Source organism: Seriola dumerili, unplaced genomic scaffold, assembly GCF_002260705.1.
Source record: "Seriola dumerili isolate Sdu_G_001 unplaced genomic scaffold, Sdu_1.0 BDQW01000301.1, whole genome shotgun sequence".
Taxonomy (NCBI): Eukaryota; Metazoa; Chordata; class Actinopteri; order Carangiformes; family Carangidae; genus Seriola; species Seriola dumerili.
The window spans coordinates 127195-184376 of record NW_019174556.1 but is presented as its reverse complement, the minus strand read 5'-3'; the positions used below and the strand labels follow the sequence as shown (position 1 = coordinate 184376).

The 57182-nt window shown below is 42.7% G+C and overlaps 1 protein-coding gene across 1 annotated transcript; it reads right to left on the bottom strand.

Annotated features, from left to right (window-relative positions):
- Positions 1-7102: 7102 nt before the first annotated feature.
- Positions 7103-46006, bottom strand: LOC111231475 (protocadherin-7-like). The gene is made up of 5 exons (XM_022758577.1): positions 44577-46006; positions 41696-42875; positions 35661-36443; positions 10851-11052; positions 7103-7641 (listed from the first exon to the last, which is right to left on the bottom strand). Exons 1-5 carry the CDS (start codon positions 45998-46000, stop codon positions 7103-7105), a joined length of 4128 nt encoding a protein of 1375 aa, XP_022614298.1. The 5' UTR covers positions 46001-46006.
- Between the last annotated feature and the right edge of the window lie 11176 nt (positions 46007-57182).

Below are 57182 nucleotides of genomic sequence, written 5' to 3'. Positions count from 1 at the left end.
TGTGTGTGTGGTGTGTGTGTGTATGTGTGTGTGTGTGTGTGTGTGTGTGTGTGTGTGTGTGGGTGGGTGTGGGTGTGGTGTGTGTGGTGGGGGGGGGTTCTGTTAGGCATTGAAAAACAGTTTGAGCTGACAGTTCATTTTCAACCTTGGAAAACAGCAGATAACAAAACAATCTCCACTCAGTCGCTTGTTTTGGAGCTTTTGACTGCACCACATGGTTTTCATCAGCGGATGACGTTTGCTCAATTGTCTTAGAACTGAGTTTGAACGTCTAAAGGCAAGTTAGTAAGTGGACCTTGATTAAAATTGTTTTGTCAACTGTTAAGCAATGAAGTACCATTTGAATAAGGCACCTTTTTCTTGGCATGGGAATGAGCATGGGAAAGTGGTCTCCAAATTCTGGACCCACTGTAACATTAGTAAGACATGTAGAGTCAAAAGTTTTTATTTTCTAATAAGCTATCGGCATAAGTAAGTCAGTCACCTGCAATTATAAATCTTAATAGATAATTAATAAAGAGTTCTTATACGACCTATCAAGTCTACAGCTGTCAATGTTAATTGGCTGTTAATAAATGGATTTTGGTCCAGATGCCTAGAGCCCTTTTCCGGAGGATAAGTGGTCACACAGTCAATTGGAGGAGGTCTTCTTGATAAATTAAAGAGCTAGGTAAACCACAAAGCAAGTATCATGTTGTATGAGGATTTTCTGCAACACATGGGAACCCAAAAGTAGTTCTTATTAATAGATTGTAACTGCATTGATAAATGATATTTTAACCATTAATAAAGACCTTAATTACAGAAAACGCTTAAAAAGGCTTTAGAAAATGATTAAACTTATGTGTGTGGACTGTTTACCATTAACAGGTCATTTGAAACTGATACTGAAGAAGAAAATATTGGAAATACTTTCTTTGCCCAGCCATTGTTTATCTCATCTACTGTGTGAAACATAACTGTCAAAAAGTTAACAGACAACCAAGAGTGTTTGAAGTTTTTAATGTCAAAGTCAAACTTTTACATGATTCATCTTCATACCAAACCATTCGTCGACAGCTCCTCTTCTTCCTCTTCATAGCAAATGCAATTAGTTCATTATTTAATTACAGGAAGGGAGCAGCAAAAAAACAGTGCCAGCCCCATAAGAAAATAACACAAAGAAGAGGAAAATAAAAATAACAGTTTTTTTTTTTTCTCATTTTTTTTCTCAAGTGCAGATTTGAAGACCTTAAGCATGCCATTGTCTGTTATGGATTCCAGTTGTCTGTTCTACAGTGTAGTTTTTATCTGTACATGGCTATACGGATAACAGCACGAGGGGGATGACAGGTACATGATGTCCGCTTGAAGTGTCTGTTTTTAAAAAGTCTTGATTTACCGGGCGACAGATCTCAGACGTTTATCGCTCCTCTCTGTCTGTCTCCCCTCTCTGTTTTGCCAGTAGACTGAAACATATTCATGTTTAAACGTGCAGTATAAAAAAGATACACACCCACACAGATTCATGTACAGCTTAAGTTCCCTTAAATCCAGATCGGAGGGTTTTGAAAGGTGCCATAAATGGCGAACTGCCATAAAACAGCAGTTTTTGAAGAAATTATCTGGCCACTGTGATGAGGCAGGGCTGTGTCAAGAGTCTCTTTCCAAAGCTCGCAAACTGGACATTTAGTTCTTCAAGACCTCTTCTGGCGTGCTAGGGATTGAGAGACATTTATCCAAGAGAATGAGCACATGTCTCAGTGTACGTACCCTGCAGGAAGTTGTGATTGTTTTCACAAATCCCTTTTCAGTGTGAACTTCTCCATGAACAGTAGCTCCATATGTTAGGCTCCAGTTCTGTTTGGCATCTTTAGCACAGTGTCCATCAATAACAGAGCTCTGTAAACAGCCATGTTGCGGGAAATTGGGGGTAATGAAGGCTAGGAGAAAGTAATCAGTGGCAGAACAAACTACAGAGTTATAAAGTCGAAGGTAATATACAGTATACAAACTGTAATCACGCACATAGAGCACACTCATTTTCTTAGCCTGATTGCAGTTGAAAAGGAGTCATACTTTACTGTTTCCAAACATTAGGGCTTGTCTTTAGTTAGCGGGGACAGGTTGAGCAGCGACATGTGTGTGGGTTGTGGTTGCGGACAAAACCTCAAGAGTTAGTTTAACAGGTTAAACACTGCTGTGCATCTTACCTGAGTGTTGCTCGTTTTTCTGACTCTAAAACTCTACGAGGAATCTATTAACTAAACTGCAGTACGTCTAACAAGTTGAATGCTGCATCTAGGAAGCCCTCAAAGAGCATGTTTATCCTATAAAATGCACATCAATCAGACAAATTTGTACAGCAAGTGGGACAGATATATTTTAATGCACATCCAGGCTTTTCCATCTTAATCTTCGTATATATACAGCAGATGGCAGACGCTTGATGGGAAGGCTGGTTGTGTTGTCGTGTTGAGTTTCCCTCAGTGGAGATGTCCTTGATCTGTATCCAGTGGTGGTGCTGTGTGTGTGTGTGTGTGTGTGTGTGTGTATGTATGTGTGTGTGTGTGGGGGGGGGTTCTGTTAGGCATGAAAACAGTTTGAGCTGACAGTTCATTTTCAACCTTGGAAACAGCAGATAACAAAACAATCTCCACTCAGTCGCTTGTTTTGGAGCTTTTGACTGCACCACATGGTTTTCATCAGCGGATGACGTTTGCTCAATTGTCGTAGAACTGAGTTTGAACGTCTAAAGGCAAGTTAGTAAGTGGACCTTGGATTAAAATTGTTTTGTCAACTGTTAAGCAATGAAGTACCATTTGAATAAGGCACCTTTTTCTTGGCATGGGAATGAGCATGGGAAAGTGGTCTCCAAATTCTGGACCCCACTGTAAACATTAGTAAGACATGTAGAGTCAAAAGTTTTTAATTTTCTAATAAGCTATCGGCATAAGTAAGTCAGTCACCTGCAATTATAAATCTTAATAGATAATTAATAAAGAGTTCTTATACGACCTATCAAGTCTACAGCTGTCAATGTTAATTGGCTGTTAATAAATGGATTTTGGTCCAGATGCCCTAGAGCCCTTTTCCGGAGGATAAGTGGTCACACAGTCAATTGGAGGAGGTCTTCTTGATAAATTAAAGAGCTAGGTAAACCACAAAGCAAGTATCATGTTGTATGAGGATTTTCTGCAACATGGGAACCCAAAAGTAGTTCTTATTAATAGATTGTAACTGGCATTGATAAATGATATTTTAACTTTTTTTTAATTAATAAAGACCTTAATTACAGAAAACGCTTAAAAAGGCTTTAGAAATGATTACAACTTATGTGTGTGGACTGTTTACCATTAACAGGTCATTTGAAACTGATACTGAAGAAGAAAATATTGGAAATACTTTCTTTGCCCCAGCCATTGTTTATCTCAGCTACTGTGTGAAACATAACTGTCAAAAAGTTAACAGACAACCAAGAGTGTTTGAAGTTTTTAATGTCAAAGTCAAACTTTTACATGATTCATCTTCATACCAAACCATTCGTCGACAGCTCCTCTTCTTCCTCTTCATAGCAAATGCAATTAGTTCATTATTTAATTACAGGAAGGGAGCAGCAAAAAAACAGTGCCAGCCCCATAAGAAAATAACACAAAGAAGAGGAAAATAAAAATAACAGTTTTTTTTTTTCTCATTTTTTTTCTCAAGTGCAGATTTGAAGACCTTAAGCATGCCATTGTCTGTTATGGATTCCAGTTGTCTGTTCTACAGTGTAGTTTTATCTGTACATGGCTATACGGATAACAGCACGAGGGGGATGACAGGTACATGATGTCCGCTGAAGTGTCTGTTTTTAAAAATGTCTTGATTACCGGGCGACAGATCTCAGACGTTTACGCTCCTCTCTGTCTGTCTCCCCTCTCTGTTTTGCAGTAGACTGAAACATATTCATGTTTAAACGTGCAGTATAAAAAAGATACACACCCACACAGATTCATGTACAGCTAAGTTCCCTTAAATCCAGATCGGAGGGGTTTGAAAGGTGCCATAAATGGAACTGCCATAAAACAGCAGTTTTGAAGAAATATCTGCCACTGTGATGAGGCAGGGCTGTGTCAAGAGTCTCTTTCCAAAGCTCGCAAACTGGACATTTAGTTCTTCAAGACCTTTCTGGCGTGCTAGGGATTGAGAGACATTTATCCAAGAGAATGAGCACATGTCTCAGTGTACGTACCCTGCAGGAAGTTGTGATTGTTTTCACAAATCCCTTTTCAGTGTGAACTCTCCATGAACAGTAGCTCCATATGTTAGGCCTCCAGTTCTGTTGCATCTTTAGCACAGTCCATCAATAACAGAGCTCTGTAAACAGCCATGTTGGGGGAATTGGGGGTAATGAAGGCTTAGGGAGAAAGTACATCAGTGGCAGAACAAACTACAGAGTTATAAAGTCGAAGGTATATACAGGTATACAAACTGTAATCACGCACATAGAGCACACTCATTTCTTAGCCTGATTGCAGTTGAAAAGGAGTCATACTTTACTGTTTCCAAACATTAGGCTGTCTTTCAGTGAGGGGACAGTTGAGCAGCGACAGTGTGTGTGGGTTTGTGTGCGGACAAAACCTCAAGTAGTTAGTTAACAGGTTAAACACTGCTGTGCATCTTACCTGAGTGTTGCTCGTGTTTTCTGACTCTAAGCTCTACGAGGATCTATTAACTAAACTGCAGTACGTCCTTAACAAGTGTGACTCTTTTTTTTTTTTTTTTTTGCCTCATTTGATTCAAAACAACCAGAAAAAAAATTTGAAGAGACACACTTACTAGCAGTTTCCAGCAGTGTTACATTCGCCTATCCAGACATTAATGAGATCAGTGCAGATCAGGGGAGGAGAAGAGAGGAGAAAGGAAACTCATTAAGACCACAGGGACGACCTAACCCTATTATCCCTATCACACCACTGAACCACACACTGATGATGGGAATTAAGATGTGCTGGCCTCGATCCACACCCACTCTTCAGCCCAGTGCAGCAGAGTGTGTCTGGAGTCGTGCAGTACCTGCTGGGAAGGACAAATGTGAAGGAGTTTGTTATCTGCACGGTTCAGCACAGCAGTACGGGCGTGTTCAGTTCGGCACTGTGCGGTGAAAAGGGTTGCAGCAGAACTCTGCGCTCCCACTACATTGTGTTCTTTTTTGTTACAGCCTGCGGCACCCTTCGTGCCGACTCAGGGGCGTGTAAACCGAGAGAAAGGCCCAAGGTTAGCCCAGACCCACTCTATGATAAAGAAGCAAAAGTTTAATCCACTGAAGCGAACTCCCTTGCTGCCATCATTATCTCCACTTCCCCATAAGCGCACACATTTAGTACAGATGTATCCAAATAGGCGTGGTATCCAAAAAGGCGTGTGGTTTAAAAAAAGAGAGAAAAAAAGTTAGCATTATCTTTCTTTCATGCAGAGTCTTTTTTTCTTTTCCTTTTTTTTCTTACAGAAATTTGGTTTTTCTATGAGTCCTACTTACAGAATGCAGAATATCTCATATTCCCACATGATTCATTATTACATACAGTAGATGTCATTGAAATTCCCTTTAATGTCGCCCCACACGTCAGTCAGAGAGATGAGTAATTATTTAAATACATTTCATGTTTAAATACTGGCTGGAGGGGAGCAGGCAAAATGCTACAGCTATTTCAATGAGAGGCAATATGTTAAAAAATTATGATTAAGAGCACATACACACATAGTGCATATGAATTTTGCGCATTGCACACATCTTAATATGAGTTTGTGTTTCTACTTATGTTTTAATATGCTGTATGTGTGTGTGTGTGTGCGTGTGCTTAATGTTTTCTGTATGAAAGTTAATGCAAGTTATTATATACTTTATGTTACACTGCCACTGAGTCTTGTCATAAACTGTGGCCCTATGCATGTTCACATTCTGTTAATGCACTGTTTGTGTTTACATGCTAAGGTCTGTATGTGTAAGCGCGTGCATGCGTGCATGTGTACGTGTGTGTGCATGTGTATGAAAGAACATTTTATGATACATGAACACTGTTAGGATACTGTAGGCGTGTCGTGAACCTAGCGCCTCAGTCTACTCTGAAACGGTGGACAGCAGCAGAGAGAGAACACTGCTGTTTTATCAAGTACACACATACAATATATACATACAGACTGGGCGTGAAGGCAAAATAATCAACACATATTTTCACACACGCCGGAGAAACTGTGGCACTACTGACACTCTATGAGAACCTTATATTCTGAATGGTTACATTTGATTATCGTAAAAAAAAAAAAAAAAAAAATTGTTGCAGTTTGTTCCGAATCACTTATGTTTTTAAAGAACAGTACCTGATTTTTTTTCTACTGTGTAACTGTACAGCGACCACACTTGTGTTGGTACTTTGATACTCTGTTTATGACTTAAGATTCTCACGGGGTTAGCAGTTTCATTGGTTAATATTCCCGTCTTGTGTTATGATAGAGTTGATTAGGCATTAGAAAGTTTGACTGGTGTAAATAACATCCAAATAACTCAATCAAAGACCCATTACTTCTTTTCATCTATTTTGACTTGTTAAGACCTCACTGGTTTTCAGAAGATGGTTCGTCAGCTGAGTCCAAATCTGGTCTGCTGTAGCCTCGGAGAAAGTTTTTATTTACACCGAGGCATTTATAACATCAGGATTTACTCAGTCTCGATCTCTCTGTTCTTCACACAGATCCCTCTGTGGCAGAGGGTCAGGCATGCATTGGATTCAGGTAAAAAGAAGAGGAGATGAAGTTGTCCTCCTCCACAAGGACATAATAGGATTTTTGCCTGTAGGCAACTTTCTCTGGTAGTTAAAAAAAAAAAAAACACTTTTTTTTAGAAAGTACTTGTGGTCAGAGCTCTGCGAGGAGTTGATCCAACATTGCTCAAGTTTAAGTGCCTATAAATATTAGTTAGAATCCAAAAGTTCCAATTTGATACACAGCTTTTGGAAACATCTTCCCTGACATTTTCATATTCTCACAAGGCCCTCCAAACTGATGACTGGCAGGTAAAGTCTTAACCCTCCCTCTTTTTCAGAAAAGGGAGTTGTGTGATGATTGCTCCGTTGCAAGGCTGTCACAGGTAGACCTCGCGGCGTGACAGCGTGAGACAGGACGTGGTCTTGTAGTCCCCTCCTGTCCGCGTCAGTGGTATGACCTCAGGTGGGTTCTGGCCTTCTCCTCCTTCCTCCTCTTGCTGGCGCCTCCCGAAGCCTGCGCTACTGAATGTGTCGTAGGATGCCGAAGTCATCTTGCGGTTCAGAAGGTTACGGTTGTGATCGCCCATGTTCCTGTTGCGGTCTCCACTACCCAGGGTGCCAAGAGGATCCCCATTGGCTAAGGGTAACCTTTGACCTTCTCCGCCAACAACCACCCCGGGTTCTGAGCTCCCTGCGCTGCCGGCACTCTCGCTGTCACTCTCATGGTCGTTACCACGGAGATTGTTGTTATTATCTCCCGGGGCAAAGGTGGAGAGCCGTGGGGGGTCGCTACCGTGCCGCTGACGCTGGCGTGGTGAAGGGCGGACGGGCATCCAACAAGTGTCAGAGTGGCCAAATTCATCACATTCCCTAGTACACTTTCCTGTCAGAGCTACATCTGGCAGCTGTCTGGCATCTGGATACAAGAAAAAGACAAAAGTGTTAAAAAAAAAAAAAAACTTAATTTAGTAGTTTTAAGTAGAGAACCATACAGGATAAAGAGAGGGGTATCACAAGTGGTGATGACGCAGTTACATGGTACGAACTAGGTCAATTCAAGAAGAGACAATTAATTGAAAAGAGTGAACAGATGGATAAAATACAACAGGAGAGATGAGGTGAACATTGGGAGAGGAAGAGATGACAAAGACAAATGTGTGAAAAAGAAAACCAAAACAAAAAAAACCCTGGGGACAAAGGTGGGGAGGGGATAGAATTTAAAGGAAGCAAGAAAGGCAAGGAAAATGCTGCTAAAGCAAAATGAAAATCGCTGACTACAAATGAATTTTTCAGAAAATATCCTAGCAGTGCTCAGCATTACATGAAAGGTGAAAGGTGAGGTCAGACCAAACAACTAATGAGGCCAAAGAGAAGATGATTACAAGCAATTTGAGTGACATATCTAAATTTGTTCACATGCAAGGAAAAGAGTAAGTTACATATCAGCCTTATTATATCCAATGAGTCATGAGGTTAGTGAGGTCATTGAATGCTGGTGTCCTACAGAGTCAAGTGTCAAAGGTTATGGTTATTATCTATGTAAACCAGTCATATAGGAATCAATACTGACATCATGTTAAATAGAGACAGGAATTATAATGATGATAGATGAAGTGACTTGTAACTGTGCTGGTGTCATGTTACAGACAGTTAAAGGTAAAATAACATATTTCCTCCACATCCAAAGAGCAACTTAGAACAATACATTTAATTTACTGTTTGATTCAGTAAATTCTGTGTAACATGAATTAAACACAAGAAATGTTATATTTTTTGCTGTATTCTGAAAACCAATTCCAGTTCTGGTGGCTACGTACAGCAACAGCAGCAGTAAATTCATGTGAAACCAAACAAGCACATAATCATACAGCCTAATTACAACCAACACAATGAATCCTCTGTTCAATTCCTCTCTCCATCTGACCGTGACGAAAACTTATTAAACTCCACAAAATCCTCAAGATTTCACATGTCGGTGAAAAGGCAGCATTTAACTGGAAGCACATTTACAGCCCCAGAAATGCAGCCAGTTACCAAGGTCATAGTGACCTTGATGTGTGGCCACTGTTTTTCCAGCTCTGGCATGACGACACAAGGAACGAGGAAAAAAAGAAGGTCAAATTTATTTTTTCGCTTCTCTCCATCCTTGACAAATACCCAGTAGAAAAAGCTAAAACACAATTTCCTTAGTGAAAGAGAAGATCTGGGCTGCTGACTGATGGCAAGGCCACAGATGAGCCTGTCAAGAGTCCTGTCTCAGCCCTGTTTATTGGCTTCCTGTCATACTCCACCTGTCCACCAGATGTCCTTGAACTTCCTTCCTGTTTTCAGATCCACCTGCTCACCTGTTTTCCATTGCCAATCCCTGGAACTTCCTTGCCTACCTACACTTAGCCCAGTCGGTTTATTCCCAGTCTGCTTCCTGTATGTAGTTACCTGTTGTCTGTACCTGCCTCCCTTCTTGTCCATCTGTCTGTCTGTAAGCCTGGTCCTCATCACTTACTCTATTAAAATTCCTTCATTGCACCAGCCTTGGTTGAGTGTCTGTGCTTGGGTCCTGTCAGTGGTCCTACCACCAGCTATGACAGTATAGTCTCGCCTAATGTGGACCCAGCAGACTAGTTCCTACTTGGCCTGCCATTTACCTGGGAGAACTTTTAAGTGTATAATTTCTTAATGAAGAGCCAGATGTCCTGAGTCACTGGTTACCTTTTGCAAGCAGGCTGAATTCACGCAAGAGAAAGCCTTCTACAGGTGGAGGTTTGTCTTCAGCCCTGATCCATGTCCTGTTTATCACCTGCACAGCCATGCTGCATGCCTCCTAGAGACCTGCTTCCCAGTCTGTTTCTCCTGCGGCTATCTCCTGGCCTGCTTGCCAGCAGCCAGTTCTCCAGCCAGCTACCCTGCTAACCTCCAGCCTGCCGCCCAGTCAGCTGGCTCCGGCCTGCCAGCCTCCAGCCTGAGTCAGCCATCCCAGCCAATGTTTTGCCCATTCCTGAGTCTGTAAGGGGTTTCTGCTGATGACCAGCCTGCTCCTGAGGCCATTGTTTTAGCTGGCTAAAATGCCGTCATCTCAGCCGCCGCCGACCAGCGCACTTCCACTGCTATTGTCTCTGCCAACGATGTGTCTGTCAATGACCAGCCTGTTCCTGATGCACCACCTGCTCCTGAGGCTGTATTCCCAGCTGAGGACCTCCCGCCAGATTATCACGCTGACTGCCTGATGCTCCAGTTGCCAGTCTCCATTGCCTCTGGTTCTCAGCTTTGTCTGTTGGCCTGTCTGGCTCCCCTGTTGCTGGCTACCTACTCTGGACTCCAGTATGAAAGTAGGTGCCCAGCTCTTTTTCCAGAGGGCACCCACCTTTGCCAGCGGCCTCAGCTCTCCGGCTCTTCAGCCCCTGGGTCACCCACCCAAGGTTTGCTGCTCATTGGCTCTCCAACGAGCAGGCTGTCCCTCCTAGGTGCCCTGCTCTTCGTCTCTTCTGCCACCAGGCTGTCTGCCCAAAGTTTCTTGCCCTGTGAATGGTCCTCGTCACGTACTATATTAAAGTTCCTTCATTGCACCAGCCTTCCTGTGTGGCTTCACTCGGGTCCTCCCTGCCTGAGGTCCTACTACCAGCTGTGACACTGGCTGCTACCAAGCATTAGCTTTTCTGAAAAGCTTTTCACATAACACATGTGCAGCAGGTGCAAATAAACACAGGACAGTTGCTTCATTCTATAAAACACTTTCTCATCAAATGAGAAAAGACTCCTGAGACCTTGACAGCAAGTCAAGGTTTCAATGAAAATGTGTGTGTGTGTGCATGTGTGTGTGCGCGCATTTTAGAGTGTGTGTACAATCAAATCATGTCTAAGCTTTTCACAGAATACAGCACATATAGCCTTGAGAGACAAAATATTTAAGCAAATTAATTTTGAAGCCTCTTGACCGCAATTCTAAAATGCGTCCAATGAATTGTATTGGCTGCTTACTGTACTGTGTGTGTGTGTGTGTGTGTATGGGTGTGTGGTTGTGTGAGAGAGAGTGCATGCGTGTGTGTGTGTGTGTGGGTGTGTGGTTGTGTGAGAGAGTGCGTGCGTGTGCGTGTGTGTGTGTGTGTGTGCGTGCACGGTTGCTCTGACCATTCTCCACATGCTCCTCCTCGCCCACACTGCCCTCCGGTGTGGTTCGCTCATAGCCTTCTTCGGGCAGCGGCAGGGCTCCCAGCCGTGGCCCTGATGAACTCTTGCTGCTCGGTGTCTCTGAGTCCTCCATGCCACTGTCATAGCAACCGGCGTCCTGGGGCTGGCTGACTACCGAGAAGGTCACCCGGCGAAGGGTTCCCTGCAGGAAACACACACACACAATATGGGATTAATCATCCAGGATTCCTAATCTGAGATTCTAAATCTGGGGATTAGGTGGTGGGCAGTGGTCTGCAAAGACATATTGAGATTATCTGATCATGTTCGTCTTGATTATGGGCTTAGCGTCTACAATGCAGGGTAATAGTCATCAACCAATCACTGCTGTCTTTCAAAGTTTTCGGTTGGTTTTTAATCCCAGTTTAGATTAATGCTGCTGGATATGGCTGATGTTTACAAACCTCTGGCCTGCCTGAAGACACTTATTTTTCATCTGGAATGGTGCCCAGTAGTAGCAGTAGCTAAGTAATATAGAGTCCCCTCTTAAAAACACTTACTTGGTGCTTAAAACAAGTGGAGGATTTTAAATGATAAGTCTGGTCCTGTTCTATATTTTTCTTAATGTCAACAAATCCCATGGCAAAAACTAAAACCAGCAATGCACTTATCTTATTAAAAGTCTCGTCTGTGTATCCAAAGCTTCATGTAGCTTCTTTCTCTACAGCATACATCTCCATTGTGACATCTTCCTTCATAACTAATTACATTGGAACTGTAGTTTATTTTAACTTACTCCCACCTACAGCATCCTGCTGTGCATACAGGATAAATCCTCATTAGTTCACAAAATGTGTGAGAATCCACAGCTGAAAATAGTCCCCAACTAAAACACAATTTACTCCTGTTTAAGTTATGTTTGCTAAAGACTACAGTGCCCTGCTGTTTAAGGAAATTATTTCACTTATGAAAACAAAAAACAAAACAAAACTGTATATTTGTGACACTTTTTAAAGACTTGCATCTTCAGAAAGATCAAATGGGCTTTGGGCTGACTGCCACAAATACAGTCAGGAAGTTGGAAACTGGAGAGATGGATGAATGCATTGTTTTGTTTTGGTATTTTTGCTGGATTTGTTGACACTACCAAAAATATAGAATATCAACAGCCTCATCCTTTCAGTTTTATTGATTTTTAGATTGATTTTTTTGTTTGTTTTCAGTGTATAATTTGTTATTGTTTTCCCTTCAGCTTGCAAAAATAATTGAACTTATTTTCTGATGTTTATGTTTATTCTGTCTTTTCCTGTTCTATTGCTACGTCTGCATGATACGTGCAATTTGAAATTTACTGTTTGTTTTTTCTATTACTATTTTAAATTGGCCCAAGGAAGACTACCAGTTACCAAGTGGAGGTTAATTTGCATCTGAATAAAAAGAAATATGCCTTCCACTTGTGAAAGCTTGAATGAAACCATGATGGTTTCAAAAGTAGGCTGCAGCCTTAACTGTGAACACAAACCAACAGGCCATCAACCACCAGTGACAAATCTCCCAATCCTGCAGTGAAAGTGGTGGTGATTCAGTAACGAATCACATCATTCACTCAAACTGAGCATCACACCTGCCGCGATTTTAACACACAAATCACCCCGGTGTACTTAGCGGACAAGTTTTCACTTTGGAGACAGGGAAAGACTTTAATAAGTCCACGCTGAGAGAATATCACAGTGAGTTAAATGATTGCGTCTGGCCTGGAGGGATCACTCTGCACCAGGAAGCCCATTTCTATACAACACCCCTCCTATCTCCCCTCATACTCATTTATCTACTCGCAAAATTACACCCCTTTCAATTTAGATCTGCTTTGAAACATGCGGCGTATAGAAAGGAAGTGAGTGAACAGAGGGATGGGGCAGATTAGGGTGGAAAAACTTCAGCTCGGAACGTCGCCTCAGGATAATCTGGAGGGAAACTGATGGACGGCTGGGATAAAAGCCAAAACTGCACAAATTCTTTTTTTTTTTCTTTTTTTTTTTCTAACTACCTAAAAGAAAAAGGAACATTTTGAACATTTCACCTAATGAACATGCAAGACAAGAGGAGAGGGGAACAGAGCAAAATTAATTAAGCAGAAGGGGGAAATTAACAGAGCATTTGTTTCTTCTGCCATTTCTTAACAACGTTAAGATGAAAGAGGGATGAGAGAAAGTAACTCAAGACAGCAGGGATGGTGAGCACAAGCAAGACTGAGGAAGAGGAAGACATATTACAGTCTAATGGAAAAGCAGCAGTTCTTGGAATCTCAGTGGCTTCATCTTAACTCTCCACAGAGAGAGCAATGTATTTTTAGAGCATTAGCTAGATGAAGCAGTCCAACCTCTTTTCCACTTGTTCAGTCTAGGGGCAATGGCACAGAGAGGGAAAAGTGGGTGATAGAGTATAAGAGGCAGAGTACAGAAAACCACAGAGGGCATCGGTAAGGATCTTTTTTGTCTTCCCATGATGAAAAACAAAGTTAATTGTGTGATCTCACCATAATAAGTTTGTTTTTTGAGATCAGTGATGTTGACACCACAAATAAATCCTTGACTTAACAGGCTGTCAAAATTGTTTTCTCAGGATCATAGAATGATAATAACAATGCATCACCACGGCACAATGCTTTTTCATGATCACTGGATAATTATTTCATGATATAAATGATGTAAAAATACTAATAATTTCTGATCACAAGACAAGGGAAATCATTTCTCTACACATATTTCCTCTCAAATCTTTTGTTTATTGAAACAACATAAAACAGGAAGAAAATGAGATTACTGAGGAGATGAGATTATTGTTAGCTCCACTTTGTGCCTTTCATTTATTACCATTACATTCGAGTCACAGGGCTACACGTCTGACTTTCTGATATATAGATACCCAACAATCTTTTTGAAAACCAGGAAGGTTTCTTAACAGCACTGATCGGAAGGTATTTCAGAAGGTTTTTAACTTTTTGTAAGAAAAAACATTCAATCATTTGCACAGTAGAAAATAATTTAAACCCGTTTCCTCATTCACACATTTTTCCTAATTCAAGCACAGATCATAGCATGAAATGATACTCAACTTGTAAAAAACTGTAAAAGCCTGAGAAACATACTTGGTTGTGCACAAATGCAATATCTTTTTTTTTGTATCCATATAGTTAGAAAAGCATAAGAGGGTCCTGGAAATACCTTCACAATAGTGATTAAACAAGTCTTAGCCATGTGAGCAGCTCTGTGAGTCTATGCTTTAAGCTAAATGCTAACATCAGCATGTTAACATGCTCACAAAGACAATGATAACATGGTGATGCTAAGCAGACATAATGTTTATCATGTTCCATGTCTTAGCGTAGCATGTTAGCATGCTGACATTTGCTAATTAGGACTAACCGCTAAAGTCCAGCTGACGTTGGGGAGATCATTCCTTTCGCAGGTATTTGATCATGAACCAAAGTATTGGCCAGATGTTGATCTATTGATGGCGCTAGATGAAAAGTTAGGGGATCACCAATTTATCCTAAGGGGGACATGAATGTGTGCACCAAATTTCATGGCAATCCATTCATCAGTTGTCAAGATATTTCAGCAGACTTCATCCTCTGGGGACCATGAATGTCTGTATAAAATTCAATGTCAATCCATCCAGTAATCTGTTTCCACCCTTCAGATGCTTAGGTCTATTACACAAACTGGAGCAAGGATTACTTTATGAATGTAGAAATCCAGTCTGCGCCATAGGCCGGGACTTGATTGACAGACAAAAAGTGAGTTGCTACTATTAGAGGGCGGGTGCTGGTTGCTCTCTGTGTGTGTTCTATTACAAAATTCATCTGTTCAGCCATGATTCCATCTAATTCAATTTCCCTCTAACCCTCTTTCTGGCCAGAGCTGCCCCCTTTCATTCCCTCATCCTGATTATTTTATTTTCTATTTCTCTCGTCTGTTGTGATCCTTGCTTCCTTCGGCCGATCCCGCAGTCAACTCCGCTTTTCACAGCTGTAGATCTCCCTCTATTCTCTGTTTTCCCTCTTGCTCCCCAGCCCCACCCCCCCTCTCTTCCATCCCTTCTTCTCTTCTCTGCCAGTCAGCTTTATGATGTGGCGATCGATGATGTGTCCTTGACCTCGTTATGAGTCCCGCTCCTCTTTCCCACAGCAGGCTTTATTGACCCATAACTTCTCTACACTCCCTAACCCCTTTTCCTTCTTTTTTCTCTCATCCTCCGTCTTCTCTATTTCAAAGTCTTTCGCTCATTGACAAACCTCTCTTCTATTCCTTTGCCAAATCCCATATTTTGGCATCTTTTAGTCAATAAATTCTACTTATTGTACACTCTACACAGCCGGCCTTGTCGCTCTTGCTTCTTATCATTGTTGTCTCACTTCTTTCCAAATTTGGCTTTACACTCCTTCATTTCTACTCCTGCTCCTCCCCAATCATTCTAACATTTTTCAGTCAGTCTTTTTTTTTAAGCTTTTTGCATCTCTTTCTTCTTTGCTCATACGTTAAATATATCTGTTTTTATTTTCCTACCTTTCTCTAAAAAAGTAAATCTCCATACTCCTTGATGTTTTCTATCCTGAACAAAGCACAAAGGCCTGTTTGCGTGTAAGCGTATACATGCGTGTATTTGTGCATGCTTTCTATTATTTGGCTGAGCAGTAGCAATGAAGACTGATTACTAAATATGCCAAATATCTACTGAATTTCCACACACATCCATACATGTGAACAGACACACACAAACAGATGAATTGGCTTAGGTCCAGTGTGTCCTAAGAATTCATGCCTGATGGGATATTAATTGAGTTTGACGGAGGACATAAAAAACCTTCCTCTTAATCTGACACGGGCCATTACGGTTCAATACTGACATGGGAGCTTCACTCGTCTGCACGGCATGGCGAGTGTGCTCGAGTGTGTGTATGCGCGTGTGTTTGTGTATTTACGTTCGTGTAATGCATCTGCGCTTTAAAAGCGTGCGAGTTTCCTGATACAGTATGGAAGTTATTGTGAAGTTATTTCTGGCAGATCAGTGTGAATCAAACAGAGGAATGATGGGTCTGAACTCAGACTAAACTTAACTATCTGAATCTTGCAGCTATGAAGAAACTATAAAAAAAAAAAAAAAAATGTTCCTAATATAGCTTTCATTTCAGGGCAAGCTCATGGTGCAGTGCACGCACGTGTGTGTGTGTGTGTGTGTGTGTGTGTGTGTGTGTGTGTGTGTGTGTGTGTGTGTGTGTGCGCATATGCTTATACTTACGAGTGAGACTTCACACCTTTATGTTTGTGTTTTATGGCGGTGTGTGAGTGTGAGACTTTCAAAGCCTGCAAGATGTGTTATGTCAGCCTGTGAGAATACGTGTGTGTGTGTGTGTGTGTGTATGTGTGTGTGTGTGCGTGTGCGTGCATGCTCGTAGTGTGAGGATGTGCATGTGTGTGTGCTCGTGCACAGGTTGGCTTAGTCATCAAGGTAATTAGTGTGTAAACCTCCTTGCTGTCGGTTCAAAGAGAATTAACGAGCTCTAGTTAATTAACAGTCTCCCTCTCTTCTCCCTACATGTGTCTGCATATTCAACACATGTGTGTTTGTGTGTGTACATGCAACATCTCCACATCTGACTGTGTGCGTGTGTGTGTGTGTGTGTGTGTGTGTGTGTGTGTGAGAGCACATTAGTATGTGAGTGTGTTAGTCTATGCCCTGCTACACTCTGGTCTGCATAATGAATTGACAGGATGCGGCTTATGCATAAACCAAAACTACAAATATGGTTGTAGGACTAGAGCCACATTTCCCTTTGGCTCTATGCTGATTCTCATTTATGTTTGACATCATCTAGGTACAGGGGGAGAGCCACCATGTAATGGCTGATTTTATTATTTATCAGCTTGTTATATATACATTATATTGTTTACTTTCTCTTTCATACATATAAGTATTGTGTTCATAACAACGCTCAGATTGGAGGTCAGATTCCCACTGTGGCCGCACATTTGTTCATCCATTCAATAAACTCCAAGTCACGTTGCACGCAAAGAAAGTCAGGATGTCATGCATAATCCATAACTGACCACAATGTATAGAGCTGATGCACATCCTACTTTAGATACACTGCATCACATTACTGTAATGATTGTGGATACTAAAGACGGAACAAATAAACTCATTTTCTGCACCAAAATATAATTGCAGTTTGACTGATATGGCTTATTTAAGACTGATACCAAAAAGATTGAAGATCAATATCCACTGACAGTGTATGATAGCTTTTTGCTATTGGATTTATATTTGACAGACTGGAAGTAGCTAAATTAATTGACAGAGGCTGTTCAATAATTACATTTGGGCTAAACAGCTCTTAGGTTTTAATTACATAAAAGACGTGTTTTTTCTTGCCTGCTTGGTTTTGTTTATTAAAAATGTAACAGACTGTGGCAGAAGGAATTTATATGTTTTAATGACTGAGAACGAGGGCTAATATTTTCCTAATATTTCACAAATGTTCATCAGTTACAATGCCTTTAGCTAGTCTGATAGCACGTTGGCCAGCCTCACAAGCGATAGATTATGTTTTCACCTTTCTTTCCCAACATCCCACTCCCACCTTCCTGCACGTTGTCGCATGCCCGCATTTGTTTCTGTGCTAAAAAAGAAAAAGAAACTGGAGGTAGAGAGGATTTTTTTTTTCTTTCCGATGGTTAAGTTTGTTTTTGTGTTGAAACGGGCAGAAGTCGGACAGTTTTGTGAGCCAAATGTCAATCAAACGGACACCTGACATCCTATTTGCAATCTCTCCCTCCAGACGCCTGAAATTTTCCTAACGTTGACTGAGGGGTGTAGCTTTGCGTATTAATTTCCCTGCCAGTTGTCCTTGACTGATGATTTCAGCATGTGGACACATGATATTTGATGCCAAGCATCAATATTTTTTAAATGTGATTATTTTCATGGCAGAAATGGGATTGTGTGACCCTCATGGGATACTGAAAGTCTCAATTAAAGGCCAGATTTATGGAATTCTTTAAGTGGCTTAGCAGCTCTAGTGGGTTAGAATAGCTCTGCCATTAAAATATAATATGTGTTTTCATGGAATAATTAGTTTACAAAAAAACATAATTGAATAAGGAAGTATTTACAGGGTGTTTTGACATATCTCTTAGGAAAACATCTCTACCATACTGGACAAGCAGATATCAGATACTCAATGCGATATCAATATAACAGTCTCATGTCACTATTTATATGATCAAATTATGCCACCTCATCCTGTTCCTCATAATATGATAGCTCATTTACTCCCTAAAAATAAATGAGCTGATATTACACTATGTTACCACAACACACAATGAAAACTAACACGCCTCTGTTGACACCGCATGGGCATAGACCGCACTTCATATCTGGAATGCTGATCAGTCAGAATGACCTTTGCCTCTGCTCTCTTGTTTTGCCTCTGTTTAGAAATCATGTTGTGCTAATGCAGCCAGCGGATGGATGTATGTGCTCAAACTTTGAGAGTGGAGTCGGTGCTGGAATGAGTGAGTGAATGCAAATAACTGTGAGTTTATTAGACTTCAAACATTATTGAAAAGTAAAGTAAAAGTTTGTATTGACAGGTTTTTTTTGCATTGAGCAGGAATGCCGTCATTTTGTGTGATTAAACTGCCACATAAAAGACGCTTCGTGTGGAGACGCTAACTACACGGATCAATTCACACTATTGTCTAATCGCACTATTGTCTAATTCACACATCCAAAGTTGATGTGGCTCTTCTGATGTCATGTTTCGTGTCTCGCATGTGATTTAGTGTCTGCTTTTTCCTTGCCATTTCAACTGTGTCGCCATTTATATTCTCATATCCATTCCAGATGCTTTGAATGATAATTTTAAGGGAATTTTTTTTTTTTTTTTTACAGGCAATGTGTGAAACTGTGAAATTTGGTAGAGAGAAGTCACATGAATATATTGGGTGTTTTATCTCATCTACTCAAACAGCTAAGTTCATCTGTATTTCTTTTATTTATTTATTTTTTGGCACCACACTTCAACACTTTTTTTCTATCACTTCTGTGATTTATCACCACGCCAATGACGCCAGTGAACAAAACTAAAGTAACTTTGAGAAAGTGATTGACTCCGCTGGTCAAATTTCTCCGTTCTTAGGTCAAATTTGCCCCCCAAAAAAAATCTCTGACACATTTGCTAGAAAAATCTTTTGAAACCTTTTGCCGTCGACTGTTAAGTTATGCATCAAAGGCAGCGAGGAGGAGAAACAGTGAAAATATGCTGACAGAAAGCATCTCACAGGGGCTGTGTGAACAGGACAGATGTGTTAACAATTCATTTGACGATGACATATTTACACTAGTTATTTAAATATAGAACTGATCTAAAGCTGTATCCAGGACCTTGTGCTGTAATGGAGTGACGTGTGCAGTGTTGGAATGCGGTTTCCTGAGGCTATGCTGAAAGGAACAGATGTCCTGTTTACACAATTCAGCCATTAGGTCAAGCAAGACAGGTAAAGACAAGTGGCAAGACGGAAAGTAGGAGGGAATAAGCAGCAACTAATGATGAATATAACAACTGTTAAATGGGTGAATAAGCACGAAAAAAAGAAAGAAAGAAAGAAAGAAAGAAAGGACCGTTAATCAGCAGGAGGGAGTGCGGGTAAAATGTTAAAAAAAAAACAAAAAAAGAAAACAAGAAAGGCACAGACCAAAAGGCTCAGCACGACCACAGGCTGTCTGAAGTAGAAATGAAGAGACAAAGAATGCTGTTTAGAGCGCAGAGATGATGGGCTCTTGTGGTATTTGCAGAATGCAGAAAAATGGTTTGGAGCAGGTTGAAACTCAGCTTAGGGATGAAGCAATATGAACGGCGATTCTTCAGATGTCTGACTCGCAGATGTTGATGAGCCTGGGCGCCTTGTTACCACAACACACACACACACACTCACACTCACTCAGCTTCCATGCAGATACCGTAAATCCACACATTAGGCACACCTGCTTTCTGACGCTCACACTTGCAGGTGTGCACGTGTACACACACACACACACACACACATGAACTCACACGTTTATAAGTAAGCAGCGTGTATGTTGCAGTGGGACCACCTCTGCAGTAAGAGCAATCCTCCCTTCTACATGCTTCTGCTCTCCCCTATTTTTTTTTTCCCTCCCATATTTCTCTGCTCCCTCTCACCCTTCGTTCACTCTAACTTCCCCTCTCCCTCTGCTTTCCTCTCCTCTTCCCTCCTTCATCCTTCTTATTCTGCAGTCCACCAGTCACACACCCCCCCCCCTCTTTTTTCCCCCACCCCTTCCCTTCTCTCTTTCCTCTGTCTCAGTCTCTCTCTCCATTGCTCCCTCTAGAAGCAGGTGATGTAGAAGGGTGCTCAGCAGTATCTGACTATCAGGCCTGACTCTGTGAGAGGAATGATAATCACTGTGCTGCACTGCAGAGAGAAAGAAGAGAGGGAGCGAGGGAGAGACAGGGAGAGAGCAGAGGGAGGGAAAGGGGGCATGAGGTAGAGGGAAAGGGGGGCAAGTGCGGCAGTAGAGAAGGGGGGCAAAGTAAAGTGGGGTGGGGGAAAATGAGAGGAGGAGGCCATGGCAGTGGGACAAAGAGAGAAGAGGGAGAAGAGGACAAAGAGAGAGAGAGAGAGAAAGAAAGAAAGAAAGATAGAAAGAAAGAAAATTGAGCACTGCTTTAGTAACATATACCTTCTGTGTGTCATGCTCCCTCTTTCCCCCCACACACACACCCTCCTTCTCCCACCCCACTCCACTCATCTTTACCCTCCTGCATACACAGTCATACACATCCACACACTCCAGCTACAATGTACTACAATAGCTTGTAGTACAGCAGCCCTGCGATATGAGGGAGAGCCTTAGCCTTGTGTCTGAACACCAGAGAACATTAACTGCAGCAGCGAGGTCATCTGATCGGCACTATGCGGTCCCTCTCTCTCTCTCACTCTCTCTTTCTCTCTCTCTCTCTCTCTCTCCCTCCGTTCCTCTTCACACTGCTGCAGTCTGCTATACTGGCCCCCCTGTGGCCACCACTGGAACTGCCTGCCACGCTGCCAATACCAGCACGCCTGTCCTGATAATCAGCTTTTGCATCATACAGTGTATATGTATGTAATTTGCTGAGTCTTTGCTGGTCGTAAATCACTTTCTCTTACTGGGAACAACTGCCAGTGTTCATTATCATAGCCTTAACTAGCTAATGTAAGTGTGTGGGTGTGTGTATTTTTGTTTGCAGGTATGTGTGTGTGTATGTGTGTGTGTGTGTGTGTGTGCAATTTGTGTAGAGAGAGAGAGACAGAAAGAGAGACTGCTTCACTGCAGGTCTACTGCATCGCCATCCACCACAGCTCTCTTACTATCAAGCTGTCCACTCTGGCATTGACTTTCTCCCTTCTCCCTGTCTCCATCTGGGTCCTCCACCCTGCAGATACACACTGAAAATCACTCACTCTATTCACAGCGCCGGGCCTTTGAAATGTTTATCCTTTTGTGCAGTCGTGGCTGTCTATAGGGGGAGAGACAAAACGGAATCAAAAGCTCATAGTGTGAGATGTAAAGCGAGGCTTACCGGACAAATGCCCATGATTCAGATTAGCTCCATTGTTGGTGTGTTCGTGTGTGTGTGTCTGTGTGTCTGTGTGTGTGTGCGTGTGCGCTAATGTGCATCGCTTTCCACTGCTAGTCCCTAAAACAGTCATCTCTTATAATATCCATGACAGCACTCATTGTTAAGACAGATGCAAACAGGATGGTGGTGTACAACCGGCCTTCTGTACGCGCTCGTGAGTAAGAGAGACCATACATATGTATGCCTGCTATTTAGATGGCATTTACTGCTCATTCTGCGTGTATACGTGTGTGTGTGTGTGTGTGTGTGTGTGTGTGTGTGTGTGTGTGTGTGTGTGTGTGTGTGTCTGTGTGTCTGTGTGTCTGTCTGTGTGTGGACCATTACACTAATAGTATGCGTGTTAGGAACAGGCTTTTCCCACCCACTGCTATTGTCCATTAAGGCTGACCAGAGGAGACTGAACAATAGCTTCACTGTGGGGGCTAGTGTATGAAAGAGTAAAAGTGAGGATGAGGCTAAAGATACGTAGTCTTACACACAAAGCTGGCAGACAGGCACACACGCGCACACACACACACAAACACAACCTCCCTGTTGAGAGTGATTAGGAGTGCTGCTGTGAACAATAGACAGAGTCAATAAAGGACCTCAGAGACATCCGGATACAAGAGCAAGGTCTCTATCCCTTCACCCCCCCCCCCCCCCCCCCCACCATCCCTCACCCCACCACCACCACCTCCACCTCTGTTTTCTCCCCAGCATTTTCTCCTTCTCAGCATCCTCTACACTTTCTCCCCTTTCTATGTTTCATTATTTCTTTTTCTCCAACAAAATTGCCCTTTCTCTTCCACTTTCCAAACTATTTTATTTGTCATATCTGACCCAGCCCGCTCTATATATCCTTCATTTTCTTGTTGTTCTCCGTCCCCTCTCTCCCTCTCTTGCATTTGTGGCGCTCCTGTCTTTTGTGAAATGGGCGGATGGGCTGAGCTGACAGAGGCTGACACCGCGGAGCGCCATGGCAAACTGAAATCCATCCTGTCAGTTTAGAGTCAGTGTCACTCATTTTACAAGGTTAAAGATAGCTTTGCCTAATGTGCTGTCAGATACAAACAAACGGGTACACCACATAGCCCCAGCCTCACATACACAAGCACATATTAACTATAGATTTATGCTGAAAATGCACACACACACACACAAACACACACACACACACACACACACACACACACACACACACACACACACTCATGCATGCACTCTAGGAGAAGACCGCATAAATTCACCCACCTGCATATAGATATGACCTGAAATGGTAATACAGCATATCTGTGTATGAGTATCGGATATATTCTGTGTGTGTGTGTGTGTGTGTTTGTGTGTGTGTGTGTGTGTGTTTGTGTGTGTGTGTGTGTGTGTGTTAGTGAACCCCATCTCAGCCCTATCACCCCCGTGACAGACACAGTGCCACAGAAATGTCTTGGGGCGCCTCGCCCAACGTCTTGACAATAGTCTCAGTGTGTGTGAGTGACAGAGAGTGGCTCGGGGACACAGAGGGGGCGTTATACTGGGTAGACGACATGCACGCACGCACACAGACGCAGACACGAACACACATTAAAGAGGGAAGACAGTGCACTCTTTCTCCCTCTCTGCGCTATTTCTCATTCCCTCTCTCCCTGACGTAGAGAGACTCAATCATTCTCACACTCTGTCTCTTTTGACGCAGAGGAAAAACATAAAACAACTGCTCCCTCGCTCTCTCTCTCTCTCTCTCTCTTACAGGGTGTGTGTCTGTATGTGCGTGTGTGCGCGAACGCAGACTGTATAATTAATATGGCTTTCATTTTCTTTGAGCTCTGAAGTATGCTTTTGGTATGCAAACAGACTTCTTGCATGTGAATGTGTGTAAGTTTGTGTGACTGTGCGTGCATGTGTGTGTGTGCTGTTCGATACACGAGAGACCAAGTGCAGAGTCGGGCCATTGAGCGAAAGGAGAAGGAAGGAGGAGAGTTAATGAGAAAGCAGGGGAGAATCCAACCCGTTCCCATCGATAACCTCACACCACACTTCAAGCATATACGTACATTGGCTCCATTTTTCCAGCCCCCTTTGAAAATTATGGTTCAGCATAAGAGTCTTCAGTGAAGCCATATCCAGCAGAGTTTCAGAGAGCTGAGCCTTTGCTGAGGAGTCAGCCTGATTATTATGCGACTCCTGGCATTAAAAAAAAATGTTTAAAAATGCAAATTATTCCACAGCTACTGCAGCAAAATAGTTAAGCTGCAGCTGAAAACATAATGTTTATTGGATATTAAAACCCCAGGTATATACTGCGCTAATTACTTATGTGTACTTTACTTACTAATGTGTAAATTTATACTCTTGCTCTACAGTATTAAAATGTATATGTCAACTTCAGCTGATTATAATGGGCCATTTGGGAATATGAGGATTTAAGGAATGTGAAGCGTACATAAATGTAACCATGTTAATAGTCTTATGAGGGAATTCATATTGAGACTTGTGTAGGGCTTGTGTGTAGGGATTCCTTTGTTGTTAGGTCTTCAGGGCCAAAAACCTCTTCAGGACAACAACATACTGATTCCTTTCATTATTGAATTATATGCTGATTATTTTCTTGATTAAGTGATTAATGATTTGAAAACCACAAATTGCTTGTTTTATCCAACCAACGGTTAAAAACCCAAAGATCTTCAGTTTCTCATTGATTTTGGCATTAACCAAGACAAAAAGCTTTGTTTTAAGCTTTGAGACAATGTATTAATGAGATGATCCAAAAACTCTTGAAAGCTTAGAAATAGGAGAATTTTCAACTGATTAATCCTCCACTTTATCTGAAAACTGAAACATCACCAAGATAACCAGTTTTGATAGGACAGCAACAAGATGTTTAATGTATATAATATTTGCATAACTTAACTGTGTGTACTGAAAAGATCAAACTTTGAATTAAGCACTTTGCTGATGCAAGTGCATAAGCCAATGTCTACGTTAGGTCGTGCTGTTTGTAAAGTGGTTTCCCTAACAATCTACATCTCAGACTTAGATTCTACATAAAACCCCATATGGGAGTAGGGAATGAATTATTAAACCATTCATAATGATCATGCCATGTGAGAGTAACACAGCTTTGTAAAAGTCACGCAGAGCCATTTTCCAGCAGCAACTCAACATGCACAAGAAAATACCACTGGATTCTTTGATATTCAATTAGCAGTTTAGTCAATAATTCTCGATTCAATGTTTGATCACCCTGAAAACTACACTGCTGCTGCAGCTGCTTTGTGGTTGAGATCCACTTAAAAAGTGGCCACGCATGGTGAGTGCGCTTGACTTCTGCCTTTTAGAAAATTCAGAAAAAAAAAGGGGGGGGGGAATCACGAAGAGCATGTTGAGGTGAAATCGTTGATTCAACATATTTTTGACGGAAGGCTCCCTGCAACGGCTCTGCTGGATTTAAAAGCGGCCGTCGTCAGCAAAGGCCGGCATTAAGAAACACTCTCACACATCAAATTCTAATCAAAGCCTGCTCTTTTTAACAGCCATGAAAGCTTTCATGTTAACACGACACCGCGACCAAAGCTTTATTCACGCTTTTAAAAGAGATTGACCGGCCAAAGAGCGTGTGTGTGTGTGTGTGTGTGTGTTTGTGTGCCTGCGCTGGACAATGCACCGTATCTGTGTCAACACACTCTATCCTTGCTTCTCATCTTACCGGTGATACTGTGTGTGACTCCCCCAACCATGCATAAATTGTCTGTGATCCCCACTTACACCGTGTACACCTGTATTTGTGTGTGTGTGTGTGTGTGTGTGTGTGTGTGTGTGTGTGTGTGTGTGTGTGTGTGTGTGTGTATTTGTGCCCGCGTATGATGTGTATATTTTCCAAGCCATCTCAAGTTGTCGGCTCAGATGTGAGTATTCTTTTATCCAGCCAATTAGAGGTTGCCATTTCATCCCCATGGAAACCTGTTTGGGGCCCTAATTGGCAGATAGATTTGCATTACTTTGGTTGCAGATTTTTATTTATTTTTTATATGCTTGTGTTTAAGTTTGTGTGTGCGTCTGTGGATCTGTGTAATGCTCAATAAGAGTGTGTTGTTTTGGTTTTGTTGGTTTCATCCCCCCCCCCCCTTTTTTTTTTTTTTTCCTCAAGTGCTGTTAGTTGCTATCTTCATAATATCAGTGTATTTGTGAAACAGGAGAACAGAGCCTCTTAAATAATGCATGTCTCACTTGCACCTGTGCTGTGTTGACCCATTAAGAACGGTAACGTTATGCAATTACTGTGCTGTATATGAGGAGTGCTGATTGATTTGAAGTGTGGTTTTAATTCACCAAAGTTCAGTTTTGTTTTGGTTTGGAAGTGTCTGTATGTAGATGGGTAAAACAAACAAACAAAAAAAAACCCATGTTGTTATAATGGATGAATAGTTGAAACTGTTCATTTGTAATGTCTACGGGAGAGTGTTGAAAGTGGTGTGGTGTGAGTGCCTGATTATGTAGTCTGCGTGAGTACGTGTGGGTGTCAAACAGGTCAAACTATTTTAATGCCTCTGTTTGAACGCACCATGGGGATTTCTCTCCAGCGGCTCCAGCGGCTAGTGCTTGTAGTTCAGCTACCTGTCTCTTTCTGTGTGTGTGTGTGTGTGTGTGTGTGTGGGTGTGTGTGTGTGCTGCTATAGGTGGGTGTTTCTTTTCTGGTCTATTTCTGACAGGAAGGACGATCAAAACACACACACACATATACACTCACACGTAAAGTACGCGCACACATACATTGAGAAAGGCTCGGGTCAGTGGTATAATATGGAGCATCGCTGTAGGCAGAGGACCTGCCCACTCACATTTATGTAACTTCGTCGATAGGGCAGGTAGAAAGCTCTCATTCTCTCTCTCTCTCTCTTACGTACACACACACACACACACACACACACACACACACACACACCAAAATAGCCCGAAGAGTCTGAGCTGGCTTTGCTCGCAGAGTGAGGCTCCCTCCCCTCCACTCCTCTCCTCCCCTTTCCTGTCTTCCTCTAACCCTAGACCCATATACCTCATTTCTATCTTTTTCATTCCATCTCCTTCTCTACACTCGCTCCTTTCCACCCCTAGGCCATACCTAAGAACTCATTTTGTAGTTTCACATCTCCCCCCTACCACTCATTGAAGCCTTGCCTTTTCTCCCACTCACTTAATTTCTCTTCATCTCCCTACCCGACTCTTGTAACACCCCCCACCCACCCCCACCCCTCCTACCACCATCCTGTTCGTTCTCAGCCATGGGTACTGACCAGGCATGTCTTTTCTTCTCTTCCACTCACTTCTCTTCTGTTTTTACTCCCCCTTTCTCTTCTATCTCCATCTTGATCTTTCGATTTATCTATCTTCCACCAACAATTCTAAAACAGATGGCTACACTTAGCCCGGGGCAAAAACATTGGCTTTGGACTACAGCGCTACCAGGGCCAGTCTTTCGCAGTCATGCAAGATCTAATAAGCTGATATCCGGCGAGAAATGTGCTCTGATTCGCCAGTGGCAAAAATGCATAAACCATATTGCTCGGTGCAGTTATTCACACCTTAGGCTTGTTCCTTGGTAGCATGCTTAATTTTATCCAATCAGGAAAATGAAAATCAAAGATTAAAGCTGACATTAACTACAGTTTAAAAACAGAAGAAGAAGAGGGGGAGGGGTACGTGGAGAGGGTTGTTAAGAGCCATTTGTAAAATTTAAAGAAACTATTAAGTGTTATTAATAAAAAAAAAAAAAAAAAAAAAAAAAAAGTTTGGGACCATTAAAAAAAAAAAACACGTTTTGAAAAGATGGATCCAGATGGAGAGTGATAAAAAGAAATGAATCCACTTTGGGAGAACAGAGAGATCAATCAAAGGGTAGACAGACGGAGGAGGGTGTGTGTGTGTGTGTGTGTGTGTGTGTGTGTGTGTGTGTGTGTGGAGGGGGAGGCAGACAGATGACAGATATTGGGGAGGGAGGGTTGGAAAGAGACACTTCTTTATTGGATGAGATACAAAGGACTGTGTTCAGGCGACTAGTCTGTGGAATATTCAATCATTCATAATGATGTGCTTCTTGTTATCCTTGTTTTATAACTTTGTACATTTAAGTTTGTACCTGTGGACTGAAAATGAAGCTTTGGGGACTTAATTTTTAAATTCTGAACATTCAGTTTCTGCCTCCATACTCTCTTGCAGATTTGTGCGTTCACTTTCATGACTTCAAGCTTAAATTTACAAGCTATGAGGTAAATGAAAAAACAATGCAACGGTGTCTCCCTGCATGCTCACAGACTTCTGACAGGTTTACTGGGCGGTGAGGTTTGGAAAACAGAGGGTCCATAAAGAGAGAGGGGGAGGACATTTAACAGCTGAACAATCAGTGCAATTGGATGTTCAAGTCTGCCAGTCATGTAACAGCGAGACAGCTGTTGTTAGCGATGCGCACCCAGACAGATGTCTGACTAATGATGTCACACAACCAGGTAAAAGACCTGATTTAAGAACACTTCAACCCAAGACATATAAATCTAAATCTCTATGATATATAATGTCTATAAAACCTGTAACTGATGGGATTAAAGCCTCAGCATGCTTAAAACAAAGTGGTTTAAAAGAAAGTAATTTTTGAATCATCTAACATTATATGCCTCTCGAATGTTGCATTCAGGGAGTGATGACTGCCTCTAACAATTTTTGTAACAGACAATACAACAATCACGCCCACAGTGGTCATTGATTGGCCAGGTGGGTGGAGGTGATAAAGTAAGACAGGGTTTGAACTTTTCTCTGAAACTCTATTCTGTCATTCGTCCATCACTTTCTGTGTGTACAACTCAGTGCGACATCATAAATGCTTTTGAAGAGAGACTGTTGAAAAGTGTGCGCAATTATACCCATTTTTATGATGCACTGCGTGGATTCATAAAGAGTTCAGGGAAACAGGAGAAATAATAAATAATTTGGCCTTTTTAGATGTGGTTGGACGACACACTGTACAACCTAGTTCGCTTCAAGCATAGAGAACCCTTTGCGCAACTTTTTTACGGCGCAGACTGTAAAGCTTTGAACACTTTGAAACGAACGCACAAACTCACCAGACAGTTTACGGATGGAAATATAAATGGTGAAAAGCGCAGGCCTGATGTACAAACTTTCCGAACAGAGTTTACAGCGACAAACTTCACTACACAAGGTTACAAAACAAAGATGACAAGTTGAAAACTATATTTTCAGCGCATCTTAGACAGAATAAAGCTATTAGTATGATGTCAATCCACCTCATATAATGAAAATCTCTCACATGCTGCCACTGAGCTGACAGCTGCAACATCCACTGGCAAGGCAAACAAATTTAAATCACTTCAGTTCGCCTCACTTCAATTTGATTCAGTTTGACTCAGTCCTACTCGATTCCATACAGTCAGAATTATTCAATTGAGCTGAGTTGGGCTCAGTCCAGTTCAATTCAAAATCCATTCAAGTCAATTTAATTCAACCCAACTCAATACCACTTAATGCACTGAAGATTCTTTTGTGTAGGTGGATAAAACCAGTCACAGGGCTACTAAGCTGTCTAGAATCCCTGTCTATTGCGAGAGAGACCGCTTTTGTTTAGCAATATTGGGTAAAATTGCTCAACCCACAGACAGCCATTAAGGTAATGCTGGAAGGCAGATGAGCCGAATGCAGGGCTGTACAATGCAGAGCAGAGTCTTCAAGAAGCAAATAAAAGGAAGCATCTCAGCGAGGGGCTTGCTATGTAGGTCTTTGTGTGTGTGTGTGTGTGTGTTTGTATGTGTGTGTCAGGGAGTTAAGAGAGAGTGTGTTTGTAAGCCTCTGCGGATGTGTGATTCTAGGAGACAGAGTGTGCCTGGGCTTGTGCATGTGATTCGATCCAGAGGGAGTGGAAGAAGAGACTGATGTAAGAGCCGGAAAACTTTCCTCTCCGCTCGTGTGTCATCATATTCTTATCAGAGTTCGTCTGCTCGCGGTGAAAAGTGTATATGCATAAGGATCTGGGAGGGTGTGTAATTATGTGCTATTATGTACACACAAGAGCGTGTTTCAGTGGGCACGTCTGTGTGTGTTAAGATCACACGTCTGACAGTGGCTGCTGTGTGCGAGTGTGTGTGAGTGTGTGTCCCTGCCTCAGCTTGTCTGTGCGTGTCTGTGTGGGAATGACATTCCCACATTCCTGCCATTTCACAGAGAGCTTGAAACAAAAGCTGAAGGGGGGAGTTGTTAACACAGTAACATTATCAGCTGAACAGCCTGTCTGTATTATCTCGTGTGGTAAACAGCCAAGACAGACAGAGGACTTCCAATCACATCCCAGCTCTGGGTGACCTTGACAAGTGAGGAAACCAACAATTTCTCTCCCCCTGCCTCCCGCAATCTCACTCCCTCTCATTCTCTCCTCGCATTGTCTTTTCTGTCTTTGTCCCGCTGTCCTGAGCTCAGACACATCGAAACACACACACACACACACACACCCTTGATTTAATAAATTTGTTGAGGAGGTTTCACTGACTTTCAATTAATGACTTTAAAAACTTCCCATCACCCTCACTACCACACTGCCTCCCCTTCCCTTTACCTTCAACTGATCATTATTCTGATCTTCAAACGAAACAGTTTTCATGGGGTAAGGATGACCACTTAATTCACATCACTTTTCAGAGCTCATCTTCATCCCACCGAATCCACGCTGGTCGCGCACTGATAGCAACGTGCCAGCACAGGAACAGTAACTGCAGTCCTCCGTCACTTCCTACACTGGATGCAGTCGGGCACGACACTTCTATCAGTAGAACAAGCTTAGACAGCGCTCACAGCCCAGTTCACAGTGAGGGTAGTTACACACGTAAGTGAGAAGAAAATAGAGTTAGGGTGTTGTTAGGGTGCTTCCACGTCTACAATCATTGGTGCAGTTCAAAACAAAATCTGGTGATAAAGTGAAGGAGTTAAAATCTTCCCCTCCACATACACCTGATATCACATGACCAAAGTCTTAGGTCATGGGATGACAAAGGACTGCAACTGAAAGCTCCTTGAAAAAGCTGATAAGTGGACATTGAGACTTTTTTTTTTTCTTTTTTGGTCCTACTCTAGTGAATTTGCCCATTTAGTTTGTTATTTTTTTTACACTGGTATGAATGATGCTATAATTCAAAGTCTAGTGTCGACCAAACAACTGGTCTCCTTCAACACAGCTTTGAAGTGAACTAATACCAAACATAAAATGCGGCTCATTCACTACAGATTCTGTTAGTGAAATAACGTGGCAGTGGTATTAATTAAAACGCTTAACTGAATAAATTTACAGGATTTCTGTGTCATAGCAAATGTTACATAATCTATTTTCTACATAGTTATCATAGATTATTGGGTAACCATAGTAACACAAATCTTTTTCCAGATCTTAAAAAACATAAAACTTGATTTACAGTAAAACAGATGAGGTCTAGTAGCAGTCTTAACTAATGATGTTCACAACCAGCTGTTACTTCAAGAGCTCTTTGTCACCAGTGGGGATGAAGAAAGCCACAGTCCATCAAAGTGATTTAATGTTTGCAATTATTGGTTTAGTTGTGAAACATTAAATTACACACAAAACCGACAAGAACGAAAATGCACTAGGGTTCAGTGTTTTTCTTTGGTCTGGACCAGTGGAACTGAGCTGCAAGTGTGAAAGCACCTTTAAGCAGAGCATATTTGTAAGGTATCCATATGATCCTGGTCAAGCAGAAAATCAGTGTTTAGAGGGTAAGTGTGTGTTTCACCTCCAGAGCCGAGCATATAACACAAACACAAATCTGTGTCCATTTTCCCGTCATGTTTGAACCTTTCTTCATCCCCTCTTCTCTTTCTTCATCGCACTGACTCTCACCTCCTCCCCGTCCCCTCCGCTCGCTCTTTGTCTCCAGGTCAGTGGATCAGTTTTCAGTCTGCCTCGCTGGGTGCTCCCCGCTTTGGTTACCTCGTCCTTCTCACCTCTCACTTACCCCACCCCCTCACCTCCCCACCTACTCACCCCATGAGCATATGGCCGGCTGCACAGCCTGAACTCGCTGCGGCTTTAATAAATACATCAGTGCATTGTGGTATCATCATGACAGGGGTCATGGGTCGGTTGCATTTTGTGTGTGTGTGTGTGTGTGTGTGTGTGTGTGTGATGTGGCTGATCGCATGTGTGTGTGTGTGTGTGTGTGTGTGTGTGTGTGTGTGTGTGTGTGTATGTGTGTGTGTCTAACAGGGAGAAAGAGAGAGAGGGAGGGGAGTGTGTCTGTGTTTGTTTCTGGTTGACAGTGCCTTCACCTCTATGACCCTAATACATGCCGCATGTTATCACAGGAGGTGTATGTGCGTATGCGTTCATGATGTGGCGTGGCTAAATGCGCGGAGGGGTCGGTGTGAGTCTATGACAGACGCTCATCATATTTAATCCTCGAGGGATTTCGTTGAAATGAAAAGCTGCTTTTCAATTTTATAATCCAGTAGACCTAATCTCTCCGCCTGCGCCTGTCCATACAGTCCAATTAGATGAACAAGACCGGCCGGATGAGTCCTATTCACCACAAACTCATCTCCATACCGCGTCCTTGCTGTGTCAAAACATAGTGTCGGCCCACGCGAGCCCGGCACTGACCTTGACCAGGCATTGTAGAACTGTGCAATGCGCAAAAAACTGCGCTGTCAACCCACCTGTTTCTACTGCAGTCTTGGCCTTGTTAACGGGGCATTGATTAGGCTTTGGATGTGTGTGTTTATGTGTGTGTGTGTGTGTGTGTGTGTCTGTGTGGAAGTGGGTGTGTGTCTGGTTCGATTCAGCCTTTGTGGCACCGCACCCGCCCCCACACACCCGCTGGGTCCAGAGAGAGAAAGTGCTCACTACGGTAAAAGAAGAAGTGACACTAGTGAAAACGCTGAGTCCATTCATTCTCAGAGGTCAGTGTGGCGCATGGAAGAGGCAAAGGTAGCAGTGGTGGGGTGTTTAGATTTATGGCCGTGCATATGGTAAAGAATACTACAGAGGGGGAACAAAGGGTGAGAGCCAAAAGGAGAGGAAGCAAAGGACAGTGCAAAGCGCTCATCGAGATAAGGTACACTCTGCAGTAAAAAGACTACTAAAGAATAAAAACCCATGAAAACTGAAATGTAATATCGAGTTCAAACAACCACTACGACCTTTGTTGTGGTTGACTGAGGATAGCAGACAGCAAAAACTGTTTTGTGGCAGCGTGTGTGTTATGTGTGTGTGTGTGTGTGTGTGTGTGTGTGTGTGTGTGTGTGTGTGTGTGTGTGTCTGTGTGTGTGTGTGTGTCTGTGTGTGTCTGTGTGTGTGGGTGGTGGTGGTGGTGGTTAGAGGGGAGAACGAGGCCACTTTGCCCATATTGACTGCAGTGCCATGTGACTGCTGTGATCATTAATGTGTCCTGATGCCAACGGGTATCCTGATGACCCACATCTCAGCAGTCCACTCTCTCTCTCTCTCTCTGGCTGCCACCCAAACCAGCCCTTTCTCTCTCTTTCTCTCTCCCACTCTCTCGCTCGCTCTCTCCCTGCCTCTCCCTACTTGGAAGCACATACTCAAACCTTCTCCTTTACACTTTCTCCATCAAGCATTAGAAGGCCGGGTATCGAACCTCAATACTTTTCTGGTACCGACCAAAGTGTGTCTGTGGCGCTGAGTATCAGAAACTGTCAAGAGCCAAATGTCTTGTCTCGATTTGTTCGATCATTCTTTTAGTGAATATTTACTGTTTTAAATCAGATTCCTGAGGTATCACACACACTCTCCTCACATCCTCGATCCCAAAGTTTCTCCTCTTTCTCTCAATTGGCTCACTGCCTTTTTTTTTTATGTCATTGCCCTCCTCTCCTGCCCCTCTCTCTCTCTCTCGCTCTCTCTCTCTCTCTCTCACTCTCTCTTCCCCTTCAGCTAACCTCTATCTCTCAGCCCTGTGCCTGCTCTCTTGAGTATAACAGCCCCTTACTCACTCTTTTACTCTCTTTCCTGCTCCCCTCCTGTTCAGTTTTGCATTTATTCATGCCCATTGATATGGATATCCTCCCTCTTCCCTCTCCTTCTCTTCTCCTCAGTGAACAATTTAGATTTAAGAGATTCAGCACCGTTGACTGAGCTGTTTTATGATCTTGTTGCCTCTCTGATGCAATCTTGCTCTTGATCCACGATGCCCAGTTTTTATTACTTGCCTTTTTTGCATTTGTTTTTTTTTTCTCTTGCGCTCTCTCTCTATTTGGAGCACCCTAGTTGGTGTGATGATGTGCTGACTTCAGATGAACACTTTTTAGAGTTTTCACTGACCCAGTAAAGTAGCTTTGAAATTCAAAGTCCCCCCCCATCTCGTTTACTCCATCTTCCTCCCCTCTTAACCTCCTATAATTCTCTCCCACTCCTGATCTAATGCTATTCCAAATTCTGTCAGCGTCCCAGTTCCTACATTTGGCGCATACACGCCACCCATTACTCCCTGAGTCTATCTCTCACTTACACTCGCATATAAAATGCATATGCCTTCGTTAAATAAGCAGTCCCTCAAGCACAGTGACAGGCACCCACCAACACAAACCTGCTCACTTCGCCAAACTGTTCCGAGTTAACAAATTTTGACACGTATGCGAATGCAGTCACGCACACGAGCAGCCAAAGTCTTAGACACATGCACACACACACACACACACACACACACACAGAGGGTTGTATATGAAATAACTGGCTGTTGAATATTTTGGCGTTGGGCTGGGGTGGGGCGGGGGTACACAGCAGAGGAGTTAATTACCCCATATGATCAATAATTCATTATGCTGTCAGTTTGTGTGTCTGTGTGTCTCCGTATGTGTGCCGGCATGTTTTGAGTGCACGTAAGCATGAACACCAAACTCTCCAAGTAAGCATTTTCTTTCCCTGGGAACGGCAGATTAAGAGGATTGACTCTGTAATGGATTAACCTCGGGAGTGTGTATGATGTGCGCGCGTTCCCCTGTGTGTGTGCGTGTGTGTGTGTGTGTGTGTTGAGCAGGATCAGATAGCCCATGTATGAATTGATTAGCCTAAGAAGCTCCTTTCCTTCCCTTTTAATGACCACATCAGCACTTTTTCACCACGGGAAGGATAAATGTAGAGCTGTCCGTCAAGGAAATGAGACACCACCCCTTTAAGAAGGGTTAGCTGTCACTCAAACATCACTCTTGGGAGCACTCCCAATGGACTAGGGAGACCCTGCTGTGTCAGTGTGCCTACAATGATAGATGGTGCCTGTGTGTGTGTGTGTGGAGAGAACGGTGAGTGACCGTCTCTATGCAGTATTTATTTGTCAGCAGGACTTCAGCTTTTAACTGGAGCTTCCTGAGGAAACACCAAAGCCACTGCATCCATTATCTATGCAACTGATATTGTTTACCGCATAAGCATATATTCTGAATGGAAGAAACATAACAGCTTGATAAGGGGAACAGAAACACATCATGACCAATTACTCTGTTGGAGGCAACTATTCGCCCACTCCCTCTGTGCCCTTACTCCAACTGAACTCCTCGGGGGGTTTATACACATGGTCACAAACACACGCACGCACGCATGCACGCAGTCATGCATGTATACACAAATGCACATTCACATATTGTTTGGCTACAGTAGGGGGGTTGACTCATGTCCCCTGCATTAGATCTTGCTAAACAGAGAGCTGATGTTTGACATGGAGCGTGCGCACACACACACACACACACACACACACACACACACACACACACACACACACACACACACACACACACACAAAGACAGCAGGGTACCATCACACTGCTCACTGGCTTCGGATGTTGACATGGACACACAAGTATGTGAGCTGCTGTGCACACACACTGACAGCTATTTTGTGGAGATAAAAATGGTGTTTAGACGTTGGCGACGGGGTGTGTGGTATGGTATGTCAACAGATAGGAGAATAAGAAGAGATGAAGCCGGTGAGGAGGAGGAGGAGACAGAGATCAGGAGCCAGAGATAGATTTAAAAAAAGAGGGGATAGGGCAAACCAAGATTGAGGAACCATAGAGACAATGTCAACCCAGTCCCTTCCCAGAGCTCCTACCTGTTTGCTGTACTTGTTCCCAGTCTGGCAACCATACTCTGAGCACTGGTCAGATCCCAGGGACATGGCGTCTGCATTGCCACTGCCCCCACTACTGCTGCTGCTGGAGCCAGCACTCCCCACACAACCTCCACTGCCCACAAAGGTGTTGGAGGGAGGCAGCTCCTGGACCGCCTGGTGCTTCTTTCCCTCAGCTGGGGGGGAGTGGGGCTGTAGGTTCACTGCAGGGAGAGGTGAGCTGGATTTGTAGTGTCTGGCCAGGTCTGGGCTTGATTGGTGCCTCCTGCCGCCGCCCATCCGTGGGCTGCCAGGGTCACCATCCACAGCACAGTAGCGGGCTGCCAGGCGCTCGCTAGCACTACTCAAATCCTCCTCATCATCGTCATTGGCATGGCGACGCAGTCCGTTGACTGTGACGATACCGCTGTAAAGTGATCTGTCTGACTTTCCTCCTCCTGCAGCTGCACTGCCGCCACTTCCGTTACGTTTGTCCCGTCGAGGTTTGCGTCCACGGTCTGATCCCCCGCCACGGCCCGCCTGTGGTTGAGCCCCTGGAGGACTGAAGAAGTCTTCCTCTGGCTCCTTCTTACCAGCCTCATAGCCATTCTTGCCCTGAGCACCGCATTGCCGAGCTGTGACCACGAGGAGTATCACTAGGATGACGGCTGCGGCTCCCGCCAGGACACCAATGGCTACACTGAGGCGCTGTTTCCCTAATGCACGCTCACTGTCTGGGTCCCCTGCAATGTCCAGTGACAGTGGAGCCATCAGGCTTCGGGCCACCTGTAGTGAGAGCGAGAGAGAAGACGAACAATAGAGAGAAGATGCAGAGTATTAGATGGAAAAGAAAACAAGAGACAAACCATCAATGAGAAAATAGTCCAAAGCACTGACTGTAAAAGATGACACAGTGGGTGTGAGCCACAGAGAAACATCAAACAGCATCTTCAACTTAATTAAACTCATCACTGTGTTTTAGTGGAGGAGCTTCCCCATTATTCCCAGACACATAGTGTCACTAAATATATAATTGCTCTTGCTTCCCTGTTGCAGCATTTCAAGTTGAGCCTGTAATTCTCCACTTGTGATCTCGCATCATCTGCAGTGTTACAGGAAATGCCTAGGATTAAACTGTTTAAAGCTGATTAAAAAGACTAAAGGGAAACTTTAGACATTGAGGTTCGGGACAGTTAGAAGAGGACAGGTAGGAGAAACAGTCAATAAATGTGCAAATAAAGGCAAGAGTCATGCTATGAAAACATCCCCAGGACACAAACACATCTTCTGTCTCATCACTGAACAATGTCCCTATTGTGAATGATGGCGTAGGCGTGGATTTGTTAAGGATTTGCTTATCACAATTTTTTTTTGCTCTGGGAATTGGATGGACAGACAGATAGAAGGCTACCGTAAATATGGGTGTTCTGTGGAATATTTGTTAGAACCATTTTTTGTTGTTTCTGTTTACGCATAATAGTTTTTTTGTTCCAAGGCAAATACATGCTAATCCATTTTAATCAATATATATTACACTTATATTTTGTATTTGGGTTTAAGGCAGGGGAGACAAATAATAGTGATCTTCTATTATGAACACACTCAAACAGACAGAGAGACACGCACATACACACAAACACACACACATACATGCTCTGAGCTTGTACACTAATAAAAGGATCATTACAAGAAAGTGGGTTATGCTGAAGCACAAACACAGCCATTACTGGTTATGGAGCCTTGTTGGACGGGAGACAATGAGGCTGTGGAGTTGAGGTCTGCAGAGCCCTGCTGGTAATATCGGACAGGGTCATGAATCTGAATATAGCTAATCAATAGATAGCAAGTATGCCGGGAGAATCATTATGCAGAGACAACACAAAATACAGAAACGCACGCGCATACATCTACACCAGCCCGCACAGAGTTTAAGCTGTCCGTTCGTGAGACAACTCATTCTGCAGCCCAGTGACACCTTGTCTCAGAGCTCATACGACAATTTCCTTTGGCCTGTCAAGGCTGGAAATTATATACTCATGTAATCCCCACTGCTTTAAGAATGGTCGGTAATAAGGCTTGCAGGAATGAATGGGAGAGAGACGGAGAGCGCAGGTGAGAGAGAGAAGTTAAATATGAGCTCCTGTGGTTTGTGATAACCAAAAAAAAAAGCATAACTGCATTAAAACCTGCCAGAGTGGTAATACTGCAGAGAATGTTGCTCACACAACTGCACTGTGTAACTTGCTTATTACATTATCCAAGGCATATTAGGCTTACTCATATAGAGCCACATTATTCACTCTCACTTCTTGATACCCCCAAGCTAAGAATGGGACTGTGTGATATTTCATTGTTTCATCACCATCTATCTCTGGGTTAAGTTTCATTGTTTTTGAGCGAGTTGTGTTGGTTCTATTCCATTATTCTGCTTCCACTGCAGAAGGCCTCTCCGGCAGGCTCCACTCTCCCCTCAGCCCCATTGTTCTTCTTTTGCCTGCAGTATTCCTTTTCATTCTCATTCTGCTGGGCATCTCTCTGGCTTATAGTGCATCCCTGCACTGTCTGCTGTATTGTGTGTGTGCGAAAAAGAAAAAGAAAAAAGAGAGAAGATAGCGATGCACTACCATATGTGCATGTACTATGTTTTTCTGAGTGAGCTTGCAAATATATGTGACAGAGGGACACATTAGAAAGTGCAAGATTTGCGGTTGTGAGACAACTGGCATGCGTGTACTGAGTACTGAGTGCAAGCTATGTAGAGTCATATAAGTGTAGGTATATGTGTAACGCATGTGTGTATGGGCACATGCACACACAGGATAGTCAAGCGTTCAGCAGGCTTAGTGCAGCAGCCACCTCTTCCGCTGTGTTCGAATGCATCCTCCTGACGCATCCCAAGCTCCCAATTGAATCTTCCATTCTGCTGCACAAGCTTTGTTCCAGCTGGACTAAACACCACCATCTATCTGTTCCGCTCTCCAAGGATTCTGTTATCTACATGTCACTGCAGATGTCGATGCTGTGACCAAGACAAGGAGTTCTCCCCTGACCACACTATTGACCCAACCTGAGGAAGTCCCTGATCTTAGTTGTAGGTCAGCGCATTCACAGCTCAGCATAAGAATAGAGAGCTGCAGTTTGGTAATTGTTAGCTATTAATTGTATTAATAGAAAGCACACTGTATATATTTAAATACACGTGAAGATCACACATTTCCAGATAACATGAAAATGTTATCACTAAAAGCCTTCACCAGCTTCACAGACACAGTGTACTGATGATGTACAAAGCACCTCAAAGTTTCCCCAGATGACATCCATGTCTAAAATATCACAACAAAATTCCTTCTTCCTCTAGCTTAAACTCTGCAGCATCATAATGTAACTAATTACCCAACATGTGGTTCACCCAGTACAGTTGGACAGAAAAGACTGGAGTAATTTTCTGCCGCTGCAGTGTGCTGCAGCATGTAGCAGCCGTTTTCCTTCCCTAATTACATCTGGCATCCATCCACCTCTCAGTTTGACTTCATTATGAGATGGAGGTATTCTCTCTTCAATGACTTCTACTCAATTACTCCGCCAAGTTCCTCCCTATAATCAAACTAAACTATGCATATTGTAATCAAAGACGGCTTTTATACCAGCTTGGACATATTATACCTTATTGTTCGATTCAATGGCCCCGGTCATTTAGGCACATTGCAGTTAATTCCACCTGTCAACGCCATTGTTCCGCCGTTTACTGCTTAAGTGTTCTGTTCTAATCCTCACCCCCTTGATTGTTCAATTTGTACATTTCACTCTAGTTTTAAGAGACAGTGTTACATTCATGAGGTGTTGTGTTTGATGGCCAGCGCTCAAATCCCACACTGTCTATCTGTACTCAGTTGTTTGAAAAAAAAAAAAAAAATCATGCCATTAAAAAAACCGAACATTTTTGAATGCCAAGTTGTCGCCATATGAGGTCGGTCAGAGCTCTCAGGCTGATTATGCTTGATGTGTTTTTCTCCTGCTAAAACACAAGATTTAACTTTAAATGTCATTTGAAACAATGACACTCAGAGGGCACACAAAGCACATCGTTCTAGCTGCTATTGTGACTTGTCTCGAATAGCTACGCTGTAACATAATTGAAAATGAGAAATGATCTAAGGGTTACATTGCGCACTTGGAAATCGTATACACAACCTAAGGGGCTTCTGGTTTATTCTATGTTTGTCACAAGTTGAAACACCCAGGGGAGCACCACCATGATGATAACATGCATAGTTGGCAGTCGAGAGGCATTTGCTGCATTGTATGGTGTGTCCTCAAGATCACAATCTTTGGCTCCCTTTTTTCCCCACACAGGTTAGGAAGAGCAATAAAACACTTTTTACTGAGTGTTTTGACACAGAAGGGCCCGATCAAGGCATGGCATATTCGCGGTATTTTGGGGTACCAACAAAATCTGTGCTTTGACACATTTTTGGAGATTTGTGCCTCTTATCTCTCTGACTGTTCTTTTTCCTCTCAAATGTCTCTGAGCTATTTTAGTGTTACACTGTTTACGTCATGTTACATGCACAGACCTGACAGTTGAAGACCTTCTCCTCGGAGAAAATATGGGGATGTGTTCCAAACCAAGTTTCTAGAGGGCCTTGACACACAAGCTCTTAGTCTCGGAGAAAACACTATAACTAAGGCTATACGGAGGCAATTTAATTATTAGTCAATACAAATGACTTTGTCCAAACCAGAGAAGGAGTTCTAGTAATTATTACCTGCCAGCATTTATAGCTTAATTGGACATTCTTTAAAGCATATTAAGAAGTTCATTTGATTAATATAACGAGGGCAGAGAGGGGAGAAAGATTTCCACCAGCATGGCATATGCTAAATTTGAAATCATGCTGTTGTAGTTATTTCTGGTATCTCAGTAATGTCTTTGAATCTAGTCAATTACCTCTGCACCCCAGTGTGGATCTTTCAAGCCAGCTCTAATCTTGCTGTGAAGTCCTCGGTTCAAGAAAACAACAGATTTATTCAGTAGTAGTGGATGTATTTATACACGTGTTTCTCATTGCTTTTATTCCCCATGTAAATGTTGTTCATTTAGAGTTGATAATGGTTTTGATTTACGCTCCTCTAAGTCTGACCAGCTCTGTTCTGCTCAGAATGTGTTGTGAATATCACAAAGTAAAATCTGAAACCTCATCAATATTCAGGCCTTCAGTGAAGAGATGCCGCTAAAGTAAAACTTCTATTCAAATGAATACACTTCAACCTACTCTGTATCACAAGGCCAAAATTGGGACAGGCACATCTCTCTCTCTCTCTGCCTCCCTGACACACTCACCCCTAATGCTCTCTCTCTCTCTCTCTCTCTCTCTCTCTCTCTCTCTCTCCCTCTCTCTCATATCTCATTGTCTCTCGTCTTGTCTCTTCTCTCTCTCTCACACACACACACACCTAATGCTCTCAGCTCTGAGTTCAATGTACCATAAAAGAAGAACCACTTCAGTAATAACAGTTATTTTAACCACATAGTCATTATAAGAATGCATGCTGGACAAAGAACCCACTCCAGTCGGATCCAAACTACAAAGAAGCCGACATTGCCAATAGCCTTCAAAAGAGAAACGGGGTTCTATATCTGGGACAAATATAGACAAAATTATTTCCTAAGAAATGGGCAGAAATTTGCAACACTGCACAGACTGTGAAAATTGTGCATTTATCTTATTCTATCAAGAAAATAATCTTCTTACCCGTTTAGTTTTAACAGCTACAATCAGTTGTCATTACCACCCTCTTCCATTGTAATGTGTGGCCATTATTTGAATGGGGTCAAAAGACAGTATCATCGCTGTCATTATTGGTTATCATTACCAGCTCTGGGCAGCAGAGGTCTGCACACCCCAAAACAGGACAGTGGGTCCTCTTTTACTTAGGTTTTCTTTTGTTTGAGTTACATGCATTTTAATGTACTTCACATGCTGCTGCTGAAATCAGTTTGAAAAAAAAAACCAAACGACTTTGTACATAAACATTACCTGTGCATCCACAAGGGTGGCGTTGGCCACGCTTTCATTAATGAAGACATGAACCAGGGCAGTTGCACAGAGAGAGGGGATCCCACTATCATTGACCCGTATGACCAGGCGATGCAGCCCTCTGTGGCGCCGCTCCAGGGGTTCTGCCAGGGTGATCACTCCATTGGTGTGTCCAATCTCAAACAGTCTGAAGGGATTTCCCCCCACTAGAGCATAGCGAAGGTCTGCATTTGGGCCTGTGTCTGAATCTATGGCTGTTACAGTTTGGACTACGGTGCGGGCACTGCTGGCAGGTGGAAGAAGGGTGTAGGACTCATTGGCTGGAGAGGTGATTGAGGGGGCGTTGTCATTTTCATCTGTCACAAAGAGCGAGACCGTGGCGGTGGCAGTTTTGCGAGGCTCCCCTCCATCCACAGCCCGTACACGGAAGGTGTAGGTGGAAAGCTTTTCACGGTCAAACGATGCAGAGGAGAAGATAGTTCCTGTGTTGTTCTCAATGGAAAACACTTCTTCACCCTGCTCTTTCTCTCCATCTTCACCCTCCACCTTCTCTCCTGCCTTCTTCTCTTCAACTCCATCCATCTCTACAAACAGACTAAGTTCTGCATTCTCGCCTTCGTCAGCATCCGTCACAGTGACCATGCCAACTGGGCTGTTGGCAAGCAGGTTCTCTTTGACGTAGAATGTAAAGATTTCCTGAACAAATTTTGGCGCATTGTCATTTCGGTCGGTAACCTGAACAACAACAGTCGCAGAGCCTTGCAGAGAAGGGGTGCCCTTGTCCTTGGCAATAACCCGCAGTTCATACCTCTCTCGCTGCTCACGGTCCAGAACCCCAGTGGCGCGGATATCTCCATTATCTGCATCTATGTAAAATGGCCCATTGCCGGCAGGATCCAAGGAGTATGCAATCTCTGCGTTCTTGCCACTGTCTGCATCTGTAGCTACCACAGTGACCACTCTCTCTCGAGGTGAGTTGTTCTCTGCAAAATGGACCTCCACAACACTCTGGGCAAAGGTTGGGGCGTGGTCATTGATATCTACTACTCGCACCATCAGTGAGCTGTTACTGGACAGACTGGGGCTTCCAGAATCTACTGCCACAATGGTAACACTGTACTCTTTGGTGGCCTCATAGTCCAGCAAGGCAGAAGTATGTAAGAAGTATTTTTTCTTGTTCCTGTGAAAATAATTAGATACATTTAATTAGATAATTAAATACATTTCATAAATGTGGTTGCTACCCTGCATGGAAATAATATAGGTCGTGTCCCCAAAGCAGTAAAATAAAAAAACTAATGCTGCTCCCTCTTAAGCTGATTTGTCACTAGGGTGTTGGCTGAGGAAAAATTATTTTGTCAGTAGTCATTGTGTTGGGCTTTTTAAGGGGAATGATGTTTTATATGCTAAAAATATCAGTAAATAGTGAAAAAAAGAAACATTTTATTGCCACAAAGCCCAAGGTGACATCCCGAGGTGTCTTGTGTTATCCAAGCAACAGTCTAAAGCCCAAGGATATGTAATTTACAATGGTTGAGTTTTTGTCTGAAAAATAACTGAAACACTAAATCAATAGTCAAAAAAGTTGGCTATTCATTTTCTGTCAATCGAGTGTTGGATTAATTGACTAACTGTTTCATCTCTAATCTTTTATACACACTATATTTCAAGAGATCTTCCTTCATATCTGCAGTCATCTGCAAAGAGACAACAATACTGGAGAAACTGTCAATGACTTTTTTAAAAAAATAAATCAACTACTCCATTTGCTGAAGACATCTCTTGATTATTACTCAGAATTTCTTTTGCCAAAGACAGCCCTGCAATCAGTACAGTAACCAACCTTACTGTTTAGGCTTCATAAGTAGCAGCAGCAATATCCAAAGATGGCCTTCTCTGTTTCCAATAATACTCCCTCCATTCAAAAGCTTCATAAAATATCTTTACAACTGAAATAAGAACATTTACATTTGCAGTCTGCACTGCTGAAATGATATTTAAAAGTCTAAAACTTTTGACTTTAATGAAAATTTATGCTCAAAGTTTACTGATTGTGTGACATTATAACTACTCTGTAGCCTTAGTGAATGAGTGGCAGCATTTGAACTAAGCTTAAAAGAATTACACATGCATCAGCACTGTTCTCTGAATCCCTTGTGGAAAATATAAATTGTAGAAATACCTCCTGGACCATTAGTGTAAGTAATATATATAGAAACTGCATGCTGCATGTGTAGTTGTCAAGATTAGAAAACAAAAAGGGAAAAAACAGTATTAGTCCCTGACAAAAATGCATCTATAATGTTAATCTATGAATGATGCTAAATGTTAAATTTAAAACTTAACTTTACATAAGTTGGAAAGTAGCAAGGAATGAGTCAGGAACTATCTTCTATCAGGACTCAACATGCTAAATGCCATTATTATTATTCCTTAATGAATAATGACCATTCTTAAATGAATTGCTCCTGGTAACTTTGAATCAGGTGCTTAATGGCACATATCCAAATATTATTTGCTCATTATGTAGAAGTTAGTTGATGTTTTTGTTCCCCCACAGGTAAAGAAAGTGGTGCATCATTCTTAACTAATATTTGGAATGCATCATTACTTTATAATTACATTAGCATTACCATTTTTGTTGTTCCTCCCAAGAAAAGCAATACATCATCCTTCCTAATCACTCATCATAGGAAGTTATTATTGGATACTGGTTCATTATTACAATATCTAGAGGTGTATGCTTAAGTAACTTGTTGTCTATTATACAGTCCAAGAGTTAGAATTGCTCAGGGATTACTTATTGATAAGCAGTTAGTTCTTGACTACTTCACTTGTAACTGCTCAGGATTTGGTGTAATTTACCTTTGATTCGCCTTACCTGTCGAACGCTTCATCTGCAGGTAGGGGTGGGAGTGCTGTTTCACCAGCTGGCTTCAGTGTGAATGGGACATCTCCTACGACTGTGCATGTCACAGCCCCATTCTCTCCTTGGTCTCGATCTGACACCTGTACCAGAGCCACTGGTGTGTCCACCAGAACGTTCTCTGGTACTAATGCTGCACCATCTCGAACAGGGATCCGTCCAATCTTTCGGATCTCTACGACTGGGACATTGTCATTTTCATCCCGCACAGCCAAAACTACAGTGGTCCGGTCAGTGCGGGGAGGCTGACCCCTGTCCCTGGCCATTACTGTGAACCTCAGTTGAGCCACCTCTTCCCTGTCAATCCTGTGAAGAACGCTCAGCCACCCAGTTGCCTCGTCCAGGCGCAGAAGTCGCCTGACAGATTCAGTGGCAGCCCCAAAGACATACTCCACCTGCCCATTCACTCCAATGTCACGATCTGAAGCTCTAACCTGGAGGACAGGTGTACCCGGAGGAGCATTTTCTGCCATCTCTGCCTCATATGTGGACCTCTCAAACTGTGGGCTGTTGTCATTCACATCTGTGATGGAAACACGAAGCAGGGCTTGGGAGGAACGTGGTGGGTTCCCTCCATCTCGAACCCTAAGGACGAGCTCATATGAGTCTTTTTGCTCACGGTCCAATGTGCCTTTCACAATGAGCTGTGGTTGTTTTTCACCATCTGGTATGTCTGCAACTTGTAGCTCAAACACAGTGCTCCTGGCTCCTGCTCCGTTATCTCCACTTCTTCCCCTCCGATCCCCAAGTCCATCTACTCTGGTAATGGGGTTTCCTCCTGCTGTGCGCCTCGTTGAACTTGACCCAGCTCCACCATCCTGGATCAGCTCATAGCGGTCAATGCCATTTCGCCCAAAATCCCTGTCTGTTGCAGTGGGCAGCAGGTAAAGGGTTCCTATTGGGCGATTTTCCTCAACTGAGAGCTGGAGCACAGGTGAGGGGAAGGAAGGTGTGTTGTCATTGATGTCTGTTATGACCACACGCCCTTCAAACAGATCTACCCAGCTCTGCAGTGGCCCTATCACGGACACCTCAAAGTCCAAGAAACACTCGTTTTCATCAAATATCATCTGGCACTGTGGAAGCTTCTCTCTGTCAATGCGCCGTGGGCCTGTTGTCAGCTCACCTGTCACATTGTCAATCTTGAAGTACTCTGAGCCGCTCTCTAGGGCGAAGGTGACATCCCCGCTGCCAGTACCTGCCGTGAGGCCCAGGTCTGCGGCCACGTTCCCAATCTTTACGTCAGGTGGGCCCTCCTCTGCTACCCGGTACCGGAGAGCTGAGTCGGCACCCGGTGGCTGAGTCAGCAGCTGCAGCACTAAGACCACGAGGCTGAGAGCCTGCGCGGCGGAGGAGTGCACTGCACCAAGCCTCAGCATGGCTCCTTCTTCCTCTCGCCTCTCTCCTTCCCGCTCTGTCTGCCTCCGAGCTGCGGCTTGTCTCTTCTTTATTTGTGTTTTGTGGACTGGTGTACCTCACAGCGTGGGTGTTTGATTTATCCTTTCTTACCTTCTCCCTATCGTTCTCTGCGGACTGCCGCCTGAGGTCCGGCGAAAAGCTTCTGCACTCTCACAGTACTTCACTTCAGCGGTGCAGGCTCCTTTCTTTTATTCTCCTCCTCAGTAACCTGGTGCTTTTGCAACTTCTATAATAATAATCCCGTTGTCTTGCTGGGCTGCTCATGCCACAAAGGTATCAAAAAATCCATCCTGCTGCGAAAAAAGAAAAAAAAACTAATTCACCAGCCTTTGATTAATCCACTTCACTCTTCCTCACTGCTTTCTCTCCCGTAAACCGGAGGACTATCCCGTTGTCACAGGAGAACCCTTATCGGTTCATAATGCCATTTGTAAGTGCTTTTTATTCCAGTCACATTTGGGACAGCGGCTTTTCTCGCGTTTTTCACAGTTAGAAACTGCAATGCAGCACCACTACACAAAAGAAGAAAAAAAAGAAAAGAAACACTGCTCGCCTCTTCGGACGCTGAGGAAAATGAACTCACATCCCCAAAGAGGAATAAAAATCAGTTTGGAAAAAAAGTCTTTGGGATGCTGCTGCCGGATCTTTTCTTACCTTCGGATCCAGCTGCGTTTTCCTCTTTTTTTTCCCGCAGTGGAGCAACGTGCCAAGCCGTCGGATTCCTTCACGCAAGTTATGAGGAGACAAGAGTGCTTTTCAGAGCGAGTTTCTCCTCATATTTTTTTTCACCTAAAACAAAAAACGAGAGCCTCTCTTGGTGAGCTCAAAGGCGAGATCCCGGCTTCAGCATCAATTTAGCGTAATCCCGTGCAGTGCTGTGTCTGGGATGGATGTTTCGGTGATGGACCGAGTGTAGATGCGTCTTTTTTCCAAGAGTCCCGCATTCTCTCTCTCGCTCCCTCTCTCGCTCTTTCTCTCTCTCTCTCCTCCACATGCGCCTCCTCCTCCTACTCCTCTGGCTTCTTTTTTTTCCCCCTCTCACCTGCACTGCTTGGGACTGCTGCTGCTGCCGGTCTCCAGCGATGCTGCAGTCTCTCTCTCTCCCTCTCTCTCTCCCTCTCCCTCTCCCAGCTACTGCAACATTTTCCCCGGCCGCGTAACTCGATCGCTGAGCTGTAACGGGAGAGGCAGCAGAGGCGGTGTTGGGTCGCCTTGTGTGTGTATGTCGGTTACCGGGGACAGACCTCACCCCCCCACCCCCCTGTCATATAGGAAGATTAAATGGCTTGGTGTCCCGGCTGCTGACAGCTTCTTGGTGGGAAAATATCTTTATTCACACATTCATACAAAGGACAAAGAGAGACGGAAGGAAAAGAGAGTGATCTGGCTTTAACACAAGTCAGCCCAGTGCTCAGTCATATTTCTGCTGGTGCAGCTATTTTGCTGGGGCAAGTGTAGAAGGCTTCATTCATTCTTTTCTGAAAGAGACAGAAATTGTCACATAAGCTTAACCTCAGACTACAGAATGGGGAGTTGCTTTAATATTCATGACCTGCAGTCACGTATACTGTAATGCCAATAATTTATAGCCGTGGTTCACATCTTCAATCAGAGGTAGCCTATGGCAACCACTACTGCAGCCAATATTGTGAGTGTCAAATAAATAACAAAAAGTAGTTGAAGTTTTGTAGCTCTGTGTTTAATATGTATTTTTGTCTTTACTTTTATTTATTTGTGTAATAATCAGACTTTCTGTTTTTTCTTTGTTGGCTGTTTCCTCTACCCCAAACACACACACACACACACACACACACACACACACACACACACACACACACACACACACACACACACACACACACACAAACATGCACACGCTGCTGTGAGGATGCTGTGTCTCGGCGGACCGACCTGCTCCGCGAGGAGCGCAATGCAGCATCGGTCTGCTGCTATTGAACACTGCCGGGGCTTCCACGCTGCTGCTCTGTTAAACCCGCTCTGCATTTCTAATTTCCCAGCCAGTCAGGCCGACTGCGCTGCCCGGCCTGGCTGGAAGCAGGGACTTCCCCAAACATAATGTTATTGGCTGGGGTTATAAGAGTTCTGTGTACCAGCTATTAGTGAGCAGTTTATGGCTGGCAGAGAGTAAACAAAGACTGACAAACTGCAGAGAGAGGTCACACATCTTCGCCTCTCTCCCGTTTTTCTTCCTCACATGACCCCCTCCTCCCCTACCCTCCCCTCCACTCCACTCCCCCCTTCTCTCCCTCGCTGACTTTTAATCTATTTTTCTCTCTTTCTTTTCCATCTCGCACCCTGAACTGCACCAGCAGGCACTTGCCTCAGTGTGTTGATGGGCCTATATGCTTTGCACACCAGGTGCACTCGGCACGCGCCTGCTCGGAGCGCACCGACGCCCTCTGTCGCTCGAAACACGCGCGCTCCTATTTCCTTCAAAATCCATGGCGGAATTCGCCCTGTGGTGCGTGCGTGCGTGCGTGCGTGCGTGCGTGCATGCATGCATGCATGCATGCATTAGCGTGCATGTGAATCTGGACGACAGAGGAGAGAGAGGAAGTTTCAGAGAGTGTTGTGTGTGTGCGTGTGTGTGTGTGCGTGTGTGAGTGTAGCGTGTAGCTCTGCTGCCTGGGTCAGCTCAGTTCACTTTGAGACTACTTCAGTTGATTCGGGAAATTTAAGTCAGATTTAACCCAATGAAAACACCTAATAAAATCTGTTGGCCAGAGCATGCTGTTATAGGCCTATCCAACCCATTAAGATATAATTGAGCATGAATCCTCTTTCATCAGCAAATGAACTGCAGTTTCAATTTGCATATTGAATGAAAAATGTGTGTGTGTGTGTGTGCGTGTGCGTGCACGTGTATGTGTGCGCGCACACACACTTGTGTTTATTCTAGTTAAAGACAGGATGTTCTTTGGAGAAACATAACCTGGATTGACATCTATTATAGCCTAAAGGCCTATGCTGTTTGTACCATCAGAAAAGAGGATCACAGCTTCAGCACATGGTCTATACAAGGATAACTGTGGAGAAAATGAAGACAGTCTTGACATACATATTTGACAGCATCAGGCAATAGCAACTGATATTTAAGAGAAATATCAGGGAACAAGCCAGATATCCTGAAGACATTTTGTGCTCATTCTGTGTGCTCTTTAAAGGCATTTAGCTTAGTTATTGTACTTAACTGTTCATTCAGCCATCCTTTCATTTGTAACATCTTTATTGGGTCAGTGTTGGCAATGGCAAAAATGGAAATCAAAACATATCAAATGAGCCTTTTTCTGCAGTAACATCCGCCATGATAGATTTCAATACTGTGACAGCACTTCAAAGTGCTGATGAAGAAAATGACTTTCACATTTGATCATTCAGTAGACTAGAGCAACAGTCAATTAGCAATCAGTCATTTAATGTTGCCAGTTCATAGGTTGAATTCCAACAGTTATGTTATGTTTTTAACAAAGATTAAGGTTGGCATCAGTCCATATTTTTGTTATTGTCATCAAACACCTTGACCAACAGTATATTAGTCACATGTAAATAGTTTAACTTTAAAAAAAGGCAGAGTCATTTATGTAGTTTTTCAAATATATACTGCATTTTTTTGGGACTATTTTCAGCTGCGGATTAACACTTGTGTGTGTTCTAATGACCATTTACCTCAGCTGAACAGTGTATGTTGGACTGACTCACAAAATAAACTGCAGTGGCCAGGTTCATGATAATAAAGGAACATGTTACCCAGTGTTGCTCAGTGATGTGTTTTTAAGAGTTTTTGAAATATAGGAGAGCTCTATGGAATAGAGGAATAAAATATAACAGGCTTTTGCAAAACAGGAAATACTTGTTAGTAGGATGAATTGTTGTTGGAACAAATTGTGACTTGTTGACAAAGAGAAAAATGTAGAATATGGCCAGCATTATTCTTTATTTATTTGTTTATTTATTTATTATTAATTTAATTACTTTAATTGATCATTTGTTTGTTTTTAAATCTGTGAACTCAGGAGTATTCAGAAAATACTGAAGCTGAAAAATACTGGGAGCCCTCGTCAAACTTAAATAGGATCCTTCTCAATCCATCCACTGCGAGTTTCCAGTCTCATTAATGTGGATTTCAACTGAACTCATAACTGTTAATGTGTGAGCAGGAGAAACTAATAGAATAAATGACAGAAAACATTGGGTAAATAGAGAAATGGTTGGGTGTGGTGTAAGTGAAAGACAACTATTTTATAAATAATTTTATCATGATTTCAGTGAGTATTATTTTATTATTTTATAATCGACTTCATCCAGAATTCTCTAGAGAGCCTTAGCTTTGCTGAAACCGAAACAGACCTTTCAAAGTTCACTACAGTTGCATTGCCTCTACTTTTTCCTTCAAATGTGTTTTTTTCTTCCCCCTCGGTTCCCTCACATATTCCACACAAACTGCAGCATTAATGAGCATTGATAATTATTTATTGATTGCTGTCTATTTCTGTTTTGGTGCAGACTCACGCATGAATTCCTGGTCTTAGATTTGAGGGGCCGTCTAGTGCCACGTCACTAATTATAGTGTATTTTTTGCCACATTTGTTTGTTAGAGCATTAACGATAATGACTGAACTTCTAATTAGTTGCTTTCAACCCCAGTCATCCCATCCACAGAAAACTCAGCATCAAAGGCCTTAATGACTACAAAACCTGTCTGGGTGACCTCAGTAGTCATAAAGCCCTCTGACAGTTTTGTGTTGACTCACCTGAATCACATCATAGACCACCTACTGGACCGTCTGCAGTTCACCACCTACGCAGACCAGCAGATACAAGCCCAGGGGCATATGGAAGGATCCCGTCTGGTGGTGAACTTTAGCTCAGCTTCACTGCTTTGATCCATGAACTGCTTCACACTAAGCTCTACCATCTCACCATGCCCGCCTCCACCCTTCAGGGGATCAGCAGCTTTCTGATAGGTAGGGGAAAGCAAATGAGGCAGGACAAAGTTAAATCCAGTACCCTGATAATCAGCACTGGTGAAGCCGTATGATTTCTGTGCACTCTGTCCACTGCTTCTTTTTTTCCTTTACTCAAATGACTGCACCTGCAAAGACACCTCGGGATGTTATAGGAAGGCTGTATACCAGTGTTAAGCTGAACAGCTCTGGCAGCACCAACAACATGCTCACAACAGCAGAGATGAGGGTTGACTTGAGAAGGAGCTCCCCACGTCTGCATGCCTTTACCATGCTTAGAATTTAGGATTCCTGTTTACCACAGCCTACACTTAAGCCACGGAATACTGTATTGCACAAAACGCCAGGTGGAGAAGTGAAGGAAATACAACCTGTGAGAGGCACTGAGTCTGTCCTGACTAGTTCTGTCTAATTGGTATGGCTGTGCCTTGGATCCTACTTAGGGCTCCGACCTTGAAATTTACTTTGGTATTTTGGTGCCAAGCACAAAACGCTGGAGAGGTGCCAACTAATGGTTGAGATGATGAATGAGATTCATTCAAATGAAGCAGTGCAAAGTGAATTGTTGTCATTTTGGTAGAAAATGTGTCTTGTACTTCGCGTTGAGAAGAGCCGTCACAGAACTATGTCAGTTTGTGGGGCAACTTCAATCTGCTGCCACTTTTTTTGTGGTTTTATTAAGTTACTAAGTGCAAACTAAATTCATGGAGTAAACACAGCAATGATAGAATAATGCATAAAATGTAAATAAACCATTTTAACAAATCAGTCCCCGGCCAGTAGAAGCATTTTAAATGGCATAAAAAAAATTGTGTTTATTGTGTTTAAAGCAGCAATGTCAAATCAGTCTGGATTTATCTATAAATTAGTATGAGTGATTCTTCCAATGTTTGTTGTCCACAGTTGCTTTATACTGTATGAAAACCTTCTCCTTCAGGTCATTAAATCCCTGCAGCCATCTGAAGGCAGCAGTACACGTTTGTTGATAAATCTGCGTTTGAGAAGTGCCACGCCACAGCTCAGTGCCATTATACACGTTTACCTTCATTAAATCACAGGCAAAAGACACCAGGCTGCTACAAAGTAACTCCAAACAATACTACATACATCAGAACCTCAGGGAGATGTCGAATTATAGCGGTTCATCAGTCCTGTGTATCATTGCCTCCTTTCAAACCTTCTTTTTTTTTAGCAAATGTAGCATTTCATGTTGTACTGTTAAAACACATTATGGTGAAAACGCTGCAGCTGATGATGTGAGAATTTATGACGCCAGTAGAGCAGAAATGAAATTGTTGGATTGATGTCTTCATTTAAATGTCCTCATCAACATTTTTTTTTTATTCGGCCAATTTATTTCTATCATCCTTGCACTAGTTAAATAATAACCCACACCATTTGCCTCTGGCTGCAGAGTTAAGCTGTTGTGTGTTCAGGTCATGCCCCATTACACCATCCAACCACCTGGTTTTCTATAGAAGCCTCTTTCCATTTGCTGAGCTGTTGTCGTCATGCGTCAGCATGATAGACACAGCTGTTTCAGAGCGAAAAGACCAGTGATGTGACTCACTCAGAGTGCATTTATTAATCAGCACAACCTCTCATTTATATTCCACCTCTGCCGGCCCTTTTGCACTCAGCGCTGCTGCACCTACATGAACCAAAAAACAGCAGGTACACTTGGAGACTCCCACATAGTGCATCCAAGACCTACAACTTTGGACTTGTCATTCCACCTGTGGGGTTGAAATAGGGCCTTTTGGCTCACTGGTGTAATCGCTTATTGCAGTGTTAGTGTTAAGAGATGGTGACCGGGGTATGGGGATCATGAGGTCATGCAGTGATGGAGCTCAGTGCTGCAGGGTAACGTCTGTGGTTGGAGTCTTCAGCCCAAATTTTCTAGAAAAAGAAGGAAATAAAGGGAAATAAAAGGTGGTGGTTGGTGTAGGCAGATTTACAAAGGATGAAAAAGCAATAGGGGATGGTAGATCCCAAGGCCACATACTTCAGTTATTCTCGAAGTCAGGTGCTTCAGATCACAGAGCATCAAAATAATCAGCCATAAGAATAAGTCTGTTGCACGTGCTGTCAATTTGTTAATGGTTAGCCTGATGTGATGGTAAACCTACAGTTTTGAGACATACAACTGTGCCAATTGATTCTAATTTATACACAGACAGAGAAGAGTAGGGAGGAAGCTCATGTCATTCACCATCTACAATAACCTAATGCGGGACTTTCAATAGCCGGTGTGCTCTCTTTCAGATGTGTTAGAGAGGCAGCATCAAGGTTGGTAAAGCTAAATGGCTCAATAAGCCGGTCAAGAATGCCAACTCTGTTGTAGGTCCAGATTGGCTGGAGGTATAGTCAGTGAAGATGGATGAGAACTAGTACCTATTGAATCCATCCTGTATGCATTATGCCTATCCTCTCTATGACAACAATAGAACTGACTAAGCAGCACCAACGTGGATTTTACCCACACACATCTGGTCTATAGTATTCCCTTGACAGTGCACTGTGCTCTTGTGCTGTAAATGTACGATGTCTTATACTTACTTCAATGTTACATCTCACATTTCATGTGTATTATGATAGATTTCTACTCTATATGAAGGAGCTCCAGGAAGATCCATATGTGTAGTCACACATATAATTCATACCATTTAAGTGACTGTACATATTTCAGTTTATATGTTGATGTATTTTCATAGTTGTAAATCTCTGGACACACATGCATACTCTAAAGGTCGTTAAAATAATGCCAACACTTCATTAAATTGAACTCTGGAATACCTTAATTACAACTGCAAACACTGCTACATAGGTGGGCTGAATTAGGTGGAATGCCAATTAGTAGCTTTTGTCAGCTGGATGAGGCCTGGTAATCAACAGTGTAATGTCCTTTCAAAGCAACATGAAACAGCTGCAGTAACAGGGCTCTAAAGAGGCTAAATCATTTGCTCTGTGACTGCAGGAGTATCCGTCAGAAAACTATTGAAATGTCCAGAGGAAGAGGTTCTATATGCCATATGCCAACACACAGACACACTGATATCTAGATTTACCCCAGGGGATCATCCTAAACTTTTGTATTGCATCGAGTCATATTCTGTCGTTTCCTATTGCTCTATCCAATCCTCTCCCATCCTGTCTTATGCTTTCCTTTTATATCATATCTTGTTCTCTTCTGTATTCTATCCCATCCATTTAAACTGACCTTCATGTTGGCCTGCCGCATCCACTTGGTATTTGGTGTTTTATACTTGCTGCTTACTAGCTGAAGTGCAGCTTTAAATAACATCGCTATTGTATCGCTTACACTCCTGTAGTTGCTGCCTGTACGATCATATTTGGCTCCACAATCATAACTGTGACTCTGTCTTCCCCTGTCTTTTTAAAAAATCTCTTTTTAATCTAAAACTAAAGACCATCTTGCGATTGGATCACACCATCCGTGACGACTGTCAACATGTTGCTGTTGTGACCTTATAACATAGTCAGTACTACATTATTACATGAGTAGGGCCTACTCAGCACTCACAGCACTCTGGTAAAGTGTCTCCAGGACCCTATTTTGCCATGATCACGAAGACACACATACAGCAGCCACTATCAGACATGTGGTTTGGTTATTGGAAATATTGAAGTGTTTGGAGTAGTACTTGAGTATTTAAGGTATTTGAGTGTTTGAGAAGTTGGAGCTGATATCTAAGAATTTGGAACACTTGAGTACTTAAGCTACCTGAGTTTAGATGAAATCTGCCCACGTCTCAGCGTTTGAACACTGAGATTCTGGTGTATCTGTAAGATACAACTACTACACCTACTACTACTACTATGGCTAAAATGTAGTTTTCATTTTTTACTTAGGTAGGTTAGGTTGAAGCGGTTAAAGATGCAACAAAAGTGAGACCATACAGATACACTTGCTGAGAATCCACATGAAAAGTGAGATGTGAGTGGATGTAAGCACAACTGAAGCATTTGGCCCATTCTGTCCACACCAACTCTGACCTCTGTTTGGCCGTCTGTCGTCAGAACCAGCTGTCTGTCAGCAGCACAGCTCCTGAGGTGTTGAAAGGATGGCAGCCAGCCAAACTGTCTTCACCAGATTGACAAAAATAGTTTATAAGTAAGCTGCATGAGGATTTTACAGGAAGAATTCAGCATAGTCTTTATTTATTGATTCCCTGATTTTTATCTCCACTGTTGCAGGGTTAGGGGATCTGCCTACAGCGAAACTAGAAAGCTCATGCTGACAGAGGGAACCTTGGATCACTCATTACAGATATTGTTAATATGTACAGAACATACAAACAGTGGGAGATGCGTGTGATTTAAAGTGCTGTCTGTAGATATTATGCATGGCAGAGTGTGCCAGAAGAAAGAAAATAGACTCGGAATGTAAAAAATGCAGGGGGTCCTGGGGCGATGTGCCTGTCTCAGAGTCGGTTTATACATTTGATAAAACAGAAAACCATCCGTTCCCTGAGACAGGCCAATGACAGATGTCAGAAATGCTTCTAAAAAACAATTTCTTTGTGGATTGCTCATTAGACTCTTTTCCCATGAGTATGCATTCAACAACCTTGTAATGCAGCAAAAATACACAGGAATGAAAACATTACTATTGAGTTGATAGTAAATGCACCTGAGATTACCTTGTGGGGCAGAACAATGCTACACTTCTCTTTCTAATTTTTATTCTGATCGGTGAACTGTAGCTTTGCCCCTGAGGACATGTGCTGCAGTTGGTAACATCACATACATGTATGTAAACACTGTTTTACATTTCATGTTTTTGGAGACAAGATTTTCTTTTCCATTTTTATATATACATATATATATATATATATATATGTATGTTTTTTTTTTTCTCCCAGTGGACAAATCAGAAACAATCTGCACCAGGCCACAGAACAAATCTACAGTGGCTGTGGACCGCTGTGAATGTTTATGAGGAATTTCCCTCTGGGATTTATTTTCAACACTAGCAGGATGGAATGACTGCAAAGACTCCACCAATTCCCACGGGGAAGCTTTCTAGGTCAGGTGGGATATGTAGTGCCTCTAGCTCAACCTGGAGTATCTGCACAGGTTCTCATCCCTGTCAACTTTACATCGTCAGCTGGTAAGGTAACTGATTGATGTTTAAGTGGCCTAACACCAGTGCACTCTGAAAGATACAGATGTTGTCTCTGCGCCTTAATTAAAGGTAGAGTTCAAATGCACTTTGATGTACTCGTAAGGGAAGAACCTTGTGAAACCCTGTGAAATTCTTGTTGTAATCTCTATGAAAGATTATGTCTTGTTAATTATAATACATCTGGCATGGCTACAAGAATTAGATTTGAACCACAGAAACACAACTGGCACTGTTTGTAGAATGATTAGGATAGTCATCGTATAGTAAGGCTGGGTGATATGGCCAAAAATAATATGATGACATTTATCGATATGTACATTTAATAACATTAATGAAGAAGGAAATGCATCTAACATTTTTGTTAGACCTCAAGGATAAACACAATACATTTTGGTAAGTAAAACTGAATATCAACATAACTTGTTTGTTTCCAAGACACCTCCACAGGGCACCTTTTAATTTGAATTTAAGGGGGTATATTCAGTGTTGACTAAATCCTACATAAATCACAAAGTGTGTTATGCTTCTAAACAGTAGTTTATTTCTGAATCAATAATTTCATATTCTCAACACGGTATAACATTTATTCTGTTTGTGCAGGACTGTGCTGTGGGCTAGACTACAATTCAACAATTCAATTCAGTTTTATTTGTATAGTGCCAAATCATATCATACATTACCTCAAAGCTCTTTAAAGGGTAAGGTCAAGAAGAGAAGAGAGAGAGATCAGGGACAGCTGTATATACTGTGGATTGTTATAGTGAAAATAATGAAGGTAATACCCATATATATGTATATATATATATATATATATATATATACACAGTATATACACACACACACACACACACAAAGGTATACAGGGTGAGAGAGATGCTCCTCGCCGTGTTTACTCTATGCCACTCTCAAATAATTTATACAGGATGTCTTCTTGGCAGAATTACTTTGTGGAGTCCATACAACAATATTATCCGGCAAAGACAATTTGTTAAGCGATAAAGAAACGTA

Excerpts from the sequence above, each read along its gene's own strand:
- LOC111231475 (XM_022758577.1), bottom strand. The coding sequence starts at position 46,000 with ATGCTGAGGCTTGGTGCAGTGCACTCCTCCGCCGCGCAGGCTCTCAGC. Across the intron at positions 36,444-41,695 it reads CCACCCTTGTGGATGCACAG|GTGGCCCGAAGCCTGATGGC; the intron begins GTAATGTTTATG and ends CTCTCACTACAG. Across the intron at positions 7,642-10,850 it reads GGAGGAGCATGTGGAGAATG|ATGCCAGACAGCTGCCAGAT; the intron begins GTCAGAGCAACC and ends TCTTGTATCCAG.